Raw genomic sequence first — 72,089 nt, 5'->3', positions numbered from 1 at the left:
CGGCTAAAAACAGCCAACTTAAGAATGCGTCTACATGCGCTTTTTTGCTCCCAAACGAACATCCCAACTCGTTATCATATTAAACATATCCCAGATCCATTTTACACCGGATTTCTCCTTTAACTTCTCCATTTGGCTTCCGTGTTTATGGCCATGTTGGTTACCTTATTAATAAGTAGCTCAGTGACAGAATCACTGCATTTGCCTACTGCATTGGCCTGCTGCAATCTCATTGTCAAAAAGCATGGGTGAAACCACTGTATATTAACAAAGTAATGTAATAACTGAAAATGCAACAACCAAGCCCCCCCCCCCCAATTACCCTAAGGAAATAGAAATGTCCGAAAATGAAATATACTCATGAAATTAAAGGTCCCATGGCATGCCACCAGGTGTGGTGTGATTAGCCGGTACAAGCCGTTTTGGAAATCTGCCCCTTATGACATCACAGGTGGGTGTGTCCACCTGGATGTGTGATGTGTGATGATGTCATAAGAGGAAGTGTTAAAATGTAAGCCTATTTTTTATGTTCTCAGGTTACATGACTGTAAATATTATTTACTCTTGGCGACACAAGAGGGCGCAAGAGCACACAATAATTAATGTGATGAATGTTCATGTATTGTATTGTGACCTAATGGACTTCCCGTACATGGACATTTTTATGCATAACGTTTTCTATATTCAAAAGTCAGTCCGCGCTCAACCCAACCGGCAGATGGCCACATTTCATTGTTCTGAAATAAATGTCCTATAATGAGAGAAGTCGTAAGCCTCCTTCCTACGCATCGTCAGCAGCACCACTCTGCTGATAAAACTCAACAGGTTATGGGCCCAGGAGACGTTTGGAGGAGAAGATAGTCGACGAAAGCCAAGAAAGTTGCAACGGATCGCGTGCTGAAGAAGGCTGCTAACCCGAGGAGAGGGGCAAGCTAGCATGGCAGAGCAACGAAGGGCAAGTAGCAGCAGGCTATATCGACTGGTATTCGACGGCGACGAAGCAAAGTATGAAGTTTGGGAAACTAAATTGTTGGGACACTTTCGTTTATTAGGACTGAAAAACACTGTGTTGAATGAGCCAGTAGAAGAAGCTGAAAAAGCAGCAGATCCTGAGAAAAACGCGGACGCGTATGCAGAGTTGATCCTACTGCTAGATGACAAAAGTCTGTCTCTGGTAATGAGAGATGCGCAAGATGATGGCAGAAAAGCATTAAATATTCTGAGAGACTATTATGCGGGGAAGGGAAAGCCTTGTATAATTAGTTTGTACACCACGCTGCGGCGAAAGTGTAATAGACTATATCATTAGAGCAGAGAGCGCCATAACTGCCCTGAGAAACGCGGGAGAAACGCTGGGGGACAGTTTGCTGGTGGCTATGGCGCTGAAGGGATTGCCAGAGAGCTTCAAGCCATTCGCAATCCATGTGGCGCACACCTACGATAACATCACGTTTGCTGACTTCAAGACCAAATTGCGGAGTTTCGAGGAAACCGAGAACATCAGAGCAACCGGGTCGAACGATGACAGCGTGATGAAGACCCAGGGGAGAACCGGACGGCGACCTCCCAGTAGCAGCGCACATGGACCGGGCAAAGACGACAGCGAGATGGTGTGCTTCAAGTGCGGGACCAAGGGGCACCGAGCGAGAGCGTGTCGACAGAAGACGTGGTGTAGTGTTTGCAAAAGTGACACACACAGGGACGCGACATGCAGACGAAAAGACAAAGACAGAGACCGAAGGGACGGCGTGAACAAAGTGTCGGAGAATGCTGAGGTAAAGGAGGACTTCGCGTTCAAGATGGCGGACGGACGGGCCAGTGACCAGCGGCAGCCGGCGCGCACCATCCAGGAGAGGGGCCTGATGGTGGACACCGGGGCCACATCCCACATCATCAACGACATCGCCTTGTTCACAAGTTTCGACAGCGCCTCGAGTTGGCTGATGGGACCAGATGCAGCGGCGTCGCTCAGCGGAGAGGCACGGCAGTGGTTACCCTCATCGACAGCAGTGGACGGCGGTGCAATGCGAAACTGTTGGACGCTCTGTATGTGCCGTCGTACCCGCAGAACATTTTCTCGGTGAAGGCAGCAACCACGACTGGGTCCACAGTCGTCTTCAAAGAAGACAATGATGTCTTGATAACCAGATATGGTACCAGGTTTGACATTCATGTGTTTGGCAGGTTGTACTACCTGCACACTGAGATTGAGTCAACTGATGATAAGTGTAATGCAACCCACGACATCCAAGCATGGCATGAGATACTAGGCCACTGTAATTATGATGATGTGCTTAGGTTACATGATGTTGTTGATGGTATGCAGATCAAGGGAAAAATGAATAAGCCTGAGCAAGAGTGTGAGGTGTGTATTCAAGGGAAGTTTACACAAACTAGAAATAGGAACCCCGATGCCAGAGCAAAGGCTCCTTTAGAAATGATACACACAGACCTTGCAGGTCCAATAGCCACTGAGTCATTAGATGGGTACAAATATGCACAGTCTTTCACCGATGATTACTCAAATGCAGTATTTGTTTACTTTCTAAAGAAAAAGAGTGACGCAGTGCAGGCAACTGAAAAATTCCTTGCAGATGTATCCCCTTATGGGAAGGTGAAGTGTATGCGATCTGATAATGGAACTGAATTCACAGGTGGTGATTTCCAGGCACTGCTGAGGAAAAGCAAAATTAGGCATGAGACGACAGCTCCGTACTCACCGCACCAAAATGGAACAGCAGAACGTGGGTGGCGTACTCTTTTCGAGATGGGCAGGTGCATGCTAATTGAAAGTGAGTTACCAAAACACCTTTGGCACTACGCAGTACAAACAGCAGCAACGGTACGCAACAGATGCTTGAACAAGCGCACAGGGCTGACTCCTTACGAGATGTTGACAAACAAAAAGCCCAATGTGTCCAGAATCCAACGATTCGGGTCTGTTTGCTACAATTATCAGCAGGAAAAGGGAAAGCTTGACTCCAGGTGTGATCAGGGGCGTTTTGTGGGGTACGATAAAAATAGCCCAGTGTATTTGGTGTATCACCCAAATACAAACAAAGTGCAAAAACACAGGCTGGTGAAATTTGTGAGCAAAACAGCTGCAGAAAAACAAACACAGACAGATGAGCCAGATCTAAATGATGACAGTGTGGGGCCCAGAGTCAGGGCTAGGGGGACACAGGGGGTCAACAGGAGTGCAGAAAAGGCTCTAGAGCAAAATGAACCCGGTAAAAGTCCACATTGCGATAGTCCAAGGGCAGCAAATTAGTCTACTGAGCATAATGAAACTGTTACAAGCGTCGATCCTGAGGGTAGGCGGTATCCAACAAGAGAAAGGAGGGCACCAAATTACCTAGACGACTTCGTGAGAGAAGACAGTGATAGTGACGGGATGCATGTCACAGTAGACTACTGCTGCAGAGCAGTTTGTGGCATTCCGCAAACTTATGGTGAAGCAATGCAGTCAGACAATTCAAAAGAATGGAGAAAAGCAATGAATGAGGAAATCCAGTCTCTAAATGAGAATAAAACCTTTACCCCGACAACACTACCCGTGGGCAAGAAACCAGTGGGGGGTAGGTGGGTTTACGCAATCAAGTCTGGTGTAGATGGGAATGACCAGTACAAGGCTCGATTTGTCGCCAAGGGCTACAGCCAGAAAATGGGGGTAGACTATGGGGAAACGTTTTCACCTACAGCAGACCTAACCAGTGTTAGAATTGTGATACAGAAGGCAGTGCAGGAAAATTTACTGGTCCACCAAATGGACGTGAAAACCGCGTTCTTACACGCCCCCATCGACCACGAAATCTACATTAATCCATCAGAGGGCTATGAAGAAAAAGAGGGTGTAGTCTATAGGCTAGAGAAATCGCTTTATGGTCTCAAACAGTCTGGAAGAAACTGGAACAGGGTTTTACATGATTGCTTAACTGAAAATGGTTTCACACAAAACCAAGCTGACAACTGTGTTTATTCCCAAGAGTCCCAAGAAGGGAAAGTGATCATAATTGTGTGGGTCGATGACTTGATCATTGCTGCAAGCGATGAAGGAAAACTGAAAAAGGTGAAAGGGATGCTTGCAGAGCAATTCAAGATGAAAGATTTGGGGCAACTCAAACATTTTCTTGGTATTGATTTTGATTTTTCTGATGAATGCATTAAGATGTCACAAGAGAAGTACATTAACAAAATTCTACAGCGTTTCAACATGTCAGAATGCAGGGTGAGAGATACTCCTTGTGAGCAAAAGCTTGAATACAGTAATGATGCAGTGAAAATGACAGATATCAGGATGTACAGAGAGGCCGTGGGCAGTCTGATATACCTGACGACCTGCACTAGGCCTGATCTGAGTTTTGTGGTGAGCAGGCTGTCACAGTACCTAGCTGAGCCTACAGAGGAGCAATGGGTTACTGTGAAGCATGTCCTGCGATACCTTAAAGGCACAGCAGACAAAGGTTTAACCTTTAGGAGAAGCACTGAGAATCTTGGTATAAAAGCCTACAGTGATGCAGACTGGGCGGCTGATACCAGTGATCGCCGCAGTACCACAGGATACTGTGTTAGTCTTAGTGAAAACAGTGCACTTGTTTCATGGAAGGCAAAGAAGCAACCTACTGTTGCACTTTCCACATGCGAAGCAGAGTATATGGCACTTGCTTCTACTGTTCAGGAATGCCTTGACCTAGAACAATTACTGGAGAATATGGATGGTTACCAATACACACAAACGGTAATACACGAAGACAATCAGGGGACGATTGCTCTTGCTAGAAATCCTGTAAATAGAAAGCGTTGTAAACACATAGACATTAGGTATCACTTTATTAGGTCTACTGTGAATGAGGGTAAGGTGAATTTAATGTATTGTGCTACTGATGAAATGGTCGCTGATGTGATGACGAAGCCTGTCAGCAAGTTCAAACTGGGAAAGTTTGCAGGTCTTCTTTTTGGAGACTAATATGTGTAAGCCAAAGGTACACATTTGTTTAACTTGTTTTGGTATTTTTGTGTTACCAACCTGAGTACAAGTGGGGGTGTTAACATGTAAGCCTATTTTTTATGTTCTCAGGTTACATGACTGTAAATATTATTTACTCTTGGCGACACAAGAGGGCGCAAGAGCACACAATAATTAATGTGATGAATGTTCATGTATTGTATTGTGACCTAATGGACTTCCCGTACATGGACATTTTTATGCGTAACGTTTTCTATATTCAAAAGTCAGTCCGCGCTCAACCCAACCGGCAGATGGCCACATTTCATTGTTCTGAAATAAATGTCCTATAATGAGAGAAGTCGTAAGCCTCCTTCCTACGCATCGTCAGCAGCACCACTCTGCTGATAAAACTCAACAGGAAGACTTCCAAAATGGCTTGTAGCGGCTAATCACACCACACCTGGTGACATGCCATGGGACCTTTAAACTTGAACCGTAAATCCACCCGACTATTGGAACACACTATCCAGAGATTCCAGGAACCAGTCTTTCTCCTGCTACTTGACAATCGTACCACAGTTGAGGAGTTCAAAAATGGCTTACAGACTGGTATTGTGCACTGGTAACAATATAAATTGAAAAAACACAAATCGAACAAAATTAAAACTGATTCTACTTTCGACTGCTCACAGATGCATAATCATACCTGTAGTAACTCACGGGAGGCTTCTTATTGCACAATTAAGGAGCTTTATTTCGTTCCTGACGAACACAGTGTGCAGCATACGTAACATGGTAAACAAGGGCACATGGCTGACTGAACTTGTTCTGTGCCTCCCTCATAGGTTAACTCAACCGTAAAAACAAAGGGTTGCTGCCACCTAGTGGACAGCGGATTAACATCTTTTAAATACTCTGCCCAGTTATAACATCCCTCCCTCCTTAAGCAGGTTATACAATTATTATTATTTTTTTTTTTTCTCTTTAAACATTCTAACAATACAAACACATCAGTTTCTTTTCTTGTTTGATTAGGTGTCCATATTAAGACCCACTTATCAATGAGTCTTTCTCTTAGTTCAACTGGAAGTCTATAAGATAACTGGGCAACTTAGTTTCCCTTTTGGCCAGTCGCTTCACTGGAGTTTGGTTTGCCACAGCTCTTTGGTCTGAACTTCCTACAGCTTCTGTTGCTGCTGGCTCTTCCAACTGGTCACCACTAAGCACAACCTCCTCAGCATCCAGCCATGCTTCATCTTTTTTGTTGGGCTGAGTTGAAACAGTCTGTTGTTTTTCATTGCCCCTTTCTGGTATCTGGTGGTGATCAAGAATCTGATCCACATGTCTCCTCACTATTCTCTCATCACCCAGCATCACCTTGTATGACACTGGTCCCGTCACTGACTCAATGATTCCTGGAATCCACTTGGGTCCAAAACTGAAGTTCTGGGTCAGCACTGAATCTCCTGTTTTAAAACAGCGTTCTTTTGCCTTTTTGTCGTGATCTTTTATTTGTCTTTCTTGTTTTTTCTGCACTCTATTGTTTAGGTCTGGGTGGATTGAATCCAAAGTGCAACGTAGCTTCCTCCCGAGAAGCAGCTCTGCTGGTGAAAGGCCTGTTGTAGTGTGAGGTGTCACTCTGTAGCTGAATAACACTCTGGCTACTTTAGCTGTCAGCGTGCCTTCTGGACATTTTTTCATCATTCTCTTAAATGTTTGTACCCCTCTCTCTGCTAACCCGTTACTGGAGGCATGGTAGGGTGCAGAGGTCACATGACGGATTCCATTTTTACTTAGAAACACGTTGAACTCTGTGCTGATGAAACAAGTGCCATTATCAGACACCAACAACTCAGGTAGTCCATGGTTACTGAAACTGGTACGCAGGCACTCAATTGTGGTGGCTGAAGTGGCAGAGTTCACCGGATACACGTCCATCCATTTTGAATGTGCATCTATGAGCACAAAAAACATTTTTCCCATGAACGGTCCGGCATAATCCACGTGAATACGACTCCAGGGCTTGTCGGGCCAATCCCAGGGGTGTAACGGAGCTGGTGCCGGGACGTTGCGATGCTCCTGACATGTTGTACAGGCCTTTACTGTATCCTCCACGTCTTTGTCCAGCTTCGGCCACCAAACGTAACTCCTAGCCAATGCTTTCATCCTTGAGACTCCCGGGTGGCATTGATGAAGTTGTCTCATGACACTTCCTTGGCCTGGTTTTGGCACAACCACTCTCGACCCCCACATTACACAGCCATTTTGAATACTAAGTTCAAGTTTCCTCACCTCATAAGGGGCAAACTCCTCCCCTTTTTCTTTTGCTGACCAGCCGTCGCGAACCATTTCTCTCACTCTCGACAGTACTGGATCTTTGTCTGTCCATGCTTCCACTTGATCAGATGTCACAAGTGTGATGTCGGAGCTCTCCAGCATGAGAACCCTCTCCTCCGACGTCTCCACTTTAGGTGTATCTGGCAAAGGAAGGCGGCTGAGAGCGTCTGCATTGCTGTGATGTTTTCCTTCTTTATACACTATTGTGTACTCGTAGGCTCTCAGTGTTACAGCCCACCTTTGGATCCTGGGCGAGGCCATTTGTGGTACTGCTTTCATCTCATTGAAAAGTGACAACAAGGGCTTGTGGTCTGTCACTATAGTGAATTTCCGTCCATAAATGTATTTGTGGAAGCGTTGTATTCCAAACATCACAGCGAGCCCTTCCTTATCCAGTTGTGAGTAGTTTTTTTCTGCTGTGTTTAGTGTTCGTGAGGTGAAACCTATGGGTCTTTCAGTTCCATCTGGCATGTGGTGTGACAGTACGGCACCTACCCCGTATGGTGACGCATCACATGACAGCACAATGTCCTTCTCTGGATCGTAATGCACAAGCACCTGAGCTGACTGCATGAGTTCTTTAGATTTTTCAAAGGCTGCTAGTTGTGCATCTCCCCACTGCCACTTTGTGTCTTTTTGTAGCAGTTTGTGCACCGGAGCAAGGACAGTAGACAGATTTGGTAGGAACTTGTTGTAATAGTTTAACAGTCCCAGATATGCCTTCAACTCTGTCACATTTGAAGGTGATGGTGCCTCTCTGATTGCTTCCACCTTCTCATGCACTGGGTGCAGTCCTGTTGCATCCACTTTGTGACCCAAAAATATCACTTCCTCACTCATGAACACACACTTGGTCCTCTTGAGCCGTAGACCGGCCTCCTGTAGCCGTTTCAGCACCATAGTCAGAGTCTTTAGGTGCTCTTTGTCGTCTTTTCCCGTCAGCAGGATGTCATCCAGGAAGATGGCCACACGAGGGATGCCCTGCAGTAGTCCTTCCATGGTACGTTGGAAAATAGCCGGACATGATGAAACGCCAAAAGGTAGCACTCTGTATGTGAACAAGCCTTTGTGTGTATTTACAGTTACATACTTTTTTGCTTCCTCATCCAATGGAATCTGGTGGTAGGCGTGACTCAGATCTAACTTTGTAAATTTTTGTCCACCTGAAAGAATGGCAAACAGGTCCTCAATTCTGGGGATTGGATACTGCTCCAGTTTTGAGATCTGGTTCACTGTCAGTTTGTAGTCTCCGCATAGCCTTACTGTGTCATCTGGCTTCAACACAGGGACCACCGGCGCTGCCCACTCAGCATATTTTACTGGTTCAATTATCTTCTCGGCAAGGAGACGGTCGAGTTCAGCCTCAACTCTCCCTCTCATGGCGTATGGGACGGGTCTGGCTTTAAAAAACCTGGGGGCTGCTTCCTTGTCCACATATATTCTTGCTGGGGGGCCTCTGAATCTCCCTAGTTCGTCTTTGAAAACCTCCCCAAACTCCCCCAGTATCTCCCCCAAGGTCTCGTCTTTAACCTGGAGTATCTGTGGCTCTGGTCTCCTCTGTGCCTTCTCTGGGGTCTCTGTCCGAACATGGTGGATCTGGGGTTCTGGTTTCCACTGTAAACCTAGCCTCCTAATCCAGTACCTGCCTACTAGACTAGGGCCTGAACCTGCCACCACTACCAATGGTAAGTTCTCTACTAGCTTTTTATGCTGTACTTTAACCACTGCTGCTCCCACAACATTTACTTTATGTCCCGTATATGTTTTAAGCCTCACTCTACAGGAGCGTAGCTCTGGCACCTCCTTCCCCCATAAGGTTTTGTACACAGAGTGGTTCACTACTGTTACCCCACACCCCGAGTCCATTTCAAATTGCTGTTTCTCCCCATTAACAGTCAATGTCTGAATAAATGGCTCCTCTGCTGGTATGTCTAGTTGTTCTAGTTTGTACAGTGTGAACATGACTTCATCTTCGTCTATGTCGCCCTCCCCCTGGCTGACATAATGTGTTCCTTGAGGTTTCCCATACTTCCCTGTTGGTACCCCACCCCCTCTAGCCGGTGAAGCGCTAACTGAGCCACCTGACCTACACACTTTTTGAATGTGGCCCATTTTCCCACACTTATGACAGGTTTCCTTAATAAACCTACAGTCCCCAGCCCTGTGCTGCTCACCTCCACACCTGTAACAAGCGTTATTCTGGTGCTGCTGCTTAGTGGGGAACTGCTTTGTAGACATTTTGTGCACTGCTTGAGGTGCCCTCATGTGTGAGTGTGTAGACTCCAGAGACTGTAAATCCTTTACATCCTTGCTGGCTGTCTCAATGGCTTGTGCCAGCTTCAGTGCTTTCTCAAAGGTCAAATCCGGCTCTGACAACAGTCGGCGCTGAATGCGGTCATCTCCGATCCCACAAACCAGTCTGTCGCGTAGCATCTCCGACAACTTGTCTCCATAGTTGCAATCCAGTGCTAACTTCCTTAGCACAGCGATGTATTCCATTACCGTTTCCTCAAGCTTCCTTTGTCTGGAATTAAACTTGAACCGCTGCACAATCTCGCTGGGTTTGGGGTTGAAATGTTCCTTTAAAATCTTGACCAGTTCGGCAAACGTCTTGTCTCCGGGCTTGGCGGGACTGACAAGGTTCCTCGCGAGGCTGTACGTCTGACTTCCCACTGAACTGAGCAATATAGCTTTCTGCCGACTTGCATCTGTGATTCCATTAGCCTCAAAGAAATGGTGGAGAACCTCACAATATTCTTCCCACGTCTGCGTCTCACTGTCGAACGGAGCGGTGCTCCCTACCAAGGCCGCCGCCATGATCGTTCCCGGGGAACGTCCAATTCAGATTTGAACTAGCAACTTTACAGTCTTACTGTTTTGCTTGCATCCCCACGAGGCATCGGCTTTAGTTTATCCTCGTCGCCATTTATGTAGTAACTCACGGGAGGCTTCTTATTGCACAATTAAGGAGCTTTATTTCGTTCCTGACGAACACAGTGTGCAGCATACGTAACATGGTAAACAAGGGCACATGGCTGACTGAACTTGTTCTGTGCCTCCCTCATAGGTTAACTCAACCGTAAAAACAAAGGGTTGCTGCCACCTAGTGGACAGCGGATTAACATATTTTAAATACTCTGCCCAGTTATAACAATACCCTATGTACTTTATGCCCAAATTAACACTCAAGCCGTGCCTTCTTTTCAATCAAATTACTTTTTAAACACTGTAGGATGCACAAGACTTTATTCTTCACACATGTATTCATACTTGACTTCCTGAAGAGACCTCACTCTGCTAACTGTGATGAAGAGCAACTCCAGACAGTCAAAGCTAAAAGCTGGACATAAGACAACTTTCTGTCACAGTTAATAATTGTCATTCCTGTCTTGTTCTTTAGATGCTGCGTCTCCCTTAATAACCTTGAACTGTTAACCTTTGTCTTGATTATCTGATTATGTTATTGATTTCAGCTTTGATGTGTGTCTTTCCTTTTTTCGCCTGTTCTGGTTGTGTTTGGAGCCATTTTACTAGCCAATGCTTTAAATATGATCTATCCTGAAACTGTGTTTTATCTTATTATAATAATAAAGGGTTTAGGAAAACTTTGCACACTCGTTTTTTTTACCTCACTTTCACAAATTGGACTTGTTCTGACTTTGTTTTGCTGTTATTGTGTCATCCCAACACATTACTCCCTTTGGTCTCTGCCTGTCCATTGTGTTTACTATTATTTTGTCCCATCTGGGATGCCATTGTTGGTAATGAGCTCCCATGCTTAGGTATTAAATGCATGAAGGATTCTAATGAATTCCCTGTTATTACAGGTGTGAAACATCTGAAAGCACTGCGTGCAAACATTGCTCACACCTTTAATTGGTGTTTGTGTTGCTGTAAATATTACATCAGAAAGCCCCACGCAAGAATACTTCAAAGTTAACATGCTGGTGTGTCTTTTTCGAACTTTGAACATAAACAATTATTATTTACCCTTTTTTTGTAGCACAAACAAAGTTTATAAAGTGCTTAACAATGCATAAAACAGACAACAAAATACAATCTACAAAAATACAAACATGTATGTAAAACAATAAAACAAATAAAAAATAATAAAAATAACATGCAAACGCAATAAAATTTGTTTTTTTTAGATAGATTTGAGAGATTATAATGATGTTGCTGCCCCTATCCTATCCTTTTCATTTTGGACTCTGGAACGGGTTATGGGGCTCTGCTTGAGGTCACTAGGACTTGGTTCCGGGTGTCAATAGCAGCAACTGCTACCCCTCAATATTCTAAGGTATTACATTTGAGCACATTTTAATGCCTTGACTTACCAATTATTTACCAAATTATAGTCGATTTTCTTTACCTGAAGCCGAGCTGTAATAGCAATAATCATCCCCAGGATCATAAAAATCTGACAATCTCACATTTTTTCTGAATTTTAAATCCAATTTTGCTGGGAGAACAAAAGCAGCACTGTTTTCTTTTTTTACACAAACATCTCTTGAAGTAAAGTAAACCAAAAGTGCACAATACCCAAGTCAAACAGAGCAATGGTAACCTCATCTAACTATTCAATTCGACAGCATGGTTTGTTCAAGTCCACTCTAAACTCCAGAAAAATGGAAAAATTGAATGAATAATAGTGGTGTTAACATACACTTCAATTGCTTCATGGCACAATTTTCTGCCAGGAGGCAGTTGCAGTTGCACAGAGAATAGTATTGTCGGGCGCTACTATACGTTTAGAGTGCAGCCACCAGAGAGCTTTGACTTTTCCATACCGAAAGAGAGGGCCAAATGCTAGCTCTGAGGATAATCAAATTAACAGTCTGAGATACTGTATTGGATATGAGGCGAACACTGTTTTGCGTAGGCTGACCTTGACTGAGGAAAACAAAGGTTTGAGGCTGGAGTCGGCGATCACCAGGGCATGGCAGAGTTAGGAGGTGAAACGCCAGCAAGTAGCTGTGTGAGATGAGACCAGGGGAGGCCAGGCACAGTTACTCTGTAGATAGAGTGTTCGAAGGCAGTAACAAGGGCAACGCTAAAAATGAGTTTCACTATTATGGCAGCAAGCAAGCTGAGCCACACAGCGCACAGTACAGCAAAAATGAGAACACGCAGTCACACTCAATGCGGTAGCTCCCCATCCCATTCAAAGCGTGAATGTCTTTCTAGTGATGTACAACGGCACTCATGCAGGAGAAGGGGACACTACAAGCAAATGTGCACAGCATCTAAAAGAGGATTATGAGGATTGAGTGTTCCTTGGACAGCATCACAGCCGATGGCGATCCCTGGGCCCCGTTTCCCGATAACGATGGATCCACGCTCGTACGATCATTCTCACGATGGATCTTGGTATCCATCGTAAATTTCTTTGAGGCGTTTCACGAAACTCCTCCTAACATGAACGCGCGTTCACTGCACTCACGATGTTCGTAGGATTGTAACTGTACCGACACGGTGCTGAAATTGGCTCCGTAGGAGGGGGAGACGCAGGAATGTCGCAGGAAAATGGGGTTAAAAAGCGTTAAAATATCTCCCCATCAACGCCAACAGCAGAGTAGCCTACGAAAAGAATAGACTGCAATAAAATGAATGCTAAAGATTTTAAAACACAATTGATTAGGCCTAGGCCGACATATGCTATATCAGTCCTAATCCTGAATGCACTGTGCGTGCATTTTTTCACTGCATTTTCCCCCCTGAAATAATTCCATATTGAAAAAAATCAAAAATAGCTTATGTAACAACTACATTTATCGTAATGTGCTCATTTCTGAAGCATGCTTTGCGCAGCAAAGAGAGCTGACTTTAGCCTATCTGATTCCGCATAAGGTTTCATTGATTGCCGGGCACTGTCTAGAATATTTGTAGACATTAAAAATGCAATGTTCCATTCATTCATTATCATTCAAACGCAGAGGCTAGGCAATGACACACGGCTATTGCTGACCCGATTAGGAAAGCTTGGTCTAGATCCTGCCCATATTGTTGGGCAGGATGATGTAGGCAATAGGTCTTTTCACACTGCCAAGCCGGTTCGGGCACAGCTTGGCACGCCCGGCGATTTCACCTTCTTATCTCAAGTTTTCTTTGTGAAACCGAGGGGGTCAAATTCCCCGTTCGTCACGGCGCGGGCTTTCTTGGTTCACTGGAGAAGGCGGGGCTGCGCACGGAGTCTAGACCTCTTTAGAATAATTATAATTATGATTTTTTTTATGAATGAAGACACCCGCATGCAATAATGAGTTCACGTCTGAATGTAGACTACAAACGCGATTAACTATGTTCAGATGTTCGTTACTGTCTAGACACGGTCCAATAAATAGTGAACTTCATCACAGCCTCACCGAAGAGCCTACAGTGCTTAATGCAAACAATCGCAACAAAAAACGCCTGCAGAAATTCTCAGACTACAGCTGGTCTCAGCACGATTCATGTCTAGTATCTACAGTAGCCTATGTCTTCTGTCATTGATCAATATGAGGTCATTTTAACCACGATGGTTGAATTAAAATCAGAGGGAGACAGCAAGTGCAGCTCGAAAGCGACCTCCCACACAAGAGTAATGGAATCATTTTTTGATCGTTTGATTGGTGCATTTTGGCTGCGCATGTATTTTTGGAATTTTAAATTGCTGCAATAAATGATGTTGTTCTAACATGTCTCTATCTTTGCTATTTAAATCTAACAGTAGTCTATGAGTAATTTATCAGCGGTAACCACTGTTTTTGGTTAGATGATATGCTTTCATCCTTTAACTTATTTTACACTTTAAATAAAAAAATGTTAACCAAATGCTGCCAGACCGACGACCTGTTAAGAAGCAATTTGTTTGGAGCCTGGTAAATATTCAGTAGGTTATGATTAGTCTTTCTTGGGTGAATTCATGGTAATGAAAACCAGGGTATTTTGACCTCCTGTCTTATAGTCTATCAAATCATATGAATATTTAAACAGAAACTGCAGAGCCTTCAATATTATTATTTTTGTCGTAAGGAATGTTATTGTTCACACGAAAACAAAAAAATAAAACACACTTGTCTGCATATGTCCCTCCTGTACCTGAGAACAATGGATTAAGAAGCATTTATTCCTCCCCCACACGGGTTCAGAGGGTTTAAACACTGGAGGATAAGGATTTCCTGGAGGATACAAACTTCAATGTTTGTTTCCTAACATCCATGTTTCCTCTTGTTCATAATCTCAGTGTTCTCTTTGCCCAAGGGACACCAACCCCGTACCTGCCTGTCATCCACCCTGTGTGCTCATCTGCCTGCCTACCTGCCATTAGAGTTATCTGCCTGTCATCCATCCTTGCCTGTCCACCTCCTGTTTATTCCCTACTGCTCATAACCTCCCTACAATAAACCTCTGTTTTAATTCAACCTCCGTTGTCTGCGTCTGTGCTTGGGTTCCATCGAACATTGAGACGCAACCGCCATCACCTGATACCCATGTGGGCATATCCGGAGCAGCGCAGCGGAGGGGTGCCAGAGCATCCTCAGTCGGTGATCCAGAACAGAGGTCTGCAGAACCACCAATGCAGACTCTTCCCGATCTGCAATCACCCCTAGAACAAAGGCCTGAGAGAGCTGTAGTGAGACCAACAAGATTGGACTCGTAAGCACATACGCAGGCACAGTGTTTCCCACAGGATTTTTGGAGACTATGGTGGGGTGATTGCGATCTTCTAGGGGTCCAGGGGCATGCCCCCCCGGGAGGAAAATTTGAATAGATTCCATTGAAATGCATCAATCTGGTGAATTTTGAGGACCAAAATATGAAATATCAATTACTGACAAATGACTTACCATCTGCTGGTACTGATATGAATGTTGATGACGCAATGTAAAGGGTCATACTTAATGGGGTTGAGGAGTTTTCAGAAGGTATTTACGAAAAGATGAAAACAAAAATTACTAAAACACAGTGCTGAGCCTTTATACTACTAGTTTATTATTATTAATATTATTATTATTAATACTATTAAATTCATAGATTCTGTGCATACCAAATATTCTCTCACCCCCCCCCCCCCAACACAGACACACACACACACACACTCTTACACACACAGCTTCCCTTAATACATACTGCTGGGTTTGGACCAAACAAAGTAACATAGATATGTTGAGTTTGTCTTTAATTATTTATTTATTTTTCATATTGAAAATATGGCAGCCAAAATCAGACTATGGCGGTGCGCCATAGTCTCGTCAACATGTGGGAAAAAATGCACAGGCACACACTCAAAAGGGAGACAGGACTTTGTGAGGAAAGTGAGGGAATAGTAAACGTGATACAGTAGTGACAGAGTTGCTTTGTTTTTTTTACAAACTTTTTCGCATGATGGGAGTTAAGAAATATTTGTTTAAATTGAACCAATAACAAATTTTAATGAGATTTTTTTTAATGCTAAATACTGCCCCAAAAAGTTGTGGTCCCTGTGGCTAGATGCAAGATTGCTATTGCGTTGCCACAGAGTCCAGGGAAATGGCCCAGTCGTAGCAGTGGGTGACTCTGTCTTGAAATGATATATAAAGTACATTATGCGAGTTGCCACTGAGTTTACCTCTTCAGCTGACTGAGGTAAGCCTGACTAATGCTTTATCACACTTTAAACTACTTAATCTACACCAATATATTTAAATACATTAGAGTAATTGAAATCATTATTGGATAATATGTGACTGTCTTTGCTAGATATTTTCGGATACACCTTAAATATGACAGGTGGTAGTTCTGACACCTTTTTCATTAACATTTAGAATGATTTGTCTTATTATGAATAACCCTATTACATCCGATTTATGGCCTGCTAAAACAGTTAATATTACAAAAAAATGACATGCAGTGATGTAAAGACAGTTGATAGGATTAGCAGAGACATTCAAATTATTATCAGGTTTAACGCCCAACAAGAGATAAACTATTTATTAAGCCCATTGTCGTAAGTAGTAGCTTGACATGTTGTAGTTCATGAATAAGGATTGTGGCATGACTCGTTTTGCTCTCTTAATGAGGATGTGCCAGATCAATCATTAGGCTTGCGTTTGACAACATCAGTAATTCAATTCTCGTGTCAAATCTGGCATAGCTCTGTCAAATCCTGCATTGATTGGAAGTGCTTGACACATGATGTTTCTGCGTATTATTCACATGTTTAACGTGTGTTTTTCTTCAGGTCCTTTGAATGTCGGTGCCCAAAGCCCTTAATCCCCACCATCAACTGTTTTTCAACATCACTGATGTAATAATGTATTTCAGGTTGCAGACTGCATGACCTAATTTACTTAAACCCTGCCTAACCCCAACCTTCCCTTCCTCCCTCCCTCCTGCTCTCTCTCAAACTCTCTCTCTCTCTCTCTCTCCCTCTTTCCCCCCCTCCCAGGCCAATGGAGCCGGAGTACTGCTACGGGAATGGCTCGTGTCTGAGGACGGTCTACCCTGTTGCTGTCCGTGTCACCCTCTACTTGACCCTGGGGTCTGCGGTGGTCCTCACGGTGCTGGGTAACCTCTTCGTGATCGTGGCCATTTCTCACTTCAAGCAACTCCACACGCCCACCAACTACCTGACCCTCTCCTTGGCCATGTCTGACTTCCTCCTGGGGATTCTGGTCATGTTCCCCGGCATGCTACAATCAGTTGAGACCTGCTGGTACTTTGGGGACATGTTCTGCAAGCTATTCACTAGCTCTGACGTTTTGTTGTGTACCGCGTCCATCTTGAACCTGTCCTTTATATCCATCGACCGCTATTATGCCGTGTGCCACCCTCTGCTCTACCCCCATAAGATAACTGATAACACCGCATTCATCATGATCCTGGTCACATGGTGTGTATCCGCTGTGGTCGGCTTTGGGATGATCTTTCTCAAGCTGAATATATTAGGAATCGAGGAGTTGTACTATAACAATGTGGCGTGTGAAGGAAGGTGTGTTTTGTTACAGAGTGGGGTTTCCATCACTGTCTCGTCCATTATCGCCTTCTACATCCCCGGGGTCATCATGCTGGGCATCTACCTGAAGATCTACGTGGTGGCCAAGAGACAGGTACGCACCACAGGCCTTCAGAACACCAGCTCCTCCAAGGTGGACAAGCACCAAAGGAAAGCCACCAAAACGCTGGCCATCATCATGGGCGTGTTTCTGTCCTTCTGGGCGCCATTTTTCATCTGTAATATCATCGACCCCTTCATCGGCTACTCTGTACCGCCCGCCTTGTTCGACACTCTCGTGTGGCTGGGGTATCTGAATTCCACCATCAACCCGTTGGTGTACGCCTTCTTCTACAGTTGGTTCAGGAAGGCATTACAAATAATAGTTTCCGGGGCCATCTTTTGGTCTGACATGTCTGACACAAAATTGTTTGCAGAGTGACTGTTGTTGCATGTTGAAGCCTTCCGTAAGTTGTAGGGCCATCAAAAGGAAGGCTTTTGAACTGATGGGTGGAAATTCATAATAATTATATATGTTTTCCCCATAACAACTGTTAACATTTAAATTAATAACATATATTTTCTTTCAAATTGACAACATTTTGATAATGATATTTACCTAGGTGGTATTTGGGATCTCTGGCTTCGAAAGTCAGAACACACTGTTTTTTAACCGACTGTTAAAAGTGAATTGAAAATGTTTGTACTGTGGAAGAGGCAATGTATACTTAGCTGTGGTGCCACAAATCAAGCAAAATGTATTTTAAGATGTACCACAAGCACTGCAAAGAAACAAATGTGCAAATAAGTGAAAATGCCTACATGGAACAACAAGCACCCATATAATACACCCATTTATTACACGGGTCTTCTCAATGCCGTGGAACGCTCCGTTCACTTGCATGGGCCCTTCACAACTTCCGGCGGTAAATTATATTTGATAATTCACCGTTGCTAAGTATAATTAACCGCTGTCAAGGAAAACAAAGATTTTTTTGCCTCTAATGACATCTTTGGTATCACTCCGCAAGTAGTCCGGTAACTTGTCAAACCCAGCGTCTTCGGTTGCTAAGCGACGGCAACGTCTTTGGCAGACTATTTCTCTGCTGATTGACACTACCAGTGTACCAGCATTGCTGGTAACAAATAAATTGTAGAAAGACACACCATGTGAAGTTATTTTTTAATTTAGGCAAATAGCCGTGTAATAAGCGGGATAATGTAAAGAACGTTGCCGGTCATTATCGAAAATAGGCCCCTTCAGGGCCGCTGAGCGTCGGTGTCCTGTTCGCCCTGTCGGGCCTATTTTCCCGATAATGACCGGCGTTCTAAACATTATCCCTTACATAACATCCATTCACATCCACCCATATAACCCATAGGCCTATCATACACCCATATAACATCCATACAAATCCATATTGTCTGTCATGATAATAATTCCATGCCATATAACATATTTTGGGTTATATTGTACGTCTTAGAAATATGTATATTAAAGATGGCAACAATTTTAATATAATAAACAAAATACCTCCCTCACAACATTTAATCCATGCTGTTTTATGCTCACAAATATGACACATAAAGAACCCATGAACTACAATTGATTGACATTTCTTAGACTATAATGCATGACAAAGTAAGTGTATGTGTGTGTGATGACATTCATGTTGGCAAAGCATTTTGTTTATTGGAGAAGGATGATGGGAAGGCCCAGTGGCAGTATTCACCAAGCATCTTCAGAGAGACAATGGGTATACAGGATCCTTATTGGCAAACTTTCACATAATAGACAGTAGCATCACAACAAAAGACTTAGGTTTAATATTAACGAAAACAAGGTTGCCTCACAATTCCTTAAGCAATCGGAGGGAAATGGCCCCGTCAGAGCAGTGGCTGACTGGTTTGTCCATGTCGTCATCTCTAAAATAGTTTCATTATAAAAAGCCAAGGCGTGATTATTTATTTTGGGATATTCTTTAGTTACGATATGTCTCAGACACATAGTATATGTTTACAAAACTTTAATTAAAAATAAAATTAACGGATTTAGGTCTGACAAAACAAAGGTGAGGGGTTTGATGTTTGGGAGACTGTTACGGATTTGTTCAGGTCCGTCCTCTTTAACTTCAAAAATAACCTTCAAACGTTTAAATTGGTTCATGGCTCATATGAAAATTGTTCTCAACTTTTGTAATATAACTCTAGGAATAAATCTATTGGAGATCTGAAAGAAGGTGTCTTTCAATTCCATTAGAAAATCTATCAAATGCTTATGGGCAGTGTTTTTCTTTCAATGTAGTACAAAAATAAACCAAGTCCACTTTTTCCCATGGATGGGAAAAAGAGAGAGAAAATTTAAAATAAAAATAAAAGTTGTGATCATTATGTCTCTCTTTCGCAACACTTCTCTCCCTGTTGTATTTTCCATGTTGCCATTAGCGCCCTCAGAGATTGTTATTGCATCTTGCAACAGAGTCTAGGGAAACGGCCCAGTCAGAGCAATGGCTGACGGCTTTCACCCTGTTGTCCTCTTCAGTGACTGGAGAGGTTTTGTTATGTGTTGAATTTAATGGGTCCCAAGGTGCAAAGGTGCTAATTCTGAAATGATCACATTCAAAGCCTACTTCTGTGACATTTTGTCATTAGTTTAGAAAATAGTAAATGTTCAGAAAGTTACAAGTTGAAGTCTAGCATAAGTTGGTCAAGTTTGAAGAAAACCAGGGTGTTTTGACCTCCTTTTAAAAGGTCTTATAGTCTATTAAACAATATTATTATCAAAACAGAAACTACAGAACTTTGAATATTGTTCTAATAATGTTATTTCAAATTACTAAAATTTGCTTTAAACAAGGGCATGTTGACCAACCTATTGACCAACCGACCCGAACTTGACAGCCCTTATGACCTTGAATATTTACTCGTCGAACAGCCAGGCCAACACGCACAGAGAAGGAAGAAGGTTGTTAGGACCAAAAAGACCACGACATAGACAAATCAATAACTGGTCACGACCACTAGCTTTCCTCTTCTCTCCCATTGAACCCCATGTTATTCACCGGCCGCCAACACTTCAGTGGAAATGAATGGGAGTCACTGGAGGCTGAGGGAGGAAGGTCCTCCCTGAAGAACGCTACCATGGTCGGTGAACCGACCACTGATTTAGCAACAATCCCCTCTCCCTTCCCCGTTATATATTGGCAACAGGGTTAAGTGTAGGGAGGCTTAAGTTCCTGAAATACTTTGAAATCCCACATTTTCTCCCACGGAAAAGGTTGTCCAGGACAAAAAACAGAACAAGTTTCTCTGTTATTTGTTTCACCTTGTTGCTGTCTGAGGGAAGGTTCTTTCAACCTTTTTAATTATTTCAGCAATGACTTCGAATTGTATAATGGCTAAATGTGAATGTTGTTCTTGACTGACAAAATATAAATCAAATCCTGGAGTAAATCTATTGGTGCTCAGAAAACCTATGTCTTACTGTTCTATACATTTCCATTTAAAGATCTTATACTGAAGGTGAATATTTTCTTTTACATTGGCTTGTAATTGTGTTTGACATCGTACATAATAAACCAAGGAGTCGGTCCCTTGACCAATTCTCAATTAAAATTTTGAGGGCAACGCATCTTGCCCTCAAAATTGTCCATTGCCAGCCTCAGCCCTCTCCTCAGAGATTGTTGTTGCATCTGGCCACAGAGTCCAGGGAAATTGCCCAGTCAGAACAGAGGCTCACTGTTTTGTTCCTGACGTCATCTTGAAATGTCAACATATAGGAAGCACAGTCACTGTATCCCTTGAGTTGACCATTTCAGCTATCTAAGGTAAGCCCCGAATAATGCTGTATCACTCTTTAAACTACTTTTCACCAAGTAAAATTTGAATCATAAGAGTAATGAAAATGGTTATTAAATAATGTTTCTATCTTTACTAAATATTTGGGGATGTTGCTTAAATAGCCATGTTGTAGGTAATGTATTGATATTATTTGTATGCAACCACAGCATTTTTTTTTTTTTACCATTTCAATTATTTTTGTAGAAATAATATACCCTATTCTTTCTGGTTCTATTTTCAGAAGTATATTTGAATAGATGTCCTGCAAATCATTTTTTAGTTCAGTTTAGTTGCTTATAAATAAGGATTTCTTTCCTCATTCATTCAGAGATCAAAACAACTCATCCTAATTATAAACAACTACAACCTACATATAGTTAACTAAAGTCTCAAGTATGTGATTAAGTGGTTTATTAGGTTTATAAGGACTGTGGCATGACTTTTTTGACACTCTGAAAGCAGAATGTTTAGCAACTTGCGTAAACACATATGTTGGGTATGAACATCCGGAACATTGCATGTTGTCATAACTGAATAACACCAGATGTTCCAGATAGTATCAACAGTAAATGCTTGCTGTCATTTGTCACCGTAATTTATCACTGAACAATGGCAAAAACAAATACATTATTTATTTATAACATTATATATTGCATTGTCTATGATAGCTTTTCCTAATAAATTACTTAAAGATTGTACATGGGCACTTTATTTATAAATAGAATTAGAACTAAACTAAGAAGTGACAGTTTACTAATGATTGCATCACTGAATTGATTGGGCTATGAAGAGATCCTGCTGTACCACATTGTGACTCATCAACATGATTGACTCATTTAACCATGTGCCATGAGGTGGAAATTATCCAAGCTTGGGTGAAGGCCTACATTTAGCAACATTACAATGTATAACAATGTATTGTCCATTGTAAACGCTGGCAAAATTCTGTCGATCCTCTCATGATTATGATTGCAGACGAAAGTACACAACTCTTATAATATAACATTATTAAATGTGCTATTATCATCAGAATTGTATACCAGCTCTATGTCACATGATGTTTCTGCACATGATTAAATTGTCTAATGTATGTTTTGCCTCAAGTCCTTTGCATATAGTTGCACAAACCCCTCAACCCCCCCCCCCCCCCCCCCCCCCCCCCGAGAAGAGTGACCCCATTTACTTAAACCCTGTCACCCCCCGCCGTTCCCTTCCACCACCTTTTCTTAACTTCCTCCCTCCCTCCCAGCCTCCCTCATCCCCCCCATACAGGCCGATGGAGCCGGAGTTCTGCTACGGGAATAGCTCGTGTGTGAGGACGGTCTACCCTGTCACTGTCCGCATCACCCTCTACTTGGCCCTGGGGTCTGCGGTGGTCCTCACGGTGCTGGGTAACCTCTTGGTGATCGTGGCCATTTCTCACTTCAAGCAACTCCACACGCCCACCAACTACCTGACCTTATCTCTGGCCATGTCAGACCTTCTCCTGGGGGTGCTGGTCATGTTCCCTGGCATGATTCGCTCTGTCGAGACCTGCTGGTACTTCGGGGAGATGTTATGCAAGCTCTTCATTAGCTCAGACGTCTTGCTGTGTACCGCGTCCATCTTGAACCTGTCCTTCATATCCATCGACCGATATTATGCCGTGTGCCACCCTATGCTCTACCCCCGTAAGATAACCGTTCACACAGCAGTCATCATGATCCTGGTCACGTGGTGTGTCTCTGCTGTGGTCGGCTTTGGGATGATCTTCCTTGAGCTGAATATTTTGGGAATTGAGGAATTCTACTATAACAATGTGCCATGTGATGGAGGGTGTGTTTTGTTTCAGAGTGGGGTGTCCAGCACTGTGTCATCCATTCTATCCTTCTACCTCCCCGGGGTCATCATGATGGGCATCTATCTGAAGATCTACATGGTTGCCCAGAGACATGTGCGCACCATAGGCGTACAGAACACCAGCTCCTCCAAGGTGGACAAGCACCAGAGGAAAGCCACCAAAACACTGGCCATCATCATGGGCGTGTTTCTGTCCTTCTGGACGCCGTTCTTCATCTGTAACATCATTGACCCCTTCATCGGCTACTCCGTACCACCCATTTTATTCGACACACTCGTGTGGCTGGGGTATCTGAATTCCACCATTAACCCGTTGGTGTACGCCTTCTTTTACAGTTGGTTCAGGAAGGCGTTTCAAATTATCGTTTATGGTAGCATCTTTCGGTCTGACATGTCGGACACAAAATTGTTTGCAGAGTGACAGTGGTTTCATGTGAAGCCACCTGGAAGATGTAGGGCCATAAAAAGAAAAAAAAAAACTGATGGGTCGAAATTTAAACCAATTGTAAATGTGTAAATGTAAATTCACAAATCACCAAATACCTTTATTTATTGTGCTATTATTTATCCTGGATTTCTGGCTCTGAAAGTCAGTTATTGTTCCTCAAGACTGTCTGTTTTCCTTATGTGCTTTGGGAAACACAATGTGTCTGTACTTTGTGTGTTTCAATACAAAGTGTGACAATGGTAGCCTGGCTCCGCCCGCCTAAGTACTTCCGCTCAATTTTCATTTCCCTTCAGTACTACGTCTGGGTTTGCGCAGAGAATGTCTGCGCAAATGGAGAATGAGGAGATGAGGAGAATGGGCACTCGCTGGTTAGTTCCGGTTTTCTGGGCTGGTTGCAGTAATAATCTCTGTCCACGCGGGGCACTCGCAGGCAAGTCCAGAATGAATGGGAGCCTATGGGGTTTTATCCTCAGAATCCACTTTTCTTACGATGTAATTTTTTTTTTTAATTTATTTGAAAGTTGCGTTCAAAAAGTGGGGCTAAGATAATAAACTCAGCTGAATATTGCATTTTTAAGGTCACGTATCTGTTCTAAAAAGGCGTTAAAAAAATGCGACGACGTCACACATTAGCTGTGTTCGAAATTGTTCCATATCACGGATATAGTGCGCTATATAGGGTGCTCGCCATTTTGTAGTGGTGTTCGAATTCTTAGTGGTTAATTTCATGCACTATATAATGCACTTAAAATACCCCAAATTTGAGTGTACATATGATGTACCCTACATGTTACTCCCGTATACCACAATGCAATGCGGTCGTGTTTTTCCAGAGGAGAAGAAGAAGCTGAATAACCGCGAAAACGAATACATTTAATGATGGAGTCTCCGGCTTTCGTATAGAAATGTCAACAATTTATTTGGGATTTAACATTGGGAATTTAACATTCAAAATTAGTTTAAAAAAACTTGAACAAGGAAATGTAACATTCAACATCAATATAACCTCCAGCTTTCCTCATGAGTGCCCGGTTTGTTTACATGATGTGGGCGCATCAGTCTGCGTCACACAAATACCCGGCGCATTTACTGACGCAAATGACGTTTAGAAATGTTCAGCGTAGTGTCCGAATTCTCGTTTGTTCGTACCCTATATAGTGCACTATATCATGAACACTATATAGGGAATAGTGAGTGAGTGTATAGGGAACGATTTCGAACACAGCTATTGTCATACTGTCAGAGGTACTGTATGGAGTTAGAATCATGCCAAAAACCCTGCACTCACGCAAAACGTGTTTTGCTCACGCATAACGATTCACACGCACACAAAACGTGTTTTACTCACGCACAATGATTCACACACATGCTCAGTGTGGTTTGCAAATACAAAACATCATTCACAAACTAATGCATTTTGCTTCAGAAACAAATACAGTATGTTTTACACAAAGTACAAAAAAAATCCTTCAAGTACACAAAACAATTCTACAAGTACGGAACACGAAAGCTGCGCGTGGATCGGAATGCATTTGCGCACGGATAGGAATGCATTTGCGCACAGATCAGCAAGGCGGAAAATTAGTGCCAAAAGTCACGTGACAAATAAATGTCCTGTGATTCACACTACACAACAGCAGGTGGCACTGTTGAATCAGTTTAAGGCCGCCAGGACGATCTTTTTTTCTCCCCAAAATCTTTATTTGATGCCGGCCAACCGTGTGTGGATTCTATGGAAAGCCAAGAAGGCCACTAACAGGCCCTAGAATGGCGCGGTAAAAGTGCTAAACCGCACGGAAACCGTACGGAATCCGTGCGGTTTGGCAGGAACAACACCACCTGTTGTTGTGTAGTGTGAATCACAGGACATTTGTTTGTAACGTGACTTTTGGCACTCATTTTCCGCCTTGCTGATCCGTGCGCAAATGCATTCCGATCCGTGCGCAAATACATTCCCATCCACGCGCAGCTTTCGTGTTCCGTACTTGTAGAATTGTTTTGTGTACTTGAAGGATTTTTTTTTGTACTTTGTGTAAAACATACTGTATTTGTTTCTGAAGCAAAATGCATAAGTTTGTGAATGATGTTTTGTATTTGCAAACCACACTGAGCGTGTGTGTGAATCATTGTGCGTGAGTAAAACACGTTTTGTGTGCGTGTGAATCGTTATGCGTGAGCAAAACACGTTTTGCGTGTGTGCAGGGTTTTGGCATGATTCTAACTCCATAGTACTGCTTTACGGCAGTTTCTGAATCACTTCCGCATTTCCTTTTTCCCGCAACGATAACATGCCTTGCAGCCAGATTAACCATCAAAGTGGTTCGACCTCGAAGCTTCAAATGAGTACGCTAGGGACACCTAGTGGTGAATGAAATTATGATGAAAGAAAGAGTTTCCTGTGATGATGTGATGTTTGCTTCGTACAACATCATAACGTTTAAGAATTAAAGTCATTTCAGTGATACGTGTGATACGCCGTACATAAATATCTCCCGAGCTCATGGTAGAGAAGAAATCATTTGACAAAGATTGTAAGTCATCCCGGGCAAAATAGATTGTCTTATAACTACAGTAGCCTACTAATAATTGTAATAATAGAACTGCATGATGACTGAGAATGAGTGTGATTAATTACATAGCCATTAAAGTGATCTTGGAACTGGGTAGTGTCTTCTTTTTGTAAAAATGTGCCAATTGTGAACCCATATCGCGGAACAGCCCGAGATGAAGCTAAGAACGTCACACGCTACGTCATTTCGCCTATGTGAATCCTACTCGATACGGAGCTTCGCTGGGGGAGGAGCCGAGGTACTCGACACACGCCCCGTTGCCTCGACGCAAACCATAACATCACTAGTGCCGATGATAAAGCTTTTTTTTTACTAACGACATCGCTATTGATTTCTATCTAGTGCTAGCTGCTATCAGCTGGCTGGCTGCTGGCTGTCGGCTGATTATCTATCTTTCTCCTGAAATAGAAACCTGGATTTGAATCATAATTGTAAGACTGGATTAACTTAGTTTACATCAGTAAACAATCTCCTAGAGAGCACAGTGTTTTGTTGAACTCCTCATCATGCCTCTTCCTTTCTTGATCTCTACAGTTGGACCTTGATGCTGTGACAACGGACAAGTCTTCTTCCTCTGTCCCTGTTCAGTATGTTCAGTGTTGTTAAATCATTTCTCCTTTTTTTTTTTATTTACTATTAGTTACTGTTCTTATTGTGTTCTTGTTAGTGTGATGTTTGAATAAACTTGCCTGTTGCAATGTTGATATAATGTTAGTATAATTACTGTTTCAATGTGACCTATACCATATGTCTCATTTAACAAACATGTGTAGCTTGCCTTATAATGTGTTGCAGGGCATAGAAATTAAATTCAATGGCTTAAAACAAACCCATCTGTAAAGATCAGCGAATGCATAGAAATCAATGACAAGTGGTGTAGATGGTTTTCTCTCTGTGCAAGGTCATTAGCCCATGACCTAGTAAGTCCTACAAAAAAAGAACTACAGTAATAGCAGATGTTGAAGTTGTTAAATCGGTAACAAACAATTTGTATGGAACAATCGGTTAAGGTAAGTTAAGTGCTTGAGTCTCGACACTTTAGAGAATGTCTAGCGCGCAACTTGAATAAGCCATGTGTGATTTTACCCGGGCTCCAGCGCAACTTTCCCTACCAGGTGCAGCCTCAGGTAGCCTAGCACCATTCATACAGGAGCAAGCAAGAACGTTACCTTATTCTGTCCTTGGGAAACGAAAAATGTGAGGCTTTTTTTTTTTTTTAACTATCTTTATTTTCGAAAAATAGACAATGACAGATGAAATGATATTGAGCGGGACATTGACTGTATTATTTAAGGTTGTCATACCGTACCATGTATATAACTCATTGAACATTGAACACAAGAAATGGAAGAAATTCCATTTATACCCATGTACTTTCACCATACATAACTATATAAAAAATAAAAGTGCCTGCAGGAAAATATAAATACAGTACACAAAAAATTAACTTTGACGGAAAGTCCTCCGATTGTGCTTCAGCTTCAGATGCCATCAAGACGGGTCTCTGGTCGTAATCAGTCGCAAGTCCGTCCCTGACCAATAAGCATTCATTAGCAGAATGCTAGCGTGTACGTTCAACAACGGCCCAAACTGTAAGAAATCGAAAGGTATAAGTATTTATATAAGTATTCATTCATTTGACTTTTGAGCTATAATCTATATTGAACTTGCGGAATCTACAATAAAATTAGCGATATTTCAACGACAAGCAGGTGAAAGAGACATATTTAGCCGTCTAGCCTCATAGACTCCCATTCAATCTGGACTCGCCCGCGATCACCCTCAGTGGATACCTGATGGAACTACAACCAAGATCGGTACAATGGGGCGTATGGGAAGTGCCTAGGCTCTTCGTAGACAGGCTCTGGTTTGCGGTATATTGCTGGGTTTCCTCCGTCAAAATTTTGTGCGTCCAATCAGCGAACAGAAGGAGTGGCTGAGAACAATGACGTTAAAGTCAGCTCTCATTGACGGACATCTTCAGTCACAGTGTTTCGTTTGTTTACAGCCTGCGCGCAACATGATTCCCTGCCGGTCCAAACGTTAGCGATTGGTTATGGCAGATCCAGAGTGGCAGTGGGCAGCCGCAGATCCAATAGTTTTAAACTTCAACAGACACCCGCCTTCAAGTGAGTTAACAATTGATTGGGTCCTGACTCTCTGTGCAAATTAAATGAAGTATGAGAGTCTGGTAGGACCAGGCTATGACTGGTATGGTACCAGGCAATTGAGCGAACATCTTGCCAGACCGAATGTCTGGCAAAATGTGAGTTGGGTCTGTTTGCGTCCTGCAAGACGGAGGCGTAACTTGTAGTAGGAGGCGTAACTTGGAGTCGGAGGAGGCGTAACTTGCACTAGGAGGCGTAACATGTAGTCGGAGACGTAACTTGTAGTCGGAGGCGTGTCTAGTACTTTTCTAAATCGCGGAAGTGATCTGTATGTAGCAGTGGTGCGCGGGTACATATATGACCGCAACTCGGACCTCAAATATTAGGCCTTATATAAAAATAATGCACCCGAACCGCTCATTAAAAAAAATATGCTCTTGATTAGCTTAATCTTGATATGCTCTTAATTAGCTTAATCATAGCCTTACGTGAAACTGACATCCCTGAGTCATATGCATTTAAGAAAAGAAGCCTATTCCAATTTTACAATGAAATATAATGCATATAGCAGTTTAACGTGGGGAACCTGCTTAAGTTTAGCCTACTCTATCCCTTTATACCTTTAACAAAAAGACAGCAGATAAATAATTAAAGACAGCAGTTTAATAATTCAAATAATTGTATTGAATACATATTGAAATTGATCGCTTGCTGCATGTTTTCAAGGTCCTGCATGAGATAGAAAACAATGAATTAAACTAAATATTACTGATAGAAACAAGACAAGAACAATGCCACCAACAGGAGGATAGTTATGAGAAAGCCTTCATGTTATAGCGTTCACATCACAAGCCTTCATTTTATATATATTTGCCGGTCTTCAATACATGGATTTCTCAGGTACGTCATCACTGTTGCACTGTGCAAACTCGGGGCAGAAAGAAGCAAGCAACATCTACTAGCCTGAGTATTTAGTGACTGTTCAGTGTGCATCTCAAACGTGTGCATCTCAAATGTGGCAGGTCGTAAAGTAATGCAAGCATAGCTAGCACCTTAGAAAGCAGCTTTCATCTTAAAGTCAAATAATTAGATAGACAAAGGCTCAAATATCCAAAAGGTATGTTTGGGAATATGCTGAGGGTGTGTCTGCAAGCCTTCCTGGCTATAGACGGGGGATTAGTAGGCTAACCACAACTAATTAACAATACATTTAAACTGGGCTTTCTGATAGTCATTCTATAATGGTAGATAACTTGCTGCCCCGGATTGGCGTGCCCAGGCACAATGTTTATAAACAAGAAACACATGTATAGTAAATTATGGTACCGTTGTTTTCACTGGTCCTCTTCCTCCATTCTCAAAGCCTGAAACAGACAACACAAACTTGTTAGCATTTTCAGAATCTTTTGCACTAGAAAGATTATTTGATGATAACAAAGAAAACTGACCTTGGGGTCTGGCTCTTCCACGCTCATGGCCTGATAGAATACAAAGGCATAGTTACAAAGGCAGAGTTACAACAGATATGTTTATGTTTAAGACCCGACTTCAATGAAGATCTTGTGTGAACCGTGATTTACAACGCTTTTTGTTTACCGCGAAAAGAGAAAGATCGCGCGTGGACCGCGATTTAGAAAATAACAAGTTACGCCTCCTAGTACAAGTTACGCCTCCTACTACAAGTTACGCCTCCTACTACAAGTTACGCCTCCGTCTTGCAGGACGCAGACAGATACTATTGCAAAATGTACCAAAAGCACTGCAAAGACATAAATGGGCAAAAAAAAAAGCCACCCTTCTGAGAAAACACATCTCGGCCGCTTGTACCCGCAATCTCGTCCTTTCGGTCATCACCCAGCCCTCATGACCATAGGTGAGGATAGGAACGAAGATCAACCGGTAGGCCGAGAGCTTTGCCTTGCGGCTCAGCTCTCTTTTCGTTACAACGGTGCGGTAAAGCGAACGCAATACCGCCCCCGCTGCTCCGATTCTCCGGCCAATCTCACGCTCCATAGTACCCTCACTCGCGAACAAGACCCCGAGGTACTTGAACTCCTTCACTTGGGCTAAGGACTAATTTCCTACCCGGAGTAAGCAATCCATCGGTTTCCTGCTAAGAGTCATGGCCTCAGATTTAGCGGTGCTGATCCTCATCCCAGCCGCTTCACACTCGGCCGCCAGCCGATCCAGTGAGTGCTGAAGGTCACAGGCCGATAATCCCATGAGGACCACATCATCTGCAAAAAGCAGTGACGAGATCCTCAGACCACCGAACTGCAACCCCTCCCCACCACGACTACGCCTCGACATCCTGTCCATGTATATCACAAACAGGATTGGTGACAAGGCGCAGCCCTGGCGGAGACCAGCACCCACTGAGAACGAAACTGACTGGCTGCCGAGGACGCGAACACAGCTCTCGCTTTGGAAGTACAGGGATTGGATGGCCCCGAGGATAGACCCCCTTACCCCATACTCCCGCAGCACCTCCCACAGTTTCTCCCGGGGGACCCGGTCATACGCCTTCTCCAGATCCAGAAAACACATGTAGACCGGATGGGCATACTCCCAGGCCCCCTCCAGGATCCTTGCGAGAGTGAAGAGCTGGTCTGTAGTTCCACGTCCGGGGCGAAAACCGCCATGATTGATTGTAAAAAACATAAAAGCATTTGGTTTAATGGAGCATTATCATTGTAGAGACCCATGCAGCATTTACCCAGTGTCTTCGGAGACAATGGGCATAGGCTACATGATTGTTAAAGGGATGGGCCGATGGTCAATTCTATCGACTATAGATGTATTCCATCGTCGATCGTCTCAAGTTGCCTATGAAAAAGGCGTTTTTGTTTTTTTGTAATCGTTTTTTTTATTGCCAGACAAACAGCGCTAATTTCACGGCTTAAAAAGTCCCGCAAATTGTAATTGAAGTTAACTGGCACAGGTGGAAACACACTTTGTAGCACTGACCTGAAGTATTCACTCACTGCTACGAGAGGAGAGGAGAGGAGAGGAGAGGAGAAGGGCTCGAAACCTACCGGTCTGCTCGCTAGGCGAAATTACATCACACTTTGCTGCATGTCACCCTGAAAAATTAATGGTTGCTGATCTGTGTGTGTCTGTGTCTGTGTTAAAGGGGAACTATGCAACTTTGGCTACTTCTTCGCTGTTTTCTTGGTTTTGGTCTCGCATTGAGCTCCCCCTACAGATTCGGAAGAGATATTTTACAACACTGTCGTAACAACTCGGTGACGACCCTTCCCCATACACTTCTACGCTAGCCATGTCCATTTGTTTTCAAAGAAGCCGGCGAATGTGTGGAGCCATGTCTGAGGTAGATGTTCATAAAGAGTAGACAAGGTTATACATTTTGAAAGGGTGTATGTGTTACAATAAACCCATCCTTTTTTTATAGTTGACGGGGAGAGATGTTATATCCTAGATTAGAATTGTTATATCTTTGATTGTTGAAGAGAACGATCAGTGTAAGAGTGTTGGCCAACATAATACATAACGATAGCATGGGCAATTTGCGAAGCAAACGTACATTTATGTATCTGCTCAAGTACGGAATTACAGAGAAATGGATTCAGAGATTGAGACGGTATGCTGTCGCTAGTCCCCGCAGGAGAGTTGTCATATAGGCAGACGCTGTGTCTGGAAAATGATGGACACATTTATGTTTACATGTAAATTACAATTACAATTAGGGCATTTAGCAGACGCTTTTATCCAAAGCGACTTACATTGTTTAATACACACATTGACACACCGACGGCAGAGTCAACCATGCCAGCTCGTCAGGAGCAGTTAGGGTTAAATGTCTTGCTCAGGGACACATCAACACTCAGCTAGGAGGAGCTGGGGATTGAACTAGCAACCTTTCGGTTACAAAGCAACTACTATACCTCCTGAGCTAAGCCGACCTGATATTATAGTTCCACTGTGAATTTCTGCTCTCAGCTATGCAGCAACCCATGTTGCTTTTTTCTGGGTGTTTTTCTGCGTTTTTCCGTTTTATTCTGTGTTATATATGTGTTATTTTGTGTTTGACCTGAGCCTCCTTGGATTGAGGCTTTTGATACCGGAAAACTATCACCAGGTGCACCAAATTACAAGACAACTGCTCTACCTCCTGAGCTAAGCCGAATTGCCATTCACGTATCGAAACATGTTATGTTACCGAAGAATATGTGCTAACTAGCAGCTCTCATGCAGGGTACTGCATTATATGGCGAGCCGGACATATCACATGATATACACTCTTAGAAAAATCGGAGGGCATTTGAATAGCGGTCTAGTGATCTAAATAAACAAGAACCTGGATTCTGGGATTTAGCCTTTATCTGGGGGACGAGACATACGAACAGCAAAGCAACCATGAAAACAAACGTGTTTGGTAGCGAGTACGCTAACACCCCAGCAAGCAAGCAAGCTAGAAACATACAGGGCTCACAACAAAACGGTCGAGCTAACACATTTTTACAGAGACTATCAACATCAGGAAGCCACAATACAAAGAGGACAAAGTTCACCCAAGGGTACTTACAATTTCAAGAGCAACACGGCCATGGCAAGTCGGCATCCGATTTGCAGTCTTCTTTTTCTTTCAGTTCACGCTATTTCTGAGAAGCTCGCCCAATGTTTACCCGTGTCTGGCCTCTCTGTCGGTCAGTCTCCACTTTCTCTTCTTTTTCTCCGACATTGGGTTTCTATGTCTCTTTTTAGTCGGCTGATCCATGATGAATGTAACAATCCCTTGGCTACTTGTGTTTATATCGAGCCGGTTCCGTGTTTGTGGGCCTGTAGTGCCGTGAAGCAATTTGGTGCTTTGCGAGACCCGAGACTCCCACGAAACGTGCATATTCCCTTTTTCCGAACGGAGCAGAGTCAAAACATACACGAGATTGCAGTGATCACTTCGTAAAAGGTTGGTGAAAATATTACTGCCCGATCAAGAACTCAAGAATGCCATGGTTTATGGCTTATGTATTTAGCTTTTGATCGATAAATATACAACCTGTAACGTAAGCTTCTATGACTGCACAACGCGACCGCTTCGCTCAAACGTATGCATTCCTTTTGCCTATAAAGGATTTCCTAGCGATCTGTTTGAGGACAGCGACATCGATTGGGCGAATTCGTGGCATCAATAAGAAGGGAAAAATATTATATGAATGACCATTCTAACAAATGTAAATAAAACACTGAACTATTAAAATGTATCCTGTGTTTTTTTCACTTCTAAGGAGATCTGCTAGTAGAGAGCAGAGATGCAGAAACTTGCTTGGTGAATTTCTTTCCCAAAACTTCAGGGAGGATACATTTCCGAAAAAAACTTTCAGCCTTAGGGATGACGCTATCCCAAAACTCCACGTCAGGCAAAATTCTCTATAAAAATGTCATTCTTGTTCCATACAATAAAATAACAGTAGTCTACTTGCAAGATAAAGAGCTGTGCTTGATTTGATAGTAGTAGGCATGTTATTTGATGTCGGGAAACTACTGCTGGGTACAATTCCAAATCCGTCCCGAAATCTTTCTTCTTCAACGCATAAGGGTCGATGCCACCACACAAACTAACTTTTTGGAGGTATCGCAAATGTGAAATTGTGTCTAAAGTGTTGGTATACTCAGATGCATTTAGAGCAGGTCCTTGCACTACGGTGTCCATTTTGGTTTGATAGACCAACAAAGAATTCACCGGAAGTAAAACTACCCGAAAAAGTCACGTGATTGAATACAAAGAATATGCGCTAGGGGGAGTCGAAACAGCCGTCCATCGACCCATAAAGTGTTATAGAACCATCACAATGACTCTTAACCTGTTATATTAAGGCAAATTAAGCCGAAAAAGTTGCATAGTTCCCCTTTAAGACAATGGTGGAGCCATTGCGTGTGTGTCTAAGCCACGTTAACATGGACACTTATGATCCGATTAGATTTCTAATAGATAATAGATTTATTCCTATCATGCAATCCGAATGTACTGTATCTATGGCATTTACGAAAGTGGTAAGCGTAAGTCTGTATGTCTCGCACACAACCGCTAAAGTGCGTTCACACCAAACGCGAAGGGGCGACAAGATCCCATACAAAGTTAATTGATAAGGGGCCACTCACACTAGGGCCTGCGGCCCCGTACCCGAGCTCATTTGCATACTAAAGTCTAGAACCTTCGGATAGTGTGACCATGCCATCCGTATTCCAGCAAGGAACGGCCCCTTGGCCACGGCCCACTTGGGAGAGGTGTGCCATGGCCAAAGTACAGATGCTAATGAGATGACATGAGCTGGATGATGTAGTCCTTGCGTGACCCTTCTATCTTTTTAGGTCCATGCCCTTCTTCCCCACAACAATCATTTTAAACAATGGCGGCAAGCGGTTCACGGTGGGTTTACGTTGGTGCGATAGTGAAGTCGAGTGTTTACTTGAAATTTGGGCCGACGACAGCATTCACGTTGTTGTTCTCCATTGTTGTTATGGCGGCGAGGACGCTTGGTGATGACGTATTTATCGTATTACGACGTGATGACGTATGTATGAAGGAGCAATCGTGCCCAGGCCACGGCCTTTGGGAGCAGTGTGACCACGGGCCAGCGGGGGGAGTGGGGAGGGGGGGAATCGTGCTGAATCTTCCTGCAGCATGGATCAGGCAAACTTTCCTAGTTTGAGTGCACCCTTAGAGACGCGAATCAGGCGAATTGTCGTGCCACACTTTCGCCCTAAACAGGCGAGCGCGTTTACGAGGATTTGTAGCGTGCCAAATTCGTTCCAGTTGAAATATTTAAACTTTGCCACGACATTCGTGTGATGACAGCCAATCAGCGTTCAACAGCGTGGCCATTGAGTGACATGTGTAACGTAACAGCCAATCAGCGTTCAACCGGCCAACCGTTCCCTGCAGAGCAGTCCGGGGTGAACCACAGCAAATTCGCCTGAAAAGACAGTTTATGATTTGTTGCTTGGGTGTGAACGCAAAACGTCTTTTGGTGTGAACGCACCTTTATGTTGATCTGGACTTACATGATATATGTAGGGGATACATTACATTATACATTATCCCGCTTATTACACGGCTCCTTGCCAAAACGAAACAATATCTTCACACGGTGTGTCTTTTTAGAATTACCATTCGTAGTGTTGATCAGCAGAGAAATAGTCTGCCAAAGACGTTGACGTTGCTTAGCAACCAACACGCTGGGGTTGATAAGTTACCGGGACATGGAATTCTATTCCGATCAGAGAATTGTATTCCGATTGAGGCGCATATATGATAATTCTTTATTCCGATTGAGCCGTTCTAACACTTCTAATCGGATCAGAAGTGTCCATAAACGCGGCTATGTGGCGGAGCTATTGCGTGTGTGTGCATGAACGTCCTCACGCTCTGGCGTCAAAGGAAATCAATGAGAGCAACTGAAAACTACGCTGGTAAGAAGCTAAAACTGGGATTCCGAAAAAATTATAAAAGCTATCGGCCTCTGGCATTCCACAGCTCAGAAGCGAACAGAGGTCCTATGTCAAAGGAGACATCAGAAGGGGGGCCGAGGTGACTGAACGCCCGGGCCACGTCAGAGGCCATAGTGGACACCAGCGAGATGGCCTCTGGGTCCCACCAGGTCCACAAGAATGTGGTCAAGCCGGCGCTCCGGGAACGAAAAATGCTCCAGTGGAGCAGTCGCATGCTGATGCACCTTGGAGCGCTGGCAAAGGTCAGAGCTCAATCCCGAATGTCCTTCTTGAGGCCATGCCAGATGAACTTACCGGCCACCTGCTGCTGCGACGGCCTCCACCCAGGTTGGGAAAGGCTGTGCATGGCATCGAAACGCTGAAGCCGCCAACTAAAGGGCATGACAGACATTGGCTACCCCGTGGAAACATCACACAGGAGCGTGGCACGGACGCTGTTGAACTTGAAGTCCTCCAACCGGAGGCCCATGACAGCTGTCCTCAGAGCCTGGACCTCCGGGTTGGAGGCCTGATCTCCCGCCATGCGGGCGATCAGGTGGACAGCTCCTGCGATGGCCCGGGAGAGGCAATCAGCCACAGGGTTGTCCTTACCCGCAAGCCGCAACATGATGGAGGTCCGAGGTAAACTATGAGATGTAGGCCAGCTGGCACTGCTGAGTGGCACACCACGGCTCCGAAACATTCGACATCGAGAACGTCAATGGCTTGTGGTCCACGAAATTGAGAACGCCAGGGCCTCCAACAGGAAATGGAAGTGACTAATGGGGAGGTAGAGGCCGATGAAAGGTGCTGTATGCCCGTTCGCAAGGGCAGAGCTGCCGGCTGAAGAACACCAGCGCTGTCCACCAACTTCTCATGCACGGCACCAACAGCATAATCTGAAGCGTCGGTGGTCAGAGCAATCGGCACAGCAAGCAAAGGATACTCCAGCATAGTCGCTTCGGCGATATGTTTAGCGGAGCCGTGTTGAGCGGGGCAGCACGGGGAACACACAACCATTCTAATTTTCTGAGGTTCGGGATGAACTTTCTCAAAGCAGCCGCTCATCTTATTGCTGACCCAATCTCAAGGTTATTCAACCTGTCCATTCATCTCTCCAACTTCCCTTCTGACTGGAAATCATCTTTGATATTTCCCCTCTTTAAGGATGGCTCTAGCTCCGACCCAAACTGCTACCGGCCTATTTCCATCTTGTCATGCTTGGCTAAAGTGGATTATTTTCTTACCACAAATCACAATCTGTCTGATCTTCAATCTGGGTTTTGTTCTGGCCACTGATGCATCACAGCCACGCTTAAGGTCCTTGACAACATCATTATTGACTTGGACAACAAGCAAGTCTGTATTGCCAGATTTAAAGACTTAGCCAAGGCATTTGATTCAGTTGATCAATGCTCTCCAGCATTGGTTTATCCCCCACCTCTTTTCAACTGGTTTGCCAGCTACCTGACTAACCGGATCCAACAGGGCAAGACAGAGAACATCCTTGTCATTAATAAAGGTGTGCCTCAGAGCTCAATCTTGGGTCCGACCCTCATTTCCATCTATATTAATGATTTATTCTGATAACACTATCCTGTATGCTTCTGGCCCTTCTCTCTGCTCCGCAGCCTCCATTCTTAAAGACAGTCTAACTTCTATATAGCACTCTTTTCACAACCTCCACCTTCGGCTCACCTAAAAGACTAAATGCATCCGTTTCAATCGCAAAATAAGGACCCGATGATCCTTTGTGCTGACGGCTCCGAACTGGAGTTTGTCAAGTCCTATAAATATCTAGGGCTTTGGCTGGATTCTTCCCTTTCATTCTCTCCATATCAATAATCTTCAGACTAAAGTGAAAGCCAGTGTTACGGCTCCAGGATGTTAGCTTGCTACGTCTAGGGGGGGAGTAGGGGAACCATAACGTATGTTACTGTTAGACTGACTGGGAGAACAACAAAGCAGGGCACAACAGCAAACTAGGTACATAAGTGTATTTATTTGGCGAGTGTTCCGCCAAGGGGAATAGGGAACTATAAGCGAAGCCAAATCAAAGAAAACAAGATGAAGTGACAACTAACTAGTGCACACATACAACCTAGCTAATACATACAGAGGGTGGCCCCGCTTCTAACCTGATGTGATAACAGAGTAAATCTACGTGATGGTAGTGTAAACCCAAGGGTATCTTACCTATTCACCTAAACCCCTATGGCATCTCAAAAACAAAAGGCAACAACATGACACAGCCAACACACAGGCCCCGTTTACACGAAGGGAAAACGCAGATATTTCACACGTTTGCCTCTCATTTACACGAAAACACAGTTTTTGTCACAGAAAACTATCATTTCTAAAAACTCCGGCCAAAGTGAGGATTCTGAAAACGCCGGTTACGTGTTGTCGTGTCAACGGATAGAAACGGGGTTTTAGGTTCTGAAACGTCACATTATGCGCCAGGAAATGCTTAACGTCATATGAGCGCCCTATGTTTACAGTTTGTTTGTTACAGGAAGACGCTCGTGTTATGCGTTGTTGTTCATTCTGAGGATTCTGATTGGCTTGCATGGTTTATCCTTCTCCCTACACTGCCACCCATAGGTTTGGCATAGTTATAATGTCCCAACGGCGTATTTATGCGTTTTGATGTAAACGATAACTTTTTTGAAAATGATGGTGTGCACAATGTTATTTTTGAAAACGGAGGGGGGGAAATATTCGTTTCTATAAATACCCTGCTACGTATAAACGTGGCCAAAGGCAGACAATGGCGTTTTACAATGGAGACCAACAGGTGCAAGTTATCAAGGCCTGATGACTCTGACATGCCAACAGACAGCTCCCAGATTGGACAGGGGGTTGGACGATGGTGGAGGAACAGCCAATGGCGTGAGACCTACAGAGAACGAGAGGGGAGACACAGGAAAACAACCACACACGTAACACCCCCACCCATAAGAGCAAACATCACACACGAGAAAGGGCATCCGCACACATATTCTCGGAGCCCTTCTTGTGACGAATCACCAGGTTGTACCCCTGCATAATCAGCGCCCACCGCATGAGGCACTGATTCTGATTATGCCTCCGGTGGAGAAATACCAGTAGATTGTGATCCGTGAAGACCACAATAGGCCTAGAACTCGATCCCAAATAAACTTCAAAAAACTGGAGCGCAAACAGCAAAGCCAGAGCTTCCTGTCGATAGTAGAATACCGTGTCTGGCACTCATTGAACTTCCGTAAGAAGTAGCAGACGGGATGGTCCAGACCGATGGAATCCTCCTGGATAAGAACGGCACCGGCACCTACATTACATGCGTCTACCTCCATCTTAAATGGCTTCTCAAAGTCAGGAGCCACCAGAACAGGGGTACTACATAGCAGAGCCTTAACGGAAGCAAAAGCGTGTTGGCAATCTGGAGACCACGCAAACGGGACAAAGGGGCTCAACAGACTAGTCAGCGGGGCGACAACAGAGGAAAAATTCCTACAGAAACCACGATAGTAACCAGCCATACCCAAGAAGCGGCGCAGCTCACGCCGGGTGGTGGGCACTGGGAAGGCAGTGATAGCAGTCACCTTAGCCTCCACGGGGCGCACTACACAACCTCCAACCTGTTTACCAAGGGAAGTAACGGTAGCCCTACCGAACTCACATTTTGCCAAATGCAGCGCCAAGGAAGCCCTCGCCAAACGCTGGAACACTGTTGTCAAGGTATTTACATGATACAACTTAAGCATGTTGACATGGCAAATTCTTGACTTACGCCTCCGATCTGGGGTCTGTATAACATAATCTGTGTCACTCAACTTCCGTCCCACACAATAAGGACCGGAGAAACGGGCAGAGAGAGAGGATCCGGGAATGGGCAGCAGAACTAGAACTGGGTCACCTGTCTGCAGTGAACGTGGGACAGCCTTCTCATTATACTGCTCCAGTGCAGAATCTATCTTTTGCATAGCAACCAGCTTATTACAAGTTATCGGTAGAGGCAATGGGTCAAGACTAAGGCCATCACACTCAACGGCACTGTTCTTATCAGGCTGTGGAGGGGGCACAGGGGTAGAACCAGTAACCTCATTTGCGTCCCCTACTTGGACAAGAAAGGAGTCAGATAGGTCAACCACATCACTCAATGTTCGGGACTGCGCCCGTGTAACAGCACCCACCGGAAAAATCCCAGGGAATCTCTCGGCTAACTCATCCTCAGTGTTAGCTTCGGGACAGTCCAATACCTCTAACATAGGCAGCACTCTGCCTCCAGCAATATCATTGCCCATGATAAACTGAACGCCTTTTACCGGCAGGTTATGACGTACCCCAACTTTGAAAATTCCACTGACTAAATCACATTTTAAATGTACCAGGTGCAAGGGGACTGGCACAAACCCCATCTCTATGCCCTGAACCAAAACACTGGAACCACAGAATGAATCACCTGACAATGGCACTACATCAGAGAGGATAAACGACTGGGCCGCCCCAGTGTCTCGGAGAATCTGAACCTTTTGCTGGTCCTTTGGATCACCGGTCAGTGACACGAGACCACTCAAAATGAATGGTTTGTAGCTGGGGTCAGGAAGGTCAGAAACGCACACATTCGGCATAACTGCAACACAGCAAGAAACTGTACTTATCAATCCAACCCCCTTTGGTTGTTGAACGGGCGGTGGATGATTTCTCATACAAGCTGACAGTCAGCAATTAAATGGCCAAGTTCATGACAATAAAAACACTCCCGTTCCTCCCTAAAGCGTAAAGGAAGCGAAACTGACTTGCGAAACTGAGTGGTGGGAGAGGTAGCAAACACATGAGCGGGCTTGTGGGTCAGTACAAACTCGTCCGCTAACACAGCAGCCTGGGACAGTGACATCACTTTTTGCTCATTCAAGTATGTTACTATTCGTTCGGATATACTATTCTTAAATTCCTCCAGCAGGACTAATTCTCGAAGAGAGGAAAAATCTGTAGTTTTAGTGGCGGTGCACCACCGATCAAACAAGGTGGCCTTCTCTCGAGCAAGCTCCATGAAAGTACGATCAGGAGACTTTTTGCAACTCCTAAACTTTTGTCTATATGCCTCAGGCACTAACTCATACGCACGCAGAACAGTGGTTTTAAAAATTTCGTCCTCCAACGAAATGGACACCAACACCTCTTGAGCTTTACCAGATAGTTTACACTGAAGCAAGAGGGGCCACACCTCTTTAGGCCACTGCATAGAAACTACGATGCGTTCAAACACACCAAAACAAGAATCGATTTCCGATTTCCGGAACCAAAGCCATTTGTTTAGTCACATCCAATGTGCCAAATGAGCTAGCTAGTGGAGAAGAGAGGGTGGTTTGGGTTGAACGTGCCGCACTTGCAGCCTCCAATTCCAACCTCCGTCGTTTCACCTCCTTCTCTACCTCAATCCGTCGAATATCCAGTTGGTGCTCACGCTCAGCTTGCCTCTCTCAGCTTGCCTCTCTCCACGCTCAGCCTCCATTTGCAAGCGGCCCAACCTTACTTTCAGACGGGCGTCCTGAGATGACATTGATAAAGTAGGTGACAACGGATTAAAGCGCGGTAAGGTAGCGGGTGGCTTAGCCTCTGCCCCAGCCTGCATGTCCGCACTGGCATCACTACAAGGAGAAGCCACTGTCACACCAAGCACCTCCTTGCCCACCAGCATATCCACGACACACTCCTTAAGTCTCTTGATCAGGGTACCCTGAACTGGAAACTCAAAATGAGCCACTATGGCATATAAATCAGCCTTCCGGCATCTGTCAATTCGATCCATAGACGGATCAGCCAAAAAGACACCCAAAACAAAAGCCTCCATAACGAGCCCTACAAAAACAACTACTGCCTATCCTATACACACAAACCAGCTACACTATGCGCACACCTGCGCCGAACAACTCACAGCCAGCCCGACGTGGAGTCCTACAATGAAGATCCCGGACGAGCCCCCAAATATGTTACGGCTCCAGGATGTTAGCTTGCTACGTCTAGGGTGGGGAGTAGAGGAACCATAACACATGTTACTGTTAGACTGACTGGGAGAACAACAAAGCAGGGCACAACAGCAAACTAGGTAAGTGTATTTATTTGGCGAGCTTTCCGCCAAGGGGAATAGGGAACTATAAGCGGAGCCAAATCAAAGAAAACAAGATAAAGTGACAACTAACTAGTGCACGCATACAACCTAGCTAATACATACAGAGGGTGGCCCCGCTTCTAACCTGATGTGATAACAGAGTAAATCTACGTGATGGTAGTGTAAACCCAAGGGTATCTTACCTATTCACCTAAACCCCTATGGCATCTCAAAAACAAAAGGCAACAACATGACACAGCCAACACACAGGCAGACAATGGCGTTTTTCAATGGAGACCAACAGGTGCAAGTTATCAAGGCCTGATGACTCTGACATGCCAACAGACAGCTCCCAGATTGGACAGGGGGTTGGACGATGGTGGAGGAACAGCCAATGGCGTGAGACCTACAGAGAACGAGAGGGGAGACACAGGAAAACAACCACACACGTAACAGCCAGATTGACATTTCTTCTTCCGTAACAAAGCCTCCTTCACACACTCTGCTAAATGTACGCTTGTAAAAATTACCATCCTGCCCATCCTTGACTATGGTGATATAATCTATAAAATGGCTTCAAAAACAGCGCTCCACAAACTGGACGTTCTTCACCATTCAGCTATCCGCTTCGCCACCAATGCTCCTTTTAAAGCACACCACTGTGAACTTTTCAAACTGGTGGACTGGCCCTCCCTCCAAACCCGCCGACTCTGACATTGGCTCCAGTTTATTTATAAGACAATCCTGGGAAAGACCCCGTCTTACCTTTCCTCCCTTCTCCATATCTCCAGAAGCACTTACTGCACAAGATCATCTGAGCTTATCAAACTCACCAACCCACACTCCAGGACTACCTTCAGCCGAAACTCCTTTCATTTATAGAAGCGTTTGACTGGAACACCATTCAAGACACGCTCAAACTTACAGCTTTAACGTAACAGTCTTCCTTCAATCAGAAACGTAACAATGTTTTAGTAGACCCCTCCTGCTCCTGTTGATTCCCCAGTTTCTCACTTGCATACACCCTCACACACAATATAACATTGACACATCTTAACAGTGGTGGACAGTGGTGTAACTTTTTAGCGTATCTGTACTTTACTTGAGTATCATTATTTTCTGAGACTTTATACTTTTACCCAACTACATTTCGTAGGGGAAAATCATACTTTTTTTTTACTACCTCTCCTTCCTTTCAACGTTCCTTTCCATGACATGCATGCGTGACTAAAGACACAGCTAACCATTGCGGAAATCGTGGAGCTTAAACAACATCAATATTTAACCTAGAAACACCATGTCAAGCCTAAACCGTTACATTATACGTTAAAATTATTAATCTATTTCAAATATGATTGTTATATATCGGCCGTTTGTCTGTGGGGACCCCCGTTTATGGGAGGGAGGGCCATCAGATCTGCCACTCAAACCTCTACGCCAGTCGTAAGGAGATTTGATTCATGATGTTTAGTCAAGCTGGTGTTGACTCTAAGGTTGAAGTTCTTGTTTGATTATTTCAAGTTGTAGTTCTACATAAATGTAAGACCATTTTATGCATGACTATTTTGAGGGTTGTATTCTAGTTTCCATTGATATCACTATCAGATAACACAAATAGAAAACATTGTATTCAGAGTGATTTAGAGGGTTTTTTTTAACCTTAAATTATTGTATCGAGTGAATAAAGGACATGGCAAGACATTGGAACTACATTACACCAAACTACTTTTGATACTTAAGTACGTTTGAAGCCAAGTACTTTGATACTTTTACTCAAGTCTACGTTTAAAGAGAGTACTTCCACTTTTACTGGAGTAATATTTTACACTAGGGATTTCAACTTTTACTGAAGTACGTGGTCACGCTTGTGTATTTGTTATTTATACCTGTTCCAGTTGGGGTTTCTTGGACCAGATCAATATTGTTATTAAGAAACTGTTCTTAATGTTGCATCTGCAAACAAAAAGGTTAAAAAATAAAGAAAAAAAAACTCCTTTAGTAAAGCATACTTTCCACGGGCAGGGGGGTCCTCATGAATATGCATAGCCCTGACCGCCATCTAGCCACCAAATGCGGAGACCACAAAATCAAACTTGGTTTCATCCACTGTAATCCCCTTCAGCGCAATCTGGCCTCCGCCTGCGCAAACCAGGGTTGCATGCTGCCATTCCGACATGCTGCCATTCCGACGTGCTGCCAGTCCGACATGCCGCCATTCCTACGTGCTGCCAGTCCGACATGCCGCCATTCCAACATGCCCCCATTCAGACACCTTTTAGTACCACCATTCCGTCATTCTACCAATCACTAGCCGCGTTTACATGGACATTTCTGATCCGATTCGATTTCTAATCGGAGTAGATCTATTCCTATCATGCGATCCGAATGTAATGTATATATAGCATTTACAAAAGCGGTAAGCGTACGTTCCTATGTCTCTCGCGTAAACCTGACACATCTAGACCGGCGGCGACATTTTTATGTAGGCCTATTTGATTTTAAAGAAAGCCCAGCAGGAGAGAGCCTTCCTCTGCCTGCTCCTTCAATTAAGAAGGAGGACAGCGCAGCGATGTCAATTTCTCGTCCGGTCTTTATATATACCCCCTCCTCCGCCGCAAACAATAGGTATTGGATGAGAGTGCGCAGCCAATACTGTTGGGAGAGATAGAGGGCTGTTATGTAAGGGATAATGCACAGAACGCCGGTCATTATCGGATGATGGGGGGTTCATCTCGATAATGGGGTTGATAAATTACCAGACTACTTGCGGCGTAAGAAAGACGTGAATCAGGCAAAAAAATCCACTTTACTTGACAGTGGTCAAGTTCGGTGTGCATAAAAGTACAGAGCGGACCAATTGCGAACTAGGGCAGCTGCAGATGCCATCTCTCTAAGTTAAACAGTAGCTGCACCCACCCTAAACCAATCGGAATAAGTGTATACATGTTGATTATAGCGGACTAAACCAACTTTTATGGAATTCTATTCCGATTGAGGCATAGCCTATCTATGATAATTTTTTATTCTGATTGAGCGGTTCTTCCTCTTCTAATCGGATCAGAAGTGTCCATGTAAACCCGGCTATTGGGGGATCATAAATATTTTGTTCAACCAAAAAGTAGCCATTTCAGTATTATTTATCTGTAATTTATTTGATTAATTAAAAATGTTGGTGGTGATGTATGAAATAGCCCATTCCATCAATTGACGACTGCATTTTACAAGTGTGTTACGAGTGGCAGAGCGTGCACTTATTTAACATGCCCTGGGAATGTATAAATATATTATGAAACTTAAAACTGGACCATTTATTTGTTAGAGTTGGATTTAAACTCAATGCAGGACCACTTTTGGAGTGGATTGGACGACCATTGGAACAAAATTAATTGTTTGGAGTGCAGCAGCAGAATGAATCAAGGAATGGGAGCATTTATCTTCATATCGGCCCAAAGCGCAATGCGCTTTACAAAGGAGAAAGGTGAGAATATAGCCTAGAGGTGAGAATATAGCCTTCATATTGAAATCAAAAGAGCTAGAGTCTACTACGGTAGATTGTAAAGAAAAAAACATTGAGCCCCCTTTCTGGTTTGTCTAAGATGAAATAGAGTGATTGACACCGACATTTGACTATTGGTCATGTCTTGGCTATTTGGCTCATTTCGAATCGCCCCTGCCTGCTTCACAATGGCTGGCTATAGGTATTTACAAAACTTTCCTTAAAACAACCCTAAACGTGCGTTTTCAGAAAACTGCAACTCACCGAATGGTTAGTGGTTACTGATGTAGTTGATGGTCCAAATCAAGTATCGTAGCGAAATACAGTTTCTGTCGTGTTTTATTTGGCATTTTGTAAATCCATTGATTTCGGTTGGAAGACTCATTGCACTTTGACCGGAAACGTGTAGGCAGGCTGGCTGTAGTCTTTTCGCTCCGTTCTAGTCCTACTGTTGATAAGGAGAACCTAGCAAAAAGACTACAACCAGCCCACCTGGACTCTGCTGCTGCCGTTATCTTCTCCTCTAGCAGTAAGAGGAAGGAAAATTTGCGCAGATTGTTTTCTCCTCTGCGAATCTCGCGGTGTTGGCATTTTTGTATAGAAACAACACAAAAGTTAATTTGAGGTTTAAAATGCATTATAACGCGCGTTAGTGAGATTTGTGCCGAGTAAAATATTACCATTTTATTGTGTGTAATGCCTTACATTACTGCGTTACAGCAAAAAGTAAGGCATTACAGTAATGCCTTACTTTTGTAACGCGTTACTCCCAACACTGTATATGTAGTCGAATAGTAACATCAATTTCTAATTTGGTGACTTCTTGACTGAGGATGTGGTAGAAAATAACCGAGTTTATCACTTCAACTAACTAAGAGAGCATGAGGAATCGAGGAGTCCGCAGCAAGTATGGCATAAGACTTTATCGCTGAACAAGCAAAAACAAAGCCGAGTAGTTTGCAAAGCACTGCCGATCCTAAGATCCTCTTTTTATTCTCACAAACGAAGCTGTTTTCCATTTGATATGTCCGCCCACAGCCAGTGAGTCATACATTCCTTTAAGCATGTGGTCAACATCAGCTAATCTAAACACTAGGTTGAGGTCAGCACGCCTTGACCCCAGAGCCTCTGGCGTCTTGTCGAGTTCCAAAGTACACGCTGACCCAAGACTCTCTGGCGCCGTGTCAAGCCTTTGCTACAAATCCAGAGGTGTTTTAGATGCTTTCTACTATTAATGTATCTATATGATATATAGACCTAATAATAATCATAGTTTGCCATAAAATGTAACCGTTAATTTCTTCCATAAGAAAATGCAGACAGTGACTTTTTGGCGCTTGGGGATTGAACTTCCACAATGCCAATCAGCGTTCACTCAGTGAGGGACGTAACATAACAGCCAATCAGCTTCACTACCTGCAGTCCAGAGGGAACTGCAGCATGGAGGAGAAGTGATTGTTGCCGTTTGCGGACTCCCGGATCTCTATATCTAAATAATACAATATTTAGGTAGGTATCTATATAATAGAATATTATATATAATATCACGGCCAAAAGCCATGTGCGCCTCCAGATGATATTATGAATTAAAGACTGCGTCGGGTTCTCGCTCGTCTCTGGTAGGCCTACTTCCACAACCAGTAAAGACTCGTAGTGGGGGTTATCTCGGCCAGAGTCCTGCACGGGTTGGGGTACCCGACGGGTGACCCCCACAATTTGGATGAAACGGTTGAAAAATATTACTGTGTCGGACACGGGTGCGGGTCGGGTCGGATGCCTGAACAGCGCGGGTCAGTCGCAGGTTTTGCGATTGCCAGCGAGACTTCTCCAGTGCTGGATATGTCATTCAGGAGCAGAGGAGTCCACTCAAACTGTCCACAGTGGATGATGTGCTTTTTTTGCACAGCAATCTGAAGCACAACTTCAAACAGCAGATCTGCTGTTTGAACGAACATTGGAAACAAATTAATTGTTTGGAGTGCAGCGGCAGAATGAATCAAGGAATGGGCGCAGTTAACTTCATATCGGCCCAAAGCGCAATGCGCTTTACAAAGGAGAAAGGTGAGAATATAGCCTAGACCCACCCCTTTCCATGGGGTGGGTGCAGATGCTGATCTGCTGGGTGCGGGTCGGGCATCGGTATCAATTTATAGCGGGTCTGGTCAGGTGCAGGATGTAATTCGCGGGCATGGGCGGGTGCGGGTTTGCAAAATAAGACCCATGTATTGATTCACGACCATGGTGGAGAAGGAATTGGGGGAATAAATGATGGCTTTGACTCTGAAGTCCAGATGTACCGCGACGTCAAATTGATGTGGAAGGCCTAGAGACGTCAGAGAATCCAACGCAGTCGTTTATTCATAATATCATCCAGAGGCGCACACAGCTTTTGGCCATGATATTATTTATTATATTATAGATCTCTATATATTATATTATATCATTTAGATATAGGGCTCCAGGTCTCCTGCTGGAGCTCCCGGAGTGTTCTAGAATATCGTATAGAACACGGCCAAAAGCTGTGTGCGCCGGATGATATTATGGATAAACGACTGTGTCTCTGGTAGGCTACTACATCATTGCTTCCTTAGAGCTCATCTGATCTACCGGTCACACGGTAACTTCCAAATCCAAACCGTAGCACAAATTCACACTGGTGTACTCTTTATACAGTTTATACCAGGGGTTTTCAAAGTGTGAGAGAGTGAGCCCCCCCTCAGAGAAAAAAATTCAGCTGAGCCCCCCCCCCCCCCCCAATTTTTTTTTTTCTAAAGACCTGTGTTTTGAAAGCTATCTTAATTATTTTACACATTTTAAACATCTCTGATCATAACTTTAAAACATTTGAAACATTTTTTAAACATTTGAAACATATTTTTTAAACATTTTAAACATATTTCTGAAACATTAAAACATCTTTGTGCGTTTTTAAACACATTTCTTAACACAATTTAACCTTTTATAAATACATTTGAACATCTTAATCTGTGTAAACTGCCAGTTTGCACAGATTCATTCAGGGTCCCCGACTCTGAATTTTCAGAGTCGAATCAGATCTGCTTTTTCAGTCCAGAGATTCGACTATTCGGCAGGGTTTGTTTACCGGCGTTGTTATGGTGACCTAAATTATTATAAGCAACTGAAAACGATGCCGGTTTGAAACTAAAACTGTGATTCTGAAAAAAGTATAAATGCTATCAAAATTCCGTTTCGATAGTATTGAAGATACAAGTGTGTTGATTTGTTTAATGGTTTGAACGATGGTAAACGGTTGAAAAATGAATGAGTTACGATGTCTAGAAGTAGGTGTATCAGAATGGGCTGACGTCTTCAATGAAAACAGCTGAAAACGAAGCGGTACGAAACTAAAAATGTGATTCTGAAGACATTTTAAATGATATCGAAATTCTGTTTAGTTATTATTGAAGATACAAGTGTGTAGATTTGTTAAATGGTTTGCACGAAGATAAACGGTTGAAAATCGATTTAGTTAGGTTACTTCTACAGTTGAAGTACGATTGATGATTTGAATCATCGACTTCCAGGTTTTTCTTCGGGTTTATTTTTTTCACACGTCGCGCCCCCCCTGAAGAACTCTGGCGCCCCCCAGGGGGGGCGCGCCCCACAGTTTGAAAACCACTGGTTTATACCATACACCCCTAAGTCCCGCCCACTGGCACTGATCTGTAATGTGCTTGTAGTTTTTTATAGCCCCCCCCCCCTCTTACACTTACACTAAATGAAGCAAAAATCGTAATTGTATGTAATTTAAAGCAGGAAGTGTTAGAGGTAGATACAGATCTCTCCCGTCTCAGGGGAAAATTATGGAATGATGCAAGACCATTCAAAAATATGACTGGGTTTCTAACGATACGAAGCTTAATGCAAATGGGTGAAGTGTCCCTTTAAGCAAGGGGATGAGCGTTGCGCTCATATGCAATGAATACAACCGGCTACAGCAATTTATTGATATTCGAAAATGTCATTTTTACTTTGGATACTAATAGGTTGGATTGAATAATTTAAGGGTTAAATGGGCCTAGACATACGAATCATAAGTCAAAACGGGCTACATTTGGCTGAAGTAATAAAAGTAATATGAAAAAGCCGTTTCGGAGCCGAAAGAGCCGGCTCTTGTTGGTGAGCTGATCCTAATGATCTGGCTCCCTAAAAATAACCGAAATTCCCATGTCTTTGGCCAAAGATCCACAGCGAAATAGGGTCGGCGACTATCCCCAATAACGAATGTCATTGTAAGGACACTACAGTGCATGAATGGCAGGACGTTTGTATAAAAGTAAAGTACCGCCACTCCAACAATGGGACCAGAAATTGACGGAGTGGAGGGACGGTTGAAAAGAATGGAAGTGCCGCCACTCCGATGATTAGACGTCAATGTCGGAGTGGGGGTATGTCGGAATGGAAGGCGGTCCCCGCAAACCAGACCTGCGGCTGCCGCTCCAGGGAGGGCAGTCTCCCTGAAGCTGAGTTTTTGGAGCATGGAACCGTCTGCAGAATCCAGTACCCCAACTTACGTGTCCTCGTCCTTAAAATCCAGCATTTAAGAAAAGTAATCAGGAATAACATCCGAAAAGTGTCAAGGTCACCAATGTAGGGGAATGCGTAGGAACAGAAACTGAGACTTTGTTGCCGGTGAAAATATAAAGTAACCGATTTATTTCAGAAAACAGACTACCGACACAGTCAGAGAGGGTGTCCTTGTGCGTCTTCATTCGACGCAGGGAGTTTTCAACTCATTACAATGTAATCCCTCCACGCGAAGTGCGTAACCCTAACCCTTACCACTACTACCCTAACCCTACCCACTACTACCCTAACCACTACTACCCTTACCCTAACCACTACTACTCAAACCCTAACCCATTTCAGTGCCAAATCAAATAACCAATCGGTGGAGAAAAAAAGATTTGCGGGAGCACTTTCCCTGGGCGTCAGATATTGCCGTGGAGGGATTTGAAAGGGAGTTGAAAAACCCCTGCGTTGAATGATCACAAGGACACCCTTTGCGTCAGCAGTAAACGCTAAAAGCCTTGATTTTTTGACGAACTCAGAGTGAGATTGTGTTGCCCCGACATTCTCACGCAACCTTCCTTAAAGGGGACACACATCAAAAGTGAATTACGATTAACACCCGCTAAAACATATTCATATCAAATCAAGTGAACTGGCATATAATAGGAGAGCCCAATGGGGAAATGAGGTGCAGAATGGAAGAAGCTCAGCTGAGGGGAATAAAGCGATTGCAGATGGGAGCGGCATGATCTGTGAAGTGAAGGGAAAAGACTAAGGACATTTGTTGGACAGGGGGAGGGCAAACAGTTAACTTTGCCTGCCTTTCACAAAATCTTGTAAATGAACCAAACCCTCTTTTTAACAGACCCAGTTGATGGCTGGGAGTGAGTTCTAAAAAAACACACTGCATTATAGGTTGCATTGAGTTCTAGTCCCGCAATATGAGTCAGTGCTCTCTGAAATAGAGATGACAGTGCTTCGGTCAGGCTGACCCCTTATCACTTACAGATTGACATGGTCTAATCTGTTCTTGCAGATGCTGGGATGTAGATAATATAAACTTGGGAAGTAATTGAAGTAATTCATGTTTTTACCTACTTGAGGAACCTTATGTTCTGTAGGTTCTAAAAGCATACTGTGAGTATGAGGGTTAGTAGCTTCTTTCTGATTCGTAGGAAACTTACGCCAAGACACATGGTAGATGAAAGCAAACAACTGCTTTAATCTTCTGCATTTTAAACAGGCAAAGTACGACAACAGTCTAGTCCTTCATCGTACCCTCCGAAGATGTACTCTGACATCAGCAAATGGGATAGGCAGTGTGGGCAACATGGGGGAAAATATCACCAAGTTATGCATCATACCCTAAAACAGAAGTATCAGATCACCCCCCTTCCCCTGTAAACGTTATCACATTTGATTTTTAACTCAACACACAGATTCGGCTTCTGCAGAGCGAGCGGGTCGGTTCTTCACTAACAAAGCGTCAAATGTGTGGCCATAGTTCTGGAGCCCAAGGTTTGGTTTGTACTCGTACTGTTGAATCATACTGATAAACATTACAGTTTGAAGCTTTTAATCTAATACTGATGGGAAGTGTTTTTTTTACATGGTACAGAATGGACCAAGGCAACTTTTCCCTAATTGGAAGTAAAACAAAATATTTATGGACAAAAATTAATATTAATGGGACATTTTAGAATGAAGATACGGCCCAAAAAAGTAGTTTTTGTGTCTTTCTTTCTCAAGATACCTTTGGCGTCAACATGGACCATGTGGCCATTCAGGGCCCTTTCCTTAGAGATTGTTGTTGCATCAGGGCCCTGTGCCCTGTACCACGAAGCTCGCTTATGCCGCTTTTCCACTGCATGGTACCAGCTCGACACGACTCGACTCGACTCGACTCAGCTCGCCTTTTTTGCGTTTCCACCGCGATCTAGTACCTCAAGTGGCTGCTTTTTCTAGTACCGCCTCGCTCTAGGTTCCAAGCGGCTGAGCCGATGCTAAAAGGTGACGTCGGCAGACGGCCGGCCACTGATTGGCCAGAGAGTGTGACGAAGTCACGAGAGCGACATGGCAACCATGCTGGTAACAGCCATAGCAGCGCCGCAGCCAACATATTCCACTTCTTCAACATGCCAGCTAATAATACGAACACGAATACCATCGCATCGATGTTCTCCATTGTTGTTATGTTGGTTCTGTCCATGTGTAGGTTACGTAGGTGTTGTTTGCGTCGCGTACAAAAATACGTCACAGCCCTTTCGCGCAGACGACCCCGCCCACGTCCCGGAGGTACTATTTGCGGTGGAAAAGCACCCGCGCTGCTACCGTGTCGAGTCGTGTCGAGTCGTGTCGTGTCGAGTCGAGCTACATGTGCGGTGGAAAAGCGGCATTAGAGGGTTAGCGAGGTATGCTGAGCTCCAAGCCTGGGTTAGTTGTACCACGAAAGTCGATCTCTTTTAGCGTCGCTGTATCACCATGGTGACTTATGCTCGCAACCAAACCTGGTCGGGAGCAGTTTTTCGGCTTAGTCTAGCCGGAGATCGGCTACTTAAATCGGCGTGCGCAGCTTCCTAACCCCTCCTCTGACAATGGCGTCACCATTTCTGGGTGTTCCCGTGGACCTCTGCGCACTTCTCGTACAGGCGTCTCTCCGGAGACAGAGGGTTTTACGGGACAGAACCGATTCCCTGGCATTGTCTGACGATATTCAGATTTCAGACTTTATTGTCATTGTGCAAACAACGAAATTGGGGTTCTTCATGAGAGATACAGATTCTCATAAGAGGGTGTTCGTTATTTGATCGTCCTTTTGGACCTTATGTAGACAATGCTTACTGTTGCGCATTGTGTCTCCGTGACAGAGTGCTAGAGTGGAGGTAGCGCGTCAGTCTTGAATATCTGCGCGGGGGGTTCGACTCCCAAGTGACGCGAATTTATGTGAAGCTTAAAAAGTCCCAATTATCATGCATATGGAATGCTTATTCACTAAAGCTTATGGAATTATATTTTTGTGCTTATTTCGAACTTGAACCCATATTTTAAAGGCCGTGCTGGCACCACATCTATGGGGGTAAAATACATGATGATAGACCGGCGAATTTGAACCCCGGTCGCTGGCGTTCGGGTCTTATACTAATCCACTACGCTACAGCCGCTACCTCTCGGCGGTTGAAAACATGCTATACATTTCTTACATAGGGTGTATTTAAAGTGAATTCCCTAAATGATAGAATAAGGCAGGATGGACGTTGCTTATGCATTTTTAAATCATCATCATTCTATTTGGATTAATGGCGAACAATTCTGCATTTGGCATAGTTATTTTACAGACAATATGCAGAATATTTGCACTTATACGCATATAGACAGCTTGATCTATCGTAAAGGTGAGAAAAATGACGCAAAAAACGCCCCTTTCACGTGAACGCGCACTGAACCAAAAGCGGAAAACCTGGTTCAACTAATTGAATCTAAAGTGAGCTTCGTGGTACCATTTAACTCTGATTGCGAGTTGCGGCTCTGTCGAGCCAGGTTTTCCCAAGAAAGCCTGGGTATGTTCAGCGAGCTTCGTGGTATAGGGCACTGGCCAAGAGTCCAGGGAAATGGCCCAATCAGAGCAGAGGCTGACTCTTTGTATGCCGTCATCTTGACAACATACATATATAAAAAACATGCAGCTAGTGGCCACAGAGTTTACTTCTCCAGCCAGCTCAGGTAAAACCAAATATGGCGTTTACACTCTTTAAGGTATTTAAACTATAAGTTTATATTACATAGCTAAGAGTGGTAAGTATTGATATTATTTGAGTGAAAACATTTGTATTATTATATGAATTATTATTATTATTATTATTATTATTATATGTATTAAACATATATTTTTGTTATATGACAAAACACATTATGTTACCAAAAACATTCAGAAACATATTTCAATCGAAATCTTGCTAAAACAAATGGCAGGACATGCAGAATTTTTTTAATTAAACATGCAGGGACTGTAACGGCTGGATTAGAAGAGACATTGGGATAATTATATGGTTGAACATATATAATACATGTTACAGTTCAAATACAGTTAATCAAGCTCTTAAATTATAATGTTGATGTAGAATTGTAGTGTGACTATTTTTGCTCTCTTAATGTGGAATATTAGCAACTTGGGTAAGCACATATTGAGGGTAAAAAGGCTGCTAATTGCTTCTTGTTATGACTGAATGCACAATATGCGACAGAGTCAAAACAGTCAGCCACTGCTCTGACTGGGCCACAATATGCAAGATCAAGTATTCTGTGTCTTTTGTCAGCTCTGTCATATCATGTATTGTTTAAGGTGGCCGAGGAAATTACACATCTCTGATGTCAATATCAAAGGCGTTATCATGATCAGAATTGTATACCAATTGTATGACACATGATGTTTCTGAATGTGATCCATATGTTTCATGTCTGATCCTTTAAGTCCTTTTCATATGGGTAAACAAACCCAACAGCTCCGCCCCCCCCCCCCCCCCGGATCTATGTTTGTATATCAATTATGTAATAATGTCTCTTTCAGGTTGCTTGCGGAAAGCATTCTTGATTAACAAAAATCCTGTCTTACCAACCCGTCCTTTCCATTCCCATCTCTCTCTCTCTCTCTCTCTCTCTCTCTCTCTCCCCCCCCCCCCCCCCCCCCCCCCCCCCAATATCTTCTCCCAGGTAAATGGAGCCAGAGTTCTGCTACGGGAATGGCTCGTGTGTGAGGACGGTCTACCCCGTCGCTGTCCGTGCCATCCTCTACTTGGGCCTTGGGTCTGCGGTGGTCCTCACAGTCCTGGGTAACCTTTTTGTGATCGTGGCCATCGCTCACTTCAAGCAACTCCACACGCCCACCAACTACCTGACCCTCTCTCTGGCCGTGTCCGACCTCCTGCTGGGGGTGCTGATCATGTTACCCGGCATGATTCGCGCTGTCGAAACATGCTGGTTCTTTGGGGAGATGTTCTGCAAGGTTTTCATGAGTTCAGACATCTTACTGTGTACTGCTTCTATATTGAACCTGTCCTTTATATCCATCGACCGCTATTATGCCGTGTGCCACCCTATGCTCTACCCCCTTAAGATAACGGTTCATACGGCAGTCGTCATGATCCTGGTCACATGGTGTGTCTCTGCGGTGGTCGGCTTTGGGATGGTTTTCCTCGAGCTGAATATTTTGGGAATGGAGGAGTTGTACTATAACAACTTGGTGTGCGAAGGAGGGTGCATTTTGTTTTTAACTGTAGTCACCAGCACCGTCTCATCCATTATCTCTTTCTACCTCCCCGGGGTCATAATGCTGGCCATCTACCTGAAGATCTACATGGTTGCCCAGAGACAAGTGCGCACCACAGGCCTTCAGAAGATCAGCTCCTCCAAGGTGGACAAGCACCAGAGGAAAGCCACCAAAACACTGGCCATCATCATGGGTGTGTTTCTGTCCTTCTGGACGCCATTTTTCCTCTGTAACATCATCGACCCCTTCATCAGCTACTCCATTCCACCAACCTTGTTCGACATACTCTCCTGGCTGGGGTATCTGAATTCAACCATCAACCCGTTGGTGTACGCATTCTTCTACAGTTGGTTCAGGAAAGCGTTTCAAATTATTGTTTCTGGTCGAATCTTTTGGTCTGACATGTCGGACACAAAACTATTTGCAGAGTGACAGTGGTTTCATTTTGAGGCCTCCAAAAAGATGTGTGGCCAAAGAAGAAAGGCTTATCGACTGATGGGTTAAATTCTAATAAATTACAAATGTTTGTCCCATTAAATGTCCCATTAAATGTCTTCAACATTAAAATTAAAATTGTATTTTTCCTGAAACACAAAATCACCCAATACTGATATTATATGTGGTGTTAGTTATGCCGGCTGTGTATTGAGTTTCTCTATACCTTTTTCTTTTTTATGACATTAAAGTCTGCGGTTAGGGCGTTTGCTCTGCTTTGTTGTCGTTTCTTGCGGAAATTCCTGGTGTGCAATCGACTGTTGTACTTTACCCACAGTAAGGTTGACATACGTCCACGCCACTACAGGTACCGCTCACATGGTAACTCACATTATAATGTGACCAATTTGATAATACTGTTATCATGTGACAAGCTGCGTGTATTGGATCATGTATTTTTGTCCCCTCAGATCCAGCGACTGGGCCAGGGTTAGGTGAGACCGGTCAGAACGGGACATCCCTAGTTCATATAAAATCAATAATGTGGCATGGTTCACTCAAGTGGACTCTCTTGAACCGTATAAACCTCCAGGAAAGTGGAAACTATTAATTATGGTTGACTTCAAATACTTTAATTGGTTTACGGCTAAATGTGAACATTGTTATTTACTGAAAAAATATGAGTCTCATCTGGGAATAAATCTATTTAAGATCGGAAAACCTATGTCTTACTCTTCCCTACATTTTCATTCAAATTACATTTCCATTTAAAGCTCTTTATCTTATACTGATAATCTTGTTGTTAAGTAGGACATTGTACATAATAAACCAAGGCAACTTGTTCCCTTGAGCGAGATGAAAAGAAAAGGAACAATTTCAGGAGAATATCATGTAATATGAGAATTATTAGAATAAAAAGAACCCACCAAAAATGTGTGGTCCTTCTGTCTCTGTTTCTCAACACATCGTTCCTTTAACATTTTCCATGTTGCCATTCAGGGCCCTTTCCTTAGAGATTGTTGTTGCATCTGGCCACAGAGGCCAGGGAAATGGCCCAGTCAGAGCAGTGTCTGACTGTTTTGACCCTGTCGTCATCTTGAAATGACAATATATATAAAGCCCATCCTGCTAGTATCCACTGAGCTAAACTCTCCAGCTGACTGAGGTAGGCCCACATTATGCTTTATCACACTTTAAACTGCTACTCTCAAAGTCAAATTTGAAACGGAAATGTTTATTAAGTAATTGTGTTCCTTAACTATTACAGGTTTTGTAGGTAATGTATTGACATTATTTGCGGTAACTTCTTTAATTTTATACCATTCAAAAGTATTTTTGTTTTATGAATAACCCTACTCTATCAGATTTTCTTTTCAGAATTATATTTTAATGGATATCCGTTTAAAACCAATCATATTACTGGCAACATAAAAAATGCAGGGGCTGTAAAGACAGTGGATAGGATAAGCAGAGACAAGACAGTTTTTCTACTTTTTTCAGAAAAAGTCGTTTCACAATCCTTAATTATAAACAACTAAAACAGAAATAAAGTTAGTTCTTAGTAGCAAATTATGTAAGTAAGCACATATGTTGGGTGTGAACAGCTTGAAAATCGCATGTTGTCATGGCTGAATACAGTACGATGTGCCAGATATTATTAAGAGTCAATCATTCCTGTCATTTTTCTGTGTTATTTATCACCGAACAATAGCAAAAAAATACATTGTATTATTTGTAGTAGTATATATGGTGTAGTGTATGTCTTGTGTTATCATGATCAAAATTGTATACAAATTGTATTGCACATGATGTTTCTGCATATCGTTCATATGTTTCATGTCTGATTTTCTTCAGGTTCTTTGCATAAGGGTACCCAAACCCCACAGCTATTGTTGTTTCTATATCAATCATGTAAACAAGTCTCCTTCAGGCTGCGGAAAGCGTTGTTGAATTTACTTAAACCCTCTCTCACCACCAACCGTTCCCATCCCTCTCTCCCTCCCTCCCTCCCTCTATCTCTCTCTCCCTCCCCTCCTCCCAGTTCAATGGAGCCAGAGTTCTGCTACGGGAATGGCTCGTGTGTGAGGATGGTCTACCCCGTTGCTGTCCGCGTCACACTCTACTTGGTCTTGGGGTCTGCGGTGGTCCTCACGGTGCTGGGAAACCTCTTTGTGATCGTGGCCATTTCTCACTTTAAGCAACTCCACACGCCCACCAACTACCTCACCCTCTCCCTGGCTGTAACCGACCTCCTCCTGGGGGTTCTGGTCATGTTCCCCGGTATGATTCGGTCCGTGGAGACCTGCTGGTACTTTGGGGAGATGTTCTGCAGGCTCTTCCTTAGCTATGACATCTTGCTGTGCACCGCGTCCATCATGAACCTGTCCTTTATATCCATCGACCGCTATTATGCCGTGTGCCACCCTATGCTCTACCCCCGTAAGATAACGGTTCACACGGCAGTCATCATGATCCTGGTCACATGGTGTGTCTCGGCTGTGGTTGGCTTCGGTATGATCTTCCTCGAGCTAAATATTTTGGGAATGGAGGAGTTGTACTATAACAACTTGGCGTGTGAAGGAGGGTGCGCTTTGTTTACGACTGTTGTCGCCAGCACTGTCTCGGCGATCATCTCTTTCTACCTCCCCGGGTTCATCATGCTGGCAATCTACCTGAAGATCTACATGGTTGCCCAGAGACAAGTGCGCACCATAGGCCTACAGAACACCAGCTCCTCCAAGGTGGACAAGCACCAAAGGAAAGCCACCAAAACACTGGCCTTCATCATGGGCGTGTTTCTGATCTTCTGGACGCCATTTTTCCTCTGTTACATCATCGACCCCTACATCGGCTACTCCTTTCAGCCCGCCTTGTTCGATACACTCTTGTGGCTGGGGTATCTTAATTCCACTGTCAACCCATTGGTGTATGCCTTCTTCTACAGTTGGTTCAGGAAGGCTTTTCAAATCCTCGTTTCTGGTCGCATCTTTCGGTCTGACATGTCGGGCACAAAACTATTTGGAGAGTGACAGTAGTTTCATGTTGAGGCCTCCCAGAAAATGTGGAGCCCTGAAAAGAAATGCTAATCAACTGATGGGTGGAAATTCTAATCAATTAAAAATGTCTGTCCTATTCAATCTGTTTATTCACTATTAAAATATTTTTCCTGAAACCCAAAATCACCCAATACTGATATTATTTGTCATATTATTTATGCCTGCTGTGTTATTGAGTTTCTCTCTAACTTTTTTTTTATGATAGGCAAACTTCTGTTGTAGCACTTTGCTCTGCTTTGCAGACGTTTCGTGCAGAAATGTTGTGTGGTTCCTCATTGTGTTTTTACAAATGCTTAATAAAGTGTACTAATACTAATGCTAATACTTTAATTAGTTTATGGCTAAATGTGAATGTTGTTCTTGACTTACAAAATATAAGTCAAATCTGGGAATAATTCTGTGTAAGATCAGAAAACCTAATGTTTTACTCTTCCGTACATTTTCATTCAAACTACATTTCCATTTAAAGCTGTTCATATTATACTGATAGGCTTGTTGTTTAGTTTGACATTGTCCATAATAAACCAAGGCAACTTGTTCCCTTGCGAAAGCTGAAAGTTCGATTTTCAGGAGAAAATCCTGTAAAATTAGAAATATTAGAATAAAAATAACACACCGTAAAGGTGTGGTCTTTATGTGACCCTTTCTTAACACATCCTGCCCTCAACATTGGCCATGTTGCCATTCAGGGCCCTTTGCTTAGAGATTGTTGTTGCATCTGGCCACAGAGTCCAGGGAAATGGCCCAGTCAGAGCAGTGGCTGACTGTTTTGACCCTGTCGTCATCTTGAAATGACAATATATATAAAGCCCATCCTGCTAGTATCCACTGAGTGTACCTCTCCAGCTGACTAAGGTAAGCCCACATAATGCTTTATCACACTTTAAACTGCTACTCTCCAAGTCAAATTTGAAATGGAAATGTTTATGAAGTAATTGTGTATCTTCACCAAATATTTTGTGATGTTCCTTAACTAGTACAGGTTTTGTAGGTAATGTATTGACATTGTTTGCGGTAACTTCTTTAATTTTATACCATTCAAATTATTCTTGTTTTATGAATAACCCTACTCTATCAGATTTTCTTTTCAGAAGTATATTTTAATGGATATCCTGCTAAAACCACTCATATTACTTGCTATACAAAAAATGCAAGGGGCTGTAAAGACAGTGGACAGGATAAGCAGAGACAATTGAGTTTTTCTATGTTTTATCAAAAAAATCGTTCCACAATCTTTAATTATCAACAACTACAACAGAAATATAATCAAGTTAGCTCTTTGTAGCAAATTATGTAAGCAAGCACACATATGTTTGGTGTGAACAGCCTGAAAATTGCATGTTGTCATGGCTGAATACAGTACGATGTGGCTGATATAATTAAGAGTCAAGCATTAGTCTAAATTTTCAGTGTCATTTATCACCGAACAATAGCAAAAATATACATCGTATTATTTGTAATAGTATATATGGTGTAGTGTATGACTTGTGTTATCATGATCAGAATGGTATACAAATTGTATGGCACATGATGTTTCTGCATATCGTTCATAATATGTTTCATGTCTGATTTTCTTCAGGTTCTTTGCATAAGGGTACCCAAACCCCACAGCTATTGTTGTTTCTATATCAATGATGTAATCATGTCTCTTTCAGGTTGCGGAAAGCGTTGTTGAATTTACTTAAACCCTCTCTCACCACCAACCGTTCCCATCCCTCTCTCACTCCCTCCCTCTCTCCCTCCCCTCCTCCCAGTTCAATGGAGCCAGAGTTCTGCTACGGAAACGGCTCATGTGTGAGGACGGTCTACACTGTTGCTGTCCGTGTCACACTGTACTTGGTCTTGGGGTCTGCGGTGGTCCTCACAGTGCTGGGAAACCTCTTTGTGATCGTGGCCATTTCTCACTTTAAGCAACTCCACACGCCCACCAACTACCTCACCCTCTCCCTGGCCGTAACCGACCTCCTCCTGGGGGTTCTGGTCATGTTCCCCGGTATGATTCGTGCCGTTGAGACCTGCTGGTACTTTGGGGAGATGTTCTGCAGGCTCTTCCTTAGCTATGACATCTTGCTGTGCACCGCGTCCATCATGAACCTGTCCTTTATATCCATCGACCGCTATTATGCCGTGTGCCACCCTATGCTCTACCCCCGTAAGATAACGGTTCACACCGCAGTCATCATGATCCTGGTCACATGGTGTGTCTCGGCTGTGGTTGGCTTCGGTATGATCTTCCTCAAGCTAAATATTTTGGGAATGGAGGAGTTGTACTATAACAACTTGGCTTGTGAAGGAGGGTGCACTTTGTTTACGACTGTTGTCGCCAGCACTGTCTCGGCGATCATCTCTTTCTACCTCCCCGGGGTCATCATGCTGGCCATCTACCTGAAGATCTACATGGTTGCCCAGAGACAAGTGCGCACCACAGGCATACAGAACACCAGCTCCTCCAAGGTGGACAAGCACCAGAGGAAAGCCACCAAAACACTGGCCATCATCATGGGCGTGTTTCTGTCACTCTGGACACCGTTTTTCCTCTGTTACATCATCGACCCCTACATCGGCTACTCCATTCCACCAACCTTGTTCGACATACTCTCCTGGCTGGGGTATCTGAATTCAACCATCAACCCATTGGTTTACGCCTTCTTCTACAGTTGGTTCAGGAAGGCTTTTCAAATCATCGTTTCTGGTCGCATCTTTCGGTCTGACATGTCGGACACAAAACTATTTGTAGAGTGACAGTGTTTTCATGTTGAGGCCTCCCAGAAGATGTGGAGCCCGGAAAATAACTGCTTATCAACTGCTGGGTAGAAATTCTAATCAATTAAAAATGTTTGTCCTATTAAATCTGTTTATTCACCATTCAAATAAAAATATATTTTTCTTGAAACCCAAAATCACCCAATACTGATATTATTTGTAGTATCATTTATGCCTGCTGTTTTATTGAGTTTCTCTCAATAAGTTTGTGATAGGCAAAGTCTTCTGTTCTTCAGCGTTTTGCTCTGTTTTGCAGACGTTTCGTGCAGAAATGTTGTGTTGTTCCTTATTGTGTTTTAACAAATGCTTAATTAAGTGAATGGTGTTATACTGACGAACAGCCCTGACACCCCAGAATCTATTTGACCATTCTACAGGTAGCTCTCATTCGGTAGTTCTTTTTGTCATGTGACTAATTGGCAACTACTCTTGTTGTCATTTGACACGCTGCAGACATCGGATAATATTTTCTGTGTTGTTTCCTGCGTTCTGGGACAGTAGCTGCCCGATAAAGAGGCTGTGTATTTGGACAGGACATCCCTAGTTCATATAAAATCAATAATGTGGCATGGTTCACTCAAGTCCACTCTCCTTAACCGTAGAAGAATCCAGGAAAGTGGATAACATTAATAATCATTGACTTCAAATGCTTTAATTGGTTTATGGCTAAATGTGAATGTTGTTCTTGACTCACAAAATATAAGTCAAATCTGGGAATAAATCTATTTAAGATCAAAAACCTAATGTCTTACTCTTCTGTAGCTACATTTTCATTCAAACTAAATTTCACTTTAAAGCTCTTCATATTATACTCATAGGCTTGTTGTTTAGTTTGACATTGTGCGTAATAAACCAAGGCAACTTGTTCCCTTAACTTGTTCCTTTCACATTGCAATTTTTCGCAACAGTCCAAGAATTTGTCAACAAAGCACGTGTGTGCATAGATCGTTCAATCATTGGACAAGACGGTCAGGGGCGGGGTAATGCGGGGTAACGCATAAAAAAAAGTAAACAAAGAAAACAAACTATGGAGATTCAGCGTGCTGCCCTCGTTGTGCTTATACTGATTGGTTTCATACAGCTACAAACATTTGCAGTACTTTTGGAGCATTAGAGGCATTTGGCACAACGTAGATTGTATGATGCTATGCTATCCGCGGACCGCGCAAACGCCTTCTCCCCCATCCCGAACTGAATATATTAAAGGCCCACTATGCAACTTCGGGCATTTCGTCGCTGTTTTCTTGGTTTTGGCACGCACATTTCTCTACACAGCGCCCCCTACAGCTTCGTAGTAGATATTTCACAACACTGTCGTAACAACTCGTTGACGACCCTTCCCCATGCACTTCTACGCGAGCCAGGTGCATTTGTTTTCAAAGAAGCCGGCGAATGCATGGAGCCATGTCCGAAGTAGATGTTCATAAAGTGAAGGCAAGGTTATACATTTTTAAAAGGGTGTATTTGTATTGCAATAAACATAAATCCATCATTTTTTATGGTTGACGGGGAGAATTGATATCCTAGATTATAATTGTTTTATCTTAGGTTGAACAGAACAATCAGTGTAAGAGGTTTGGCCAACATAATAATCTAAATAAACAAGAACCTGGATTCGGGGATTCAGTCTGTATCTGGGGGACGAGACAGACGAACAGCAAAACACCCATGGAAACAAAGGTGTTTATATGGTTGCAACCAAGCAAGCTAGAAACATACAGGGCTCACAACAAAACGGTCGAGAAAACAATTTTTACAGGGCTCACAACAAAATGGTTGAGCAAACACATTTGTACAGAGACTATCAACATCAAGAATACCACGAAGACAAAGGCCACCCAAGGGTACTTTCAATTTCAAAAGCAACACGACCGAGTCGGCGTCTGATTTGCAGTCTTCTTTTTCTTTCAGTTCACGCTATTCCTGAAAAGCTTGCCCCTTTTCTCTTCTTCTGTTCCTCCGACATTTGGTTTCTCTGTCTCTTTTTAGTCGGCTGATCTATGATGAATATAACAATCCCTTAGTGACTTGTGTTTATATCGAGCCGGTTCCGTGTTTGGGGGTCTGTGCCGTAAAGCAATTCGTTACTTCGCGAGACCCGAGACTCCCGCGAGAGTGGGCGGCGGGTCGCCGGCAGAAACATAGGCCTATTCCTTTTCTCCGCCAAGATGCGCAAGGGTGAGTCAAAACAACGAACAATCGAACAAAAATGTATAATAGAACCATCGCAATGACTCTTAGCCTGTTATATTAAGGTAAATCAAGCCAAAAATGTTGCATAGTTCCCCTTTCACTCGTGTCTGATCTCTTTTCTGGTCCATTCTTCTTTTGTTCCACCGACGGTCGCCTCTTGGGTCCCTTATCAGTCGATTGATCCATGATGAATGCAACAATTGCCTCGCAACTGGCTGTTTATATCTAGCCGGTGCCATGTTTGGGTGTGTGTCTGTGCCGTAAAGCATTTTCGAAACTACAATCTGACTCATTTTCGAGGATACTTCCGCTGTGTCACATCCGGATTGTGTCGGTCCGAACAGAGCAAGTTGCATGCGCTTTTTCACTGGAGAGGCGACATTGGTAAATGACCCACCAATCGACCCAGAAATGGATGCAGAACCATCAGCATAACTCTCAACCTGCATACTTAATGTAATTTTGGCTAAAAAAGTTGCATAGTGGGCCTTTAAATGCATCGGTATGTTCTCCATACTTTATATATTGGCGTCTGCCAAAATATCCAATAGACATTTTTTATCCTCTTTGCTACATGGGTCTGTTAACGTGATGCCGGTCTGATATCGTGACGTTGATCTTTGAATTTACCGCGCTAATCAAACAATATAAATAAACAAGCAGCAATGGGAGCCTGTTGCAGGGTTTTTTTCGGACCGAGCGCGGTCGCTTTCACATCTCAAGCGAACCGCAACAGGGTTCGTTTGGAAGTTTGTTTGTGAATATGCCCTGTGTCCCTTTCTCAACACATCCTGCCCTCAACATTGTCCATGTTGCCATTAAGGGCCCTTTGCTTAGTGATTGTTGTTGCATCTGGCCACAGAGTCCAGGGAAATGGCCCAGTCAGAGCAGTGGCTGACTGTTTTGACCCTGTCGTCATCTTGAAATGATAACTTATATAAAGCACATCCTGCGAGTATCCACTGAGTATACCTCTGCAGCTGACTGAGGTAAGCCCACATAATGTTTTATCACACTTTAGACTACTATTCTCCAAATAAAATTGATCTAGAAGACTAATCAGAAATGTATTAAATAATATGTATATCTTTACTAAATAATTGGTGGTTTTCCTTAACTATTACAGTTTGTGTAGGTAATGTATCGATATTATTTGTGGTAACCTCTTTATTTTTATGCCATTCATATTCCTTTTGTGTTATGAATAACCATACTCTATTTGATTTTCTTTTCAGAAGTTTATTTGATTTGATATCCTGCTAAAACAGCTCAAATTACTGTCAATATTGAAATGCAGGAGCTTTAAAGACAGTGGATAGGATAAGCAGAGAGAAGGCAGTTTTTCAACGTTTTAGCAAAATAAGTTGTTCCACAATTCTTAATTATAGACGACTGCAACAGAAATATAATTAAGTTAGCTCTTAAGTAGTATATGATGTTCTATTAATTAAAGATTAAGGATTGTGGCATAATTTTTTTACTTTCTGAATGAGGAATATTTAGCAAGTAATTAAGCACACGACTGAATACAGTACGATGTTACAGATATTGTTAAGAATGTATTCCTGTAATTTTTCTGTATCATTATCACTTAACAATATCAAAATTATACATTGATTATTTCTAATATTATGTATGGTGTAGTGTATGAAAGCTTTTTATTATAAAATAATTTAAGATTTTACATTGTACTATAATAGTTTACAAATGATTACATCATGGAATGGATAGGGCCATGAAGAGATCTTGCTGTACCACATTGTGACTCATTGACAATTGATAATTTAACAAGATGATAAAATCTTAGGTGAAGGCCTTCATTCAGCAACATAATAATGTATTGTATATTGTACACACTGGCAAAGCTCTGTCAAATCCTCTATTGATTATGATGGCAGACAAAATGACACAACTCTCATAAAATCATTATTAAATGTGCTCGTTACAAAGCCAAATACTAGATGCCACCTAGGTTGCTCGCACACTCCAGCTAAGTGACTAAAGGCTCCTCCAAACAAGGACACAGGGTAGTGGGGTTGAAAATCCAGTTCATTATAAGTCTGATTACTCAATGTGCAACTAGCGTTTAGGCTCAACCAGCCCAAATCGTACTTGGCCAGGCCAGCTGTTTTTCCAGCCATCATCAACACGCACCCCCACAGCCCTATCATCCTTTGAATGGTATACCGTATATTTGTAATGTATTTTTGCCTCTGCCTCAGGACCTTTGCATATGGATGCCCTAACCACACCCTTTCACTCCCTTTGCCTCACTCCATTACTCCCCCTCTCGCAGGCCGATGGAGCCGGATTTCTGCTACGGGAATGGCTCATGTGTGAGGACGGTCTACCCTGTCGCCATTCGTGCCACCCTCTATTTGGTCCTGGGGTCTGGTGTGGTCCTCACGGTGCTAGGTAACCTCTTTGTGATCGTGGCCATCGCTCACTTCAAGCAACTCCACACGCCTCCCAACTACCTGACCCTCTCCCTGGCAGTTACCGACCTTCTCCTGGGGGTTCTGGTCATGCTCCCCATCATGATTCAAACCATCGAGAGCTGCTGGTTCTTCGGGGAGATGTGTTGCAAGCTCTACAACAGCTCTGTTGTCTTGCTGTGCACTGCGTCCATCTTGAACCTGTCCTTTATATCCATCGACCGGTATTATGCCGTGTGCCACCCTCTGCTCTACCCCCGTAAGATAACGGTTCACACAGCCGTCATCATGATCCTGGTCACATGGTGTGCCTCGGCTGTTGTCGGCTTTGGGATGATCTTCCTAAAGCTGAATATATTAGGAATTGAGGAGTTCTACTATAATAACGTGGCGTGTGAAGGAGGATGCTTTTTGTTTCAGAGTGGGGTGTCCAGCACCGTCTCGTCTATTCTCTCCTTCTACATCCCCGGGGTCATCATGCTGGGCATCTATCTGAAAATATTCATAGTGGCCCAGAGACAAGTGCGCACAATAGGCCTACAGAACACCAGCTCCTCCAAGATGGACAAGCACCAGAGGAAAGCCATCAAAACGCTGGCCTTCATCATGGGCGTTTTTCTGTCATTCTGGACTCCGTTCTTCATCATTAACATCATAAATCCTCACATCGGCTACTCCGTACCGTCTGCCTTGTTCGACACACTCGGGTGGCTGGGGTATCTCAATTCCGCTGTCAACCCGTTGGTGTACGCCTTCTTTTACAGTTGGTTCAGGAAGGCATTTAAAATGATAATATCCGGGAGCATCTTTCGGTCTGACATGTCGGACAAAAAACTGTTTGCTGAGTGATAGTGGTTTCATGTTGAGGCTTCCAAGGAGATGTGGTCTTATAAAAAGAAAGGCTTATCAACTGTTGGAAATCCAAATGAAGTTGAATATTTTCCATGTTATGACTCTTAATTCATGGAAATTACCATATTTTTCATAAAATCGCAAAATATTGATTTTGTTGGTGGCATTATTTATGCCGGTGTTGTTATTGATCTCTCGTTCCGACAGACATCACACATTTTTTTTTAATCAACTTCGAAAACAGCCATTGGAATTTAAAAAGTAGGACCATGCAATGTATATTTACTTTGTGTGCTGTATCACAAAGTGGGAGAATGCTGTTATGACACAAATGTGCAAATTAGTGCAAAATGGTATAATACACCCGTACAACAGATAACATCCATACATTGTCCGTCAAGATAATAAGTCCATGCAAGATGATTTTTTTGGAAATATCTTATATATTAAAGATGAAATATATATATTAAAGATGTAAAAACTTTTTATTGTACCTCCCTCACAACATTTAATCCATGGCGTTTTCTTTTTTGACGTGCGGTCATGTTTTCAAATATGTCACAAAAATAAAAAAGCTTAACAAACTGGTAAACTTCAGTTTAATGGAGCATGATCATTGGAAGACCCACTGTAACAATACTATTGTTATGCGGTTAATGTTGCAGTTCTGATGTAATTAAGGGTGAAAGACATGTGAGGTTGGTATACATTGGTCTGTGATTGGATCCTGAGTGCTGAGAGTATGTTGGTATAATAAAGCGTTAAGCAGCTAAAATAATACTGTATATCTGTATAGAAGGAAAAACAGCATGAAACATGGTGGCAGCAGTCCAATCCAGAGAAAAGAACCCTGAGTTAGCAGGAATCTGCAACTAGCTAGCTAGAGAACTTGAATTGCTAATAAAAAATGCGCGAGAGAAGAGCGACCAACAGCGTTAGAAGATGGATGGTTTGAAGCCTCTGCCAACATTGTGTTTCAACTGTAGCAACCTAGCGAACCTAGCGAGTATTAGATAGTACCTGCAACTTTGGAGAAACTAAGGACTCACATATTCAGGATAGAATAGTGTGTGGTAAACAGCTCAGGACTGAGAGAGAGGCTACTAGGTAAAGGCTAACATTGGACAAATGTTTACATTTCTGAAGAGCCACTGAATTGTCATGAGAGAATATTGGAACCATTGAAGGAAATGCAATGGAAGAAATGCAAACAGTGAGATCTGCAGCAGGATAGGATAAGACAAGGACATTGTTTCATGCATTTTCTGTCGGAAAGGGCATGAAAGGAGTAATAAGAAATGCCCAACTTTTGGAAAAAAGTGCAAAAAGGGTGAGAAAGACAAGTCCTTCACTGCCAAATGCAAATCAAAACCGGAGAAAGGGAGAAGAGAAAACCAGGTACACATTGTGACTGACCTGACAGTGATAGTTATGAGGAAATTGTAAGTGTCTATACTACAGAGAGTGATACAATGACTGGGAAAGATGAAAAATACGAAAAAGCCATGGAAAGACAGTTGTTTGTAGGTATGCTGATGAGCTGGTGAAATTACAGATAGATGTGGGGCTACCTTTCATGCCATTCCAATAAATATGCTTAATCCAGATTCTCAGTTGGAGCCCACCAAGAAGGTTATAGTGATGTACATGACCAAGTTGCACCTCTTTGCAAATGTAAGGATAATGTCAGAAATCTGAGAAACCAGAACCTCTACCAACTGGAGTTTGTGGTAGTTGATAAGAACTGTAGTTAGTTCCACTACTTGGCAGAAAAGCAAGTGAGGCAATTAAACTGATCAAAGTGCAGTATGTGAACATATTTGCCATACACAGTATAGTGAGTGAAGAGAAACCAACACAGTGTCACTTATCTATGGAAGGAATACAGAAAGAGTTTGTTGATGTGTTCAAAGGTGATGGTTGCCTACAGGGAGAGTATAAAATAGAAATTGACACATGCTTGGAGCCTGTGAAACTCCCTAAGAGAAAGGTTCCAGTGGCCATGATGAAGCTACAGATGGAAGAGCGAAAGGATCTTCAAAGTAGCAAGATCAGCATACCTGTGGAGGAGAGCACAGATTGGATAAGCTGTCTGGTCACAATACAGAAATCAAATGGGAAGCTAACAATTTGTATCGATCCGATACCACTAAACAAAACACTAATGTACAGCCATTTTCCCCATCCTACCATCAATGACATCCTCCCAGACCTGTTTGGGAGATTTAGATGGCTCAGGATGGCTATGGGAATAAGCGCAGTGCCTGACATTTTCCAGAGAAAGTTGACACAATCACTCGAAGGACTACTAGGCATATAAATCCTAGTGAATGATGATTTCATCCCCGGAGAGGGTGAAACACAAGAGATTTCGAACAAAGACCATGATGAGATGATGAGACAGTTCCTGAATAGATGCAGGGAACAGAACATCAAACTGAACGTTGACAAGTTCAGACTGAGACGACAGGAAGTGTCATACGTCGGACTCCTGCTGTCAGCAGAGGACTGAAAGTTGACCCGGAGAAGGCCAGAGCAGTGAACGCGATGCCTGACCAACAGATGTGAAAGGGATACAGAGACTCGTGGGTATGGTGAATTATCTCTCAAAGTCTGACTGTTGGAGAGACTATATGGGACTGGACTGAAATCCATGAGGACGCATTTCTCAGACTGGACAATATAGCCAAGCACCGGTACTGAAGTACTACAACCCAGAGGAGGAACAGACAGTGACTACAGTGTGATGCATCGGAAACAGGATTAGGAGCTGCTCTGTCACAAAGAATCACTAAATCACCTCTAGGTATGGAAAGGGTCCTTATTTACATTTAAATTTAGGGCATTTAACAGACGCTTTTATCCAAAGTGACTTACAATAAATATATTTGTCATAAAAAGGTGAAACAATATATATCGCTGTCGGTACAGTAAGGATGCTCATAGAACCAGGTGCAAAGCCCTAACATTCGCTAGGTTAACCCATTCCCCGTACACAACAAAGATAGCTAGGATAAGATGCAACACAACTAAAAGTAGCCGAGCGTTCTGGATTCGCCTAAACTGTAGGAATATAGAAAAACAATAAACGGGACAGGAGACGAGATAGCGTGTCCAGCAGTAAACTCCGCTTCACTTTATTGTACCCGACCGCGAGACACCCACACAACCACATCAGCCGTAACACCCCGCAAACTTCTCCCCTACAGCAACTCAGAGGGACACATCTCCTTTTTCACACATAAGCACCGAACAGTCTGTTACAGTACTATAACTAAGAACAACATACAAAAAGTGCATACATTAAGTGCCAGGACGTACAACATATAATAAGTAGGAGGGGTCACCTTATGGCCATAAGGTGACTATGCAGAGTGATCATAAGCCTACTGAGAGCACCAAAGAAACTGCAAGGTTGTTGTGGGGGGACGTGCGACGTCTGGCCTGCAGGGGGAGTATGGGCAGGTTGGGAGCGCACCGGATTGGCTGGGGGGATTGGACCTGAGTGCGAGCAGGTGTCAGCACTCAGGCCAATCAGGGAGTGTTTGTACTTATGTGCCTGCTTTGTGTTGTAGTGAGGAGAAAGGAATCCAGGAGAAAACGGACCAGAGAGATCCAGAACAGACCAAAGAGATATACAGAGAGAACCTATGTTATAGTTTAAGTATTTTTGTTCGGCTTTAAAGACAATAAAACGATCTCCCGCTGAGGGACGACAACTCTGCCTGCTCTCACTCATTTGGAACCCGTTACAGTGGAGCCCAACGTGGAGCTAGAGTGCAGGAATAATGGACCAGTCCCCATTGGGAAACGTACTCGGGCACGTGGCCCAGATGGCGGAGAGACAAGGCCAGCTCCACCAGGCGCAGAACGAGGTGCTCTCAGACCTGGCCCAGTCCTTGTCCGCCGATCGGGCCATGCTCCGGGAGCTCGCCTCCGGCGGACGCGACGAAGGACCCCGAGGGGTGGGACCCGCAGCGCACATACACGTCCCGAAGATGGGCGAGGCAGACGACGCGGAAGCCTTTATCGAGACTTTCCAGGGGGTGGCCGAGGTTTCAGGGTGGCCTCGCCCGGAGTGGGCGCACCGTCTCCTGCCGCTCCTAACAGGAGAGGCGCAGCTCGCGGCCCACAGTCTGCCGGCCGGGGCCCAGTGAGACTACGACGCCATCACCAGGGCCATCCGAGACCGGCTGGGCCTCTACCCGGAGGAACATCAATGGCGGTTCCGGGCGCTGGCCTTCAGTGAGGGGGACCGACCCTTCGCCTTCGCCCAGCAGCTGAGGGACCAGGCAAGGAGGTGGCTGGTCCCAGACCGGAACACGGAGGAGGACGTGGTGGAGCAGGTGGCCCTGGAGAGGTTCGTGGAGGGGCTGCCGGCTAGGACCTCCGCCTGGGTCCGATACCACCGTCCCGAGAGTCTCTCCGCCGCGGTCGTCCTGGCGGAGAGCCACCTGCAGCCACCACCAGCGAGCCAGCGACCACCGACACCGAGCCCACGTACCGGTGCGGCTGCCCCACAGGGGGATAGGCCAATCCCGGTGCCGAGGGCGAGATGGGGGGGCGGTCCAGAGCGGGCACATGAGTCCTGGTGCGGTCCGAGGCATTGGTGGAGGCATCGAGCGTTTTGGTGAAGTGTATACACGGGGATGTGCACGAGTATCCTTTGGTCCCTATCGAAATTAGTTGTGGGGGGAAAAAGCATAGTGTTAAGGCGGCGGTTAGTTCGAGCCTCACGCATCCCTTGATTCTTGGGTTGGATTGGGCTGGGTTTCCACAGGCTGTTAGGGGGACTATGGGGGTGCGGGCACGACCGGTAGGGACATGTAGGTCATGTGCTTTGCTCTGTGCCGAGGCCGGGGCGGACGACGCTGCTCAGGGATCGGGGGAGGCAGGGGATCCCCAACCCGAGGTCCCAGCGCCGAGGTTCCCACCGGTGGAGGATTTCCCCCTCGAGCAGTCTCGTGACTCCCCACTGAGCTCAGCCTACGACCAGGTGATAGCTATTGATGGGAGTAAGGTCCGGCCAGACGCAGCACTGACTTACCCACACTTTATAGTGGTTAGGGATAGGCTTTATCGGGTGAGTCGTGACACCCAGAGTGAGGAGGTTGTTACCCAGTTGCTGGTACCCAGGAGCCGCCGGGAAATGGTTTTCCAGGCGGCGCATTATAACCCAATGGCGGTACGATAAAACACTTAACCGGATAATGGCCCGGTTCTATTGGCCGGGGATTCGGGCGGAGGTGCGCAGGTGGTGCGCATCCTGCCCCGAGTGCCAGTTGGTGAATCCCCCGGCCGTCGCCAGGGCTCCCTTACGGCCCCTTCCCCTGGTGGAAGCCCCCTTCGACCGCGTTGGCATGGACATTATCGGGCCATTAGAAAATTCCTCACAAGGGTATCGATTTGTGTTGGTCCTGATCGACTACGCAACCCGATACCCGGAAGCAATTCCATTGCACATCATCTCCGCGA

General features: G+C 43.8%; 7 protein-coding genes across 7 annotated transcripts; 6 read left to right on the top strand and 1 right to left on the bottom strand.

Moving 5' to 3' along the window:
• Positions 1-5,651: 5,651 nt before the first annotated feature.
• LOC130406284 (uncharacterized protein K02A2.6-like) lies at positions 5,652-10,438 on the bottom strand. The gene has a single exon (XM_056611768.1). It carries the CDS (start codon positions 10,100-10,102, stop codon positions 6,023-6,025), a length of 4,080 nt encoding a protein of 1,359 aa, XP_056467743.1. The 5' UTR covers positions 10,103-10,438; the 3' UTR covers positions 5,652-6,022.
• A 6,260-nt stretch (positions 10,439-16,698) lies between these two features.
• LOC130405676 (trace amine-associated receptor 1-like) lies at positions 16,699-17,682 on the top strand. Its single transcript, XM_056610848.1, has 2 exons — positions 16,699-16,981; positions 17,054-17,682. Exons 1-2 carry the CDS (start codon positions 16,699-16,701, stop codon positions 17,680-17,682), a joined length of 912 nt encoding a protein of 303 aa, XP_056466823.1.
• Positions 17,683-22,356: 4,674 nt separating this feature from the next.
• LOC130405675 (trace amine-associated receptor 1-like) lies at positions 22,357-23,443 on the top strand. Its single transcript, XM_056610847.1, has one exon. The coding sequence runs from the start codon at positions 22,357-22,359 to the stop codon at positions 23,338-23,340; it is 984 nt and encodes a 327-aa protein (XP_056466822.1). The 3' UTR covers positions 23,341-23,443.
• A 30,885-nt stretch (positions 23,444-54,328) lies between these two features.
• LOC130405674 (trace amine-associated receptor 1-like) lies at positions 54,329-55,312 on the top strand. Its single transcript, XM_056610846.1, has 2 exons — positions 54,329-54,611; positions 54,684-55,312. The coding sequence occupies exons 1-2, from the start codon at positions 54,329-54,331 to the stop codon at positions 55,310-55,312; spliced, it is 912 nt and encodes a 303-aa protein (XP_056466821.1).
• A 2,048-nt stretch (positions 55,313-57,360) lies between these two features.
• Positions 57,361-58,881, top strand: LOC130406097 (trace amine-associated receptor 1-like). The gene has a single exon (XM_056611488.1). The coding sequence runs from the start codon at positions 57,361-57,363 to the stop codon at positions 58,342-58,344; it is 984 nt and encodes a 327-aa protein (XP_056467463.1). The 3' UTR covers positions 58,345-58,881.
• A 1,248-nt stretch (positions 58,882-60,129) lies between these two features.
• On the top strand, positions 60,130-61,228 carry LOC130406166 (trace amine-associated receptor 1-like). Its single transcript, XM_056611587.1, has one exon. The coding sequence runs from the start codon at positions 60,130-60,132 to the stop codon at positions 61,111-61,113; it is 984 nt and encodes a 327-aa protein (XP_056467562.1). The 3' UTR covers positions 61,114-61,228.
• Positions 61,229-65,627: 4,399 nt separating this feature from the next.
• Positions 65,628-66,611, top strand: LOC130405673 (trace amine-associated receptor 1-like). The gene has a single exon (XM_056610845.1). The coding sequence runs from the start codon at positions 65,628-65,630 to the stop codon at positions 66,609-66,611; it is 984 nt and encodes a 327-aa protein (XP_056466820.1).
• Positions 66,612-72,089: the final 5,478 nt, after the last annotated feature.

This window comes from Gadus chalcogrammus, chromosome 16, assembly GCF_026213295.1.
Source record: "Gadus chalcogrammus isolate NIFS_2021 chromosome 16, NIFS_Gcha_1.0, whole genome shotgun sequence".
Taxonomy (NCBI): domain Eukaryota; kingdom Metazoa; phylum Chordata; class Actinopteri; order Gadiformes; family Gadidae; genus Gadus; species Gadus chalcogrammus.
The sequence above is the reverse complement of the archived record's forward strand: the minus strand, read 5'-3'. Positions and strand labels throughout refer to the sequence as shown.

What these genes read in the sequence shown, in the direction of transcription:
- LOC130406097 (XM_056611488.1), top strand. Translation starts at nt 57,361, where the DNA reads ATGGAGCCAGAGTTCTGCTACGGGAATGGCTCGTGTGTGAGGATGGTC.
- LOC130405675 (XM_056610847.1), top strand. Translation starts at nt 22,357, where the DNA reads ATGGAGCCGGAGTTCTGCTACGGGAATAGCTCGTGTGTGAGGACGGTC.
- LOC130406284 (XM_056611768.1), bottom strand. Translation starts at nt 10,102, where the DNA reads ATGGCGGCGGCCTTGGTAGGGAGCACCGCTCCGTTCGACAGTGAGACG.
- LOC130406166 (XM_056611587.1), top strand. Translation starts at nt 60,130, where the DNA reads ATGGAGCCAGAGTTCTGCTACGGAAACGGCTCATGTGTGAGGACGGTC.
- LOC130405674 (XM_056610846.1), top strand. Translation starts at nt 54,329, where the DNA reads ATGGAGCCAGAGTTCTGCTACGGGAATGGCTCGTGTGTGAGGACGGTC. An exon ending in GTTCTTTGGGGAGATGTTCT is followed by an intron (nt 54,612 to 54,683) that starts GCAAGGTTTTCA and finishes TTATATCCATCG; the next exon opens with ACCGCTATTATGCCGTGTGC.
- LOC130405673 (XM_056610845.1), top strand. Translation starts at nt 65,628, where the DNA reads ATGGAGCCGGATTTCTGCTACGGGAATGGCTCATGTGTGAGGACGGTC.
- LOC130405676 (XM_056610848.1), top strand. Translation starts at nt 16,699, where the DNA reads ATGGAGCCGGAGTACTGCTACGGGAATGGCTCGTGTCTGAGGACGGTC. An exon ending in GTACTTTGGGGACATGTTCT is followed by an intron (nt 16,982 to 17,053) that starts GCAAGCTATTCA and finishes TTATATCCATCG; the next exon opens with ACCGCTATTATGCCGTGTGC.